The sequence below is a fragment of the Sminthopsis crassicaudata genome, chromosome 3 (genome assembly GCF_048593235.1).
Source record: "Sminthopsis crassicaudata isolate SCR6 chromosome 3, ASM4859323v1, whole genome shotgun sequence".
Taxonomy (NCBI): Eukaryota; Metazoa; Chordata; class Mammalia; order Dasyuromorphia; family Dasyuridae; genus Sminthopsis; species Sminthopsis crassicaudata.
The window spans coordinates 416,167,944-416,225,558 of NC_133619.1; the positions used below are offsets into that span (position 1 = coordinate 416,167,944).

Here is a 57,615-nt window from a genome sequence, read left to right on the forward strand (position 1 = left end):
ATCCCGCCATTTTGGAGAGCAATCTGGAACTATGCCCCAAAAGTTATCAAACTGTGCATACCCTTAGACCCAGCAGTGCTACTACTGGGCTTATATCCCAAAGAAATACTAAAGAGGGGAAAGGGACCTGTATGTGCCAAAATGTTTGTGGCAACTCTTTTCGTAGTGGCTAGAAACTGGAAGATGAATGGATGTCCATCAGTTGGAGAATGATTGGGTAAATTATGGTATATGAAGGTTATGGAATATTATTGCTCTGTAAGAAATGACCCGCAGGATGGATTCAGAAAGGCTTGGAGAGACTTGCATGAACTAATGCTGAGTGAAATGAGCAGAACCAGAAGATCGCTGTACACTTCAATGTTGTATGAAGATATATTCTGATGGAAGTGGATATCTTCAACATAAAGAAGATCCAACTCACTTCCAGCTGATCAGTGATGGACAGAAACAACTACACCCAGAGAAGGAACACTGGGAATTGAATGTAAAATATTAGCACTATTGTCTATCTACCCAGGTTATGTATACCTTTGGAATCCAATACTTAATGTGCAACAAGAAAATTGGATTTACACACATATATTATATCTAGGTTATACTGTAACACATGTAAAATGTATGAGATTGCCTGTCATCTAGAGGAGGGAGTAGAGGGAGGGAGGGGAACATCTGGAAAAATGAATACAAGGGATAATGTTATAAAAAAATTACTCATGCATATATACTGTCAAAATGTATAATTATAAAATCAATTTAAAAAAAATAAAGTCACGACCCACTGGAAGGTCCCCTGTCCCTACCTGATCATTGCAGTCCCTTTGAGTTCTGTTTAAGTCCACTATTATGAATTTATAGTCAGGAAGAAGTAGATTCACACCCTGCCTTAAACACTTTGTAGCTCCCCGATTTGCCATTTCACTGAGTCTCAGTTTCCTTCCATTTAAAAAATATATGTTAATAAGAACATCTACTTTTCATGGATGTTGTGAGGCTCAAACAAGATAAAGTAAAGCAAAAATCATGCTTTCTGATGTATAACATACGGAAAACATTGTTGTACTATGTTAAAAAGTGCTATGTAGCACTTTTATTACTAAAGAGGATTATGGTCTTTGCTTCCCACACTCCCTTACATACAACCCCCTAGAAAAGAAAGATAGGTTGTGTTTCTTCTGGCATGGCAGTTGTGAAGGATGCCTTACTTTGGAGGTTGGCATTAGAGACCGTTGAGATTACAACAAATATCTGTAAGTTAAAAGAGTTGTGCTATATTCTGAGAATGTTATTTTATATATCCAGATCCTGCTGAAAGGATTTAGCTAACAATATACTAACACAAATCATTTGTTACATCATTTTGCTGCCAGTCACGGAAACATAACCTTAAGGGTTTCGTTTTCAACTGCAAACGTGTAAGGTCCGCCCCAGACTGCACCATAAGTTTACTTAAAGATTAGAAAAAGAGACTAGGAAGACAGGCGGCACCTTGAAGACAAAGCCCACTTCCGAGTGAGAGACTTAAAAGGAATTAGCTGAGAGCTCTAAATAACGGAGGGGAGTTGGACCCAAGGAAGGAACAGCGAGTTTTGATTGGCCTGAAGAGAATGGGTTGGTTCCGTGATTGGTCAGGGAGTGGAAAGTGAAACTGCCGGGTTCTTTGCTAGTGGCATTTTTTCTGTCGGATTATTTTGCTCTGCTGCAGACAGACCCCAGGAAACAGTCGAACTTGTTAACCATACGATCTCTGACAGCCCCTAGGGAAGATTTGTAGTATTAGCTCTGATCAGGAGAGTGACAGTTGACATCTAGCCTGCTCTGTGCCATTCGTCTTCACGGCTCTGCAGAAGGTGGGTACTTGCGAGGAACTCGAATCAGATGATTCTGGAGCGGGTTGGACAGACATGTGTCTTTGCTTTGGGAACCTGGGATCGATCAATGTTTGCAGGACGTTCCTAAAACAGTCTTGGGGGCTGTCAAGACTCTTGGGAAGGAGGGATTCTCTCAGCTACATCCTTTATCCAGAAAGAAGGAATATCCTTGCATGTATCCAAGGAGAAGGCAGGTTACCCTACTCCCCTCAGTTCAAACTTCTTATCTTTAGAAATGAAGAGATTATACTAGTTGGTATCAAAGGTCCTTTCCAGCTTCAAAGTTTTGTGATAAATAGCTGTCTAGCAACCTAATGTTAACAGAATACATAAAATGTATGAGAAGGGAGAAAAAGAAGGGGGCGGGGAAAGCTACTAATAAATGAGAAGACTTTTTTAGGGAAGGCCACAGTGGAATTGCTCCTTAAAGGAAGATAATGCAGTGTGGGGGGTGGGGGGAATGACTGATTTGAAATTGAAGGAGTTGGATTCTAACCTCCGTGATATTAACTCTGTCATCTTTTGGCAAAGTATTTGAGGCAGGGGTTCTTAGCCTTTTTTGTGTCATGAACCACTTTTTTATGCTTATGTGTCCCTTCTCAGAATAAGTTTTAAATACATAAATAAAACACCTAGATGCAAATTCAAATAAATAAAATATAAATGAAATCAATTATATTGAAAAACAGTTATCAACATATGTAAAATAAAAAATGTATTGATCCACCAAGGGTTAAGAACCTCTAAATTTGAAATTATAGGAGAAACTGTATAATGTAGAGTCAGATTGTCCCACTTTAAGCAAATGGGGTCTTAGAATTTTAGAGCTGCAAGGGACCTTAGAGATAATTTCATCTGAGTTTTTTTTTCTTCATTTTATACTAAAATTAAATTTTATACTTAAATGGAATAGACTCATTATTTCTATTAGCAATTTCATTCAACCAGTTTTCTAAATTTGAAATTTCAGTGTTATCCCTTTTGGCCATTTCACATATCTATTAAATTGTTAACTCCCATTAATTCTAGTTCTGCATGATCTCTCACATTTAATTTACTCTGCTACCAAACTAATTGTTCTCAACATAGATGGAGTTATAACTCTTCTATCTAGAAGTCTTTGATTTTTTCCTTATCATTTAGCTCTAATATTCATATTCCTTAGCTTAATATTCAAGGCCCTTCATAGTTTGGTGGCCCTTCATATTTCCAGTCTTTTCTTGTATTATATTCCCACATTTTCCCCCCAGCTAAAACCATATTATTCTTCAAAAAACCTGCATATTTTCCCAATCACAGAATTTCCTCTATGTGTAACGTCTTCCCCCATTCAATTTATCTTAATCTTACATTTTAAACCTATGTCAAATGCTGCTTTCTGTGACTCTAAGTCATTAATGATCCTACTTATCATGGACTGTAATCAGTACTTTTATTGTGCTTTTTAAACAATCTTAGGTACCACATTTTGTTTTGCAGTATATTGATATCATGAATTCCATTGAAATTGTAAACTCCCTGAAGTAAGGGACCATTTCTTATCTAAACTTAGTATCTCCATAAGCTTCTATCATTGTATCTATAAACAGTAAACACTTGAAAAATATCTCTCAAGATATATCTGGGCAGCCAATTATACTTCAATTAATTTATAGCATTTGATATGCTGCAAGTGATCAGTTGCTATTAGAATTTGATAGAAAAATAATTTTGCCTTCAACATTTTGTGTGTGTGTGTGTGTGTGTGTGTATGTGTGTGTGTGTGTGTGTGTGTGTAATCATAGGTTGTTTGCATTAGAAAGAACTCTGAGGACTTTCTTGTTTGAGTTAAAGAAACTAAAGTCCAATGGGAATGAAGGGATTTTTTTCTAAAATCAAACAGGTAAAGAAATGGGACCAAAAACTAGGTTTAGTGACTCTCATTTCAGCCCTTTTATTTCTAATTTTTACCATACCAAGTGCTTCTGTGATGATGACAGAGTAGAAGACAGAAAAGGTAAGAATTAGAATTTTTAGATTGTTTATAAGATTGACTTTGTTGTAGGTGCTGTTGGTGTAATAATCTTTTGTAGGAACCAGTAAGTGAACATGCAACTAGAGCAACTAAATCACAGAAATTTTAACATTTTTACTATATGCTAGAAGAAAACGTTGTGTCTCAACAGAGTATCCTTGGAGAACAAATGATGCAATTGACAGAGTTGGTTTTATGATGCATTCAGAGGCAACAAGAAATATCATTTCATGAGATCCTTGGTTAACTGTTTTATTGGGGCTTTCATTTGTTTGTTTGCAATGTTCACGAATAGCATGATAAACATGAAAATAATTGAAGCTTATGATTATTTCTTATCTAAACTTTGAAAACTTATCTAAACAGAAATGTTATAGGTAAAGAGAAAGTAAAGAAATTCTGGATAGAACCTAATAAGACACTTTCACCTCCAATTAAATCAACAAATACTTTAAAACTCAATTACTTCAATACATATGTCTAGCGTGATAGAAAACATACAGTAGAAGACATAGTTTAGGAGGAAGAAACTTGTAGACAGTATTAAAACTTCCCTTATATATAATAAATGCTACTTGGGAACAGATAATAAACATGATGAAAACCAAGTAACATCATAAAAATGAAATTGGTTATATTTTTTAAAACAGATGATGACTGATTACTGACGTGATAAACTTTTTTCTGAATCAGATATCTATGTCATCAGACTTGTTGGAACAAAGATCAAAAGCAGTATCAAGCTAGAAGAAAAAAAAATGAGACATAGGATTAAGGCAACTTCAATGTAATCCATTTAAATGAGCTATTGGCATAAAAACTGGAAATGGATTTTTAAAAAGCCAACATTTATGTAGGCTATTATTATTTCTTAAAGAAATATAATCAATCAGTATAAATCCATAGCACAGAAAGTGCCTCTGCCAGTTAACACTTGATATTGCCAAATGAAGAGATATAGCAGAAAAGGGCACCAATAAAAATGTAAATTTATTTACAAGAGCTTAGTGGAGAAAAGTATGATGAGAAGGGAAGAATACGTTTAAAGTTTGATGAGAGACCTAACTAAGCAAAGTCATCCCAAAGAGATGTAAAGATTAAGCTGGAAGATTGGAAAACAAATAACTGAAAAATGAAAAAAAATCCATAGAAATTTTTATAGAAAACACCTATTATTATGGCAGAGCTACTATATTTGGATTGTAAAATCATAATTCCTAATGTGCTACACAGAGAAGGAGAAAGGTCCCTAAAAAAAAGTTTAGGATGAGAAGAGTGGTTCAATTTGACATAGAAAGAATATATTGTAAATACAAGTGAGAGATTGATTCTTAAGGAAATTGAAAGAAGGGAAGATAACAAAAGGTTTATTCTGACCTTATTATCCCTCCAAAAGAAAACCAAGAGAATATTACTAACTACTACTATGTATTCCTACTTTCTTATGTCTATACCATTTTTTAATGAAGATAGGGTATATTGAGATAATCCTCAGGGATTATATAATAATTGAATCAGCAGCCCTCTAAAAATGATATTTTAGAGCAGTAACACTATTGATTAAAAGGTATAGTAAATACAGCATGCTACTGCAAATAATAGTTGTTAACTATAAAAAAATTATTTGATTTTGGAGAACAAAAATGTTATTTTAAAGTTTTTTCCTCCAGTAAGTTGTCTTCTATGTAACTTCAGAATCATATAAGATTTCTTGAAAGAGAAAAAAAAATAACCTTGTTCAACAGTTCTGATACATCCAGTGTAAAGTCCATGTCAAAGAAGGAAAGAGATTCTCCAGATGATTTTGTTTGTGGATGACAATGAATTGATTGCATCAAGCCCTATAATATTTTAGATCCTACTAAATAAGATCCAAATTGATATAGAACATTTCAGCCTAACTACCCATAAAGGAAAAACCAAGTGGAATAAAAGCAATGTTTTAGAAAGACCAATATCTAACATCAAAAACCTAAGAGTAAGCACCTCACTTTACTAGACTCAGCAATTATTTGTTGCTCATGTATTAAAGGCCCCAAAAGACATAGATAACAGCCAGTTTAATGTTAAATGAAAAAAAACCACATTCACTTTCCTTTTCCTATAAGTATGAAAGGAAAATAATTTTCAAGGCAAGCACTTTATCTTTTCTTTAGCTAAATAGGAAGTAAGAGATCAGTCTGCAGTGTTTTGACAAAGATTCTATAGATGCTAAAACTTTTGCTGTTGAGGTCTTGGATTTTGAAATGTATCATTAATGTATTTTCTTCTCATATCCTAATCACTTTCCAATAATCCATCTACCATTTCATCCCCTTCAGACCCCATAACAAAATTATCTAATATAGTGACTGTGATATAGTCTATCACTTCTACTAGAAGGAAGTTAGAGGATTTGGATTTTAGTCATCTGGAATCAATATTGATCACTGTATTTGATGTGATTTTGTTGTCTTATAAGATTGTTTTCATTTGCAACATTTTTGTCATTGTGTATATTGTTCTTCTGATTTTGTGTTTTTTTTTAATCTGTATCAGTTCATAGCAGTCTTCCTAAGTTTCTCTTTTTTACCTTGAGCTATTATTCTTAATACTCAGCTTTCTTTCTTTGTCTGCACAACACTGTAACCTTTAATTTGTTGTATATTTTCACACTATAGGATGTCTCAGTGGAGTGAGCTACAAAGACTTGACCCCAAATTCTTAGAGCAAGTGCATCAACTTTATGATGACAGTTTTCCTATGGAAATTAGGCAGTATCTGGCACCTTGGTTGGAAAAGCAAGACTGGTAAGGAAACTTTGGGATATAGGAATAAATTCTGTCTGCAAAGTGTGAGTGTGACAAGTATGTTGTTGATTTAAGTGATTTGTTGATTTACTTAAAATTGTGTTGATTAAGCAATAGTAACATGTTCATAAAAGTCTTTTAAGGCATATAAAACTCTTTTTTCCTGACAGCCTTTTGAGGAAAATAGTACAAGATTATTAACAAATTTTTTTACAGATGAGGAAACCAAGGTCTAGAGATGAAATGGCCAGCCCAAGGTTAAATGGAGTTGGGAAGAGAACTCTAACTTTGAATCTAGTGCTCTTTATATCACAACACATTGAATTTCAGTTCCTGAAACCTAGTTTTCCTAATCTATGTAAATTTGTATAGTATTTCATAAAATTCTCATTTATTTAGAGTTTGAAGAAATTTAGAGATCATCTAATTTAACCTCTGGATCATTCATGAATCAGTTCATTTATTCCTTTAAGGGATACTGGTTGCACACCTCAAATGTACAATATTCTGTGAAAGATATAGTGAAAAACAGCTCAATCCCAGTCAAGATGCTCTAGTCAAGGTAGACATTCAAATACTCATCATAGAAGTTAGCATATGTAAATTGTAATAGGGAAAGTACAAAGGGCTGTGGTCATTAATAGGAAGAAATCACTTCCAACTGAATTATCAAGGAGATAGCCCCAGATATTGCATCTCAAAGGATAGGTAGGAATTACATAGATAAAACTAGGCTGAGAAGGAAACCCATAGCAAGAGAAAAGTAGGAACTAAGTCCCTGAGATAAAAAATTAAATTCTATCACTACCAATACCTTGTATTTTATAATACTTTATGCTACATCCATTTACTTGGATAAAAAACACAGATAGCATACCATCAAATTTTCAGGTAACACAAGGCAGGGATAACTAAAACAGAGTTAGCATCACAAAAAGATCACGGCAGTATTAGGCTAAATCTAATACATAAAATTCAGTAGTAATAAATGTAAAGTCATGCACTTAGGTTCAAGTAATCAGCTTCACAAGAAGATGATAGTAGAGACATGGCTGAATGGCTATTTTTCTGAGGGGAAAAAATATTTGAGGGCTTTGTTGGACTATGAGCTCAACATTGGTCAATAGTGTGACATGGAAGCCAAGAAGGTACTCTTGGGCTTAGTGATTTTAGGCTTCATTAAGAGAAGCATAAATAGATGAGAATCCCCTTGTGGTCTTCCCTAGTCAGACCATATCTGAAGTAGTGTGTTCACTTCTGGGTACTGTAGTTTAGGAATTGTATTGATTCATTGAAGAACATCCAAAAAAGGCAATGATAATGGTGAAGAGCCTTGAGTGATATAATGATTTGTTGAAGAAACTCATGGTGTTTAGTCTGGAGAAGAACTTTGGGGAAACATGATAGCTGTGTTGAAGGGATTGTTATCTCATAGAACTGTTCTATACGGTTCTAGTAGAGGAACCAACATCAGCTGGTAAAAGCTGCAAGGAGTAAATTTAGACTTGATGTGAGGGAAAACTTCCTAATATGTATAACTATTCAAAAGTAAAATGGCTACCTTAAGAGACCATGGATCCTCCTCATAGGAGATCTTCAAAAAAAAAGGCTGAATGACTGACTATTGACCAGATATTTTATAATAAGGATTCCTATTGGATGTGAGTTGAACAAGATGACTATGCCATTTAACTCTGAAGTGCATGGAAGGAAGAGTATTTGTCATCATAGAAAATGGTACTTTGGTGCAAAAAGGCTTAAATGCATTAGATATAAACTTGTTTTTACAACTTTTCAAATCTTGTTATTTTCTGTATTTCCCCAAATCCATTAAATTAAAACTGAAAGCAATGAAGGGATATATCTTCAAGTCAAAATACAAGATAGAGTTGGACTATTAAAAGAAAATCAAAGCTATATTAGAATAAAAAAGTTTTTGATGCAATTGATTCTTGAATTAGCTTTCTTTTGTTTAAAAAGTAGTGTTTTTTTTTAACATTGCTATCATTGCCTAATTGCCCACCTTCAGAACTTTCCATTTTAACAAAATACAATTAAACAAAACAAACTGACACATTGATCATTTCTGACAACTATGCCTCACTTTGCCATCATCAGTATATGTGGTCTACCTCTCTTCTACTGAAAGGAAGAAAATATGTTTCATCATCATATCTATTGGGCCAAACTTCATTGTTGCATTAATATGAATTTTCCTGTCTTTTTGGAGTTGTTTTCCTTTACATTATTGTGATTATTGAATATAGTTTTCTTGGTTCTGCTCATTTGGTTTTGTTTCAGAGTGTCTTCATACAAACTTTTATTTTATGAAATATGGGAAAGGTGGTGAAATTGAAAGTAATATTCCTTATAGAAAAATAATCATAATAGTCAACATTATAGAGAGCTGGTATCCAAAACAGGAAGACTTGAATTTAAGTCTTCTCTGATACATTCTGACTGTAACTTTTGGCAAATCAGTTAATCTCTCGTTGCTCTAGGCTACTCTCTTTGACTAAAAATTATAGAGAAGATACCAACCTAAATTATTAGAGGTAATCTTCTCATACAGGAGTTCCTTCTATCAGTGAAATCATGGATTTAATCACCTAGCATTTTCCATATGAATCAGAGATCAAATCCAGTCCTCTCATTTTGCAGATGAAGAAACTTGAGTTTAAAAGTTAAGTGGGGCAGCTAGATGGGATAGTGGATAGAATACCAGCCCTGGAGTCAGGAGGATCTGAGTTCAAATCTAGCTTCAGACATTTAACACTTGTTATCTGGGTAAATCACTTAACCCCAATTGACTCACCAAAAAAAAAAATCATCCAACAAACAAAAGTGATTAAGTGACTGGATAAAGACCCAGAGAGAATAAGTGGCAAAGTTGGAATTTGAATCCATGTCCTTTGACTTCAAATGCAGCACTCTTTCCAATGTATGTTGTGGGCAAACTTTCATATATTTTAATATTATTTGAAATTAATAATTGTCTGTTTTGAATCTCCCAGGGACTATGCTGCCATGGATGTCTCCTTTGCCACAGTATGTTTTCATGAACTTCTCTCTCAATTGGATGAGCACTATAGCCGCTTCTCTCTACAGAACAATTTTTTGCTGCAGCACAATATAAGAAAAAGCAAACGTAATCTTCAGGTATGTTTTACTCTTTGACAGAAATGTTGCCATAATGTTACTTGGAAGATCACAGAGATTATGTAGTGTTAATTTACAGACAGCTCCCATTTAAAATAAACTAATGATAAAGCATTTTAAAATGTACGTGAGCAAAGCGAAGCAATCAATTCATTTCATAAAAACTTTAATTTCACACATATTATAAACCATGCATTTTATATCAAGACTTCTTATAAAAACACAGTATGCTGCAATGAAAATAATGCTGGATTTGCAGTCAAGGATAATTTGGATTTAAATCTTAGTTCAAACCCATGTACTTTTATCTTGCTTCAATTTCCTGAAAACTTGGGGTTAAATTAAATTATTTCTAAGACCTCTTCAAGCTCTAAATCAATGATAACCTTATAAAATACTGCACAAATTTACATGGATTAGGAAAACTAGGTTTCAGGAACTGAAGGTGTGAGGGTATCAAAATATAGACTTTTTTAAAAAGGAAGGGAGAGAGAAGCAGAAAAGATTGAAATTCCAAAATTAAGGGAAATACATATATTTTCAAATTATGGAAAATGTTCAGCTAGTAAATGAAATCACTATAAATATTTCCCCATCATTGCAATAGTTTGGGGGAATATCATAGCTAAGAAACACAGTGTTTTTTCACATAATGGCAAATGGTATAACATTGATGTAAAATAGAAGAGTGGTAAAATAATAAATCAAGAAGATGTAAATGATATATGAAAATATTTTGAGTATTTTTAGTCAAGGGGAATATGTGACTTGTTCTAATAAGGAAAGGTAAAGAAATGTACTGATCTAATTGGGAGGAAAATGATTTTTTAAAATTACTAAATTATAGCCAATATAAATGGTGATAAAGTAAATATAAGTGCATCTCCTAATTCCAGTGATAATTGATTTTAATTTTTAATTTTGCTTTGCATGCCATGCACCTAGGATAATTTTCAAGAAGATCCAATACAGATGTCTATGATCATCTCTAATTGTCTGAAGGAAGAAAGCAAAATCCTGGCAGCTGCCCAGAAATTTGAACAGGTATTTTTTATCCTATTAGAATATGTGTGAAGAATTACCTTTTAAAAATGATCTCTGTACTGAAGGAGAAAGCTGTGAAAATTGTAGACAAATCATTTCTACAACATTTATTTGGTTCAAATATCTAATAATTTATCTAATGAATAAATAAGTTTATTCTGGAATTAATTATTCTTTTTTAGTAGTTTTTATTTACCAGATATTTGCATGGGTAATTTTACAACATTGACAATTGCCAAACCTTTTGTTCCAATTTTTCCCCTCCTTCCCCCCAGATGGCAGGTCGACCAACACATGTTAAATATGTTAGAGTATAAATTAAATACAATATATGTATACATGACCAAACAGTTATTTTGCTGAACAAAAAGACTTTGAAATAATGTACATTTAGCCTGTGAAGGAAATCCAAAATGTAGGCGGACAAAATTAGAGGGATTGGGAATTCTATGTAGTGGTTCATCGTCATCTCTCAGAGTTCTTTCGCTGAGTGTAGCTGGTTCAGTTCATTACTGCTCTATTGGAACTGATTTGGTTCATTTCATTGTTGAAGAGGGCCACGTCCATCAGAATTGATCATCATATAGTATTGTTGTTGAAGTATATAATGATCTCCTGGTCCTGCTCATTTCACTCAGCATCGGTTCATATAAGTCTCTCCAGGCCTTTCTGAAATCATCCTGTTGGTCATTTCTTACAGAATAATAATATTCTATATATTCAAATACCACAATTTATTCAGCCATTCTCCAATTGATGGGCATCTACTCTGTTTCCAGTTTCCGGCCACCACAAAGAGAGCTGCCACAAACATTCTTGCACATACAGATCCCTTTCCCTTCTTTAAGATCTCTTTGGGATACAAAACCAATAGCAACACTGGTGGATCAAAAGGGATGCACACTTTGATAACTTTTTGAGCATAGTTCCAAATTGCTCTCCAGAATGTGGAATTAATTATTCTTGATGAAGCCATGCTGGCTCTTGGGGACACATTCTTTTTTTTTTTCCTTCATAGATGTCACTTCCAGAATGTAGTCAAAAATTGTAGTTGAGCTCTCTGGCCTATCATATGAAGAAGACTCAGTTCTCTTTCTTTGAAGATCAGGGCAACATTTATCTACCTATAATTCTGCAATATATTTCCCTTTCTCCACAGTCTTTCACAGATAATTGACAGTGGCATAGCAATCATATTTCTGACATTTTTTAGTGCCCTAAGATGGAATTCATTTAGGCTCACTGACTTGAATTCACAATATATAATGAATTGAGCTCTTTTTTTCTTCCTGCTTATCTTGGACTTAAGTTCCTCATTAATTTCATTCCAAAAATCATTTTCCTATCATGGAAGTCAGAAGCAAAAAATAAAAACTGAGTACTGTATTTCTCTGTATCTTTAATTATTATCCCAGTAGTTCTAGTCTTTCTTTGTACTTCCTTTCTCAATATAACCAAAAATCTTTTTTTTTATTCTTAGCTTTCCTCACTAGTCTCAACTCATTCTATACTTTTGTGTCCCTGACAATGTTTCTACAGAACTGTGCCACACTTTGATATTTATTTTCTTTCACCTGCCCATGCTCCCAACATCTGTCCATGTTCTCAAAATTCAAGTTGACATTGAGGTGATTCAAACCAGTTCCAATGGTCTTGTTATGGAGAGATCTATCTATACCCAAAGAGAGCACTGTGAGGACTGAGTGTGGATCATAACATGGTATTTTCACTTTTCTATTGTTATTTGCTTGCATTTGGTTTACTTTCACATTTTTTCCCTTTTTGATCTGATTTTTTTCTTGTGCAATATGATAATTGTGGAAATTATAGAAGAATTGCACATGTTTGACATATATTAGATTACTTGCTATCTAGGGGAGGGGAGAGGGGGAGGAGAAGGAAGGATAAAAAAATTTGAAACACAAGGTTTTGGAAAGATAAATGTTGAAAACTATCTATGCATATATTTTGAAAATAAAAAGCTTTTAAAAAATAAATTTAAAAAAATTCAGGTTGATTGGTGAGTTCCCTGTGTTGCCACATAAGATTCTTTAGCTCATTCCTTCTTTTCTCTCATTTGAATTAATCATATTTGTACTTTAAAAATGTTGTTAATAAGAGTTGTTCATTTCTCTAAGGCCAACTTCCTTTGTAAAATTTTAGACCATTGGATTTTTTTTTTGGTATGCTTTCTTTGAACTATCGAATTTTACATTAGCACTACTGTCTATCTACCCAGGTTACTTATACCTTCGGAATCCAATACTTAACGTGAAACAAGAAAATTGGATTTACATACATATATTGTATCTAGGTTATACTGTAACACATGTAAAATGTATGGGATTGCCTGTCATCTAGGGGAGGGAGTAGAAGGAGGGAGGGAGGGGAAAATCTGGAAATATGAATACAAGGGATAATGTTATAAAAAAATTACTCATGCATATATACTGTCCAAAAAAAGTATAATTATAAAATTAATTTTAAAAAACTATCAAATTTTATTCTCTAAATATAAAGAATGTATTTCAGACTCTTCCAGGCTTTCTTTTTCCATATCATAGATTCTTAGAAGTAGTCACTTCCTTCTAAAGTTCTCAAGATATCCATCTCAGCAACTACTTCCTCCTTATTGGTAAGAATTAAAATCAGAATAGAAGTTTCCCATGGTATCTTTTCTTTTTTTTTGAAGGATGATATTAGGCTGGTCAGGAAATGATTAGCTGCTGTGCTTCTTGTGCTTGTTGGAGAATTCCAACAGATGTTCTACTAATTGAACCCTCATCACTATGCAATTGCTCCATGCCACACTTGTAAAACATGTCTCAATTTCTCCTCTATTTACTTTTTCCTGTTTCTTTTTATATGCCCTCATGACACTACTTTCTCTGATCTTTGCCCAAATGTTCTCTATCAAGTTCTCTTCCTTTGACTCCCATATTTTCCTCCACTCCTAGGTCTACCCTCCAAAAATATTTTTAAAAATGAGGGAAAGGGTCCATATATACAACATTACTTATAGTAGCTGTTTTTTTCCTTGTAACAAAGAACTAGATACTGATGGGAAGGGCTCACTAAATAGAATACAGCTAAACAAATTGTTTTATGTATAATATAATGGAATGTTATTTGTAACCTGTAATGGAATATTATTGAGCCATAGAGATGATAAAACAGGTGATTTAAGAGAAATACAGAAAGACCATATGAACTGATGTAAAGTGGAGTGAGCAGAAACAAGAGAACAATTTATGTTATCAACATTATAAAAAAGAACTTCTGATAGACTTGATAGAACTGTGATCAGTGAAATAAATAATAATCATCAAAAACATTTAGTAAATTCTACCTCTATGGTTTAGAGCATTACTACAGGCATATAGATAAGTAACTACATGTACATAATCCTACAGACTACCCAGTAAAAAATTGAGTTTTCCCCTTCTTGCAGGATTCCACATGGTGTATTTGGAAAGCTCCTCCAAGAACATTTGAATTTAAACAATAATCTGCTCTATAGTATGTCTGACAAGTGGTCATCCAATGTATGCTTAGAGACCTCTAGTAAGGATGATCTCATTTACTTTCCTATGTAGCATGTTCCACTTTTGTACAGTTCCTAACTTAGAAAGTTTTTTCAAATTAGAGTCTATGTCACTCATAGAAATGTTTTTTGGAATAGAGCATAATATATCTAATTTATCTTCCATAAGACATTCTTTCAAATAATTGAAGTTGGCAATTGTATTCCCATTTAAGTTTTTTCTTTCTTCTCCAGGCTAAATAAGTTCAATTTCTTCAATCTATAGTCAGTTGGCATAGATATGTGGCTCTTCACCTTTTTGGTCTTCCTCCTTTGGAAGGCACCTCTGATATCCAGATATTCACAAGCTGAAAAAAAATTGGCAACACCAATGGATATAGGAGAATATGTCCAAAAGGATCCTATTACTATTAAATACCATATTCTCAGAAAAGTTAGGAAGATACCTCAAACAATTCTAAATCTGTATTTATCAATGAATTAATTTTAGGATCATTGAATAAAAGCACTATATATATATGTATATATAAATGCATTCTAGTATGTAGACTAGTAAAAAAAGTAAAAATTCATGGTTGTATCTGTACATGTTTTGCTTTTTCTAGGGTTTAGAATGAAACTTGGGTCTAGAGTTTACCTTTTGATTCTGATTCCTTTAAGAGGTATACTAACGTCTTTTTCTTATGCATATCATACTTATGGGAAGGTCTACATATGATTATAGTGTAGATATGATTTGTGAAATATGTCTATGATCTAAATTTGAGGTGTAAGTAGTAGCAAATATCCAGAAAATCTTTTTTTTACCTTTTTTTATAACAGGCTCATACAGGGAATATTCAAAACGCTTTTACTTCAGACAAACATAAGGAGATTGATAAAAATGTCAAAAATGTGAAAGACAGAGTTATGGTAAGTATATATATATATATATATATATAAGTTACAAAAGAGTGAATATTCTCTATTGACAATTGTCTTTTTTTGGTGAGAGAAGAGGCTGGGTTCAGAATTGTGACATTATTTATTGAGGGAATGCCCTTTACAAAGGCATTTTGACAGCTACTCTAAAATTTATAGTTTTATAGAGTTACTTAAGTGATCCATCTAGAATGGGGCAGAGTAAGACAGAGCGAGAATGTTCCAGAGGTGGAATTGGAACCTGGATCTCCCTTATGCAGTGAATGATTCTCTTTCCACTATGCCATTCACTATGTAGAAGGAAAAGAGGTTTTAATTGTTTTTAATTCAAACTGAGAAACTTTGAATTGAGATTTTGCAATAGCAATTTTTGTATAGATGAACAAGGAATGAACCTTAATAAGTCTATGACTTCTTTGAACAAGATGGGCTGAGAGTACTCGCCCAATAAAGTTCACAGGGCTATAATGAAGAAAACACTACAAATCTTTTTTGTTATTTGTTATTCAGTCATGTCCTACTCTTTGTAACCTCATTAGGGGTTCTTTCATAAAGATACTGAAGTGGTTTGCCATTTTTTCTCTGATGGATAACGACAAGTTAAGTGACTTGCCCATGGATTACATAGCTGTGTGTCTCTGAGATTGGATTTGAATTCAGGGTAGCCCAGCTCTCTAATTTACTGAGCTATATAGCTATATAGTATATATATATATATATATGTATATATATATATATATACTGAGCTCTTTATAAACTTTATTGTACTAGACAAAAGTGAATTCCCATTGTGAGGTAAAACTGATTTTCCTATTGTCCCCTTACCCTCTGTAAATGTACTTAAAGTTATCATCAGAATCACTCATTTACCTCTATGATATCTCATTTTTTGTGACTACCCAAATAAAAAGTCATTTCCCCTTCTTTGCATCCCATGGGATATATTTACTTTCTGGCAATAGATTGAGAAGAACTAAAATCCATGGCATCAGAGAATAATGCTGGAAGGTCCAATATGTTGTTTTTATTGTGGAATTAAATTGTTTTCTTGTTTTTTCCCTTAAAATAATATCAATATAAGTATGTTAATAGGAGGTATTTACTATCTTTTCATTTTATGTGCTGAATGTATCTTTAGGAAAATAAGAATTGTTTCATTGGAAAAGCATATTAATGTAACAAGAACAATTGGGTAACATGATTTCTGACTGCCTCATTGGATACCAGAGGTAATATATTGTTTACCATATTTCCAGTACCAGATTAAATAAATATTGTATCCTAATTTTTAGGACATAGAACAAGAGATAAAGGTGCTAGAAGATTTACAAGATGAATATGACTTCAAATGCAAAACCTTTAGTAACAGAGGTAAGAGTTTAATAATTCAGAATGATTTGCTCATTTGTTCGATTAAAAGTTGTACTAGTCACACAATCTAGCTTAGAGACATAAGTGCTTTTTAAAAATGTACTCATAATTTCATATTTACACTGTATTCCTGGAGACTGGAGTGCTTTACAAATATAATTCTGTTCCCTATGCATGAGTTTAAACACATTTTTTTCTTACATTTTTGGTGCTCCTTCACATGGTTGCTTAAAAAAAAAAAAAAAAGCACAGCAAATGAAAACATCTTATTTTGTTGAATGGCATGTTAAGTACTTCTACTTGGAAATTAATTATGCATATGATGATAGAGTCAGCATGCTTGATTTGGGGTAAAAACAGTCTGTAAACAATAATTGGTTAAATTCACTAAATTATAGAATCTCAAAGTTTGGAGAAACCTTAGTACCATAATCTTTTCTGCTGCATCTCTAACAAGTGGTCAGCCAAAAAACATTGTATAGAAAAGCCTTTAAAGAGAGATGACTTATCTCTATACAAGGAAGGCCATTTCATTTTTGTATAGCCCTAATTTTGAAAAATTTTAATCTCTTTCAAACTTGAATGTGCTTCTTTTCCATTTCACTCACTGCTCCTAATCCTTTCCTATAGAATCAAACAAAATAATTTTCTTTCTTATCTCAATCTTTCAATGTTTATATACTATTAATTTCATACACAAATTGATTTCACTTGATTTGACAATTTTTTTAATTTAGTAATTGTTCTGTTTGTTGCTTGTTAGAGTAATGTTCAGTATACCATCTAAAATGTTAATTTAATTCTGACTTATGTAGTCTATCAGAAGAGAACACTTTCATGTCAGGATATCAAAAGAATTATTCTGAAAATTAATATATTTGGCCATAGAAGCAAAATTCCCATTTTTATGCTTAAATTTTTCTTGTTCAACTTTTAAAAGGAAGACTGATCTTTGGAAGCATTGAATTGGAGAGAAATTTATACTTCATATTTATTTTTACCATATTCCTTGTAATTTAATGAAAAACTTTATTTCATGCTTATAATTCTGTATAATTTTCATTTGCAGAGCATGAACATGCTAATGTGGCACCAAATGAATATAAGCAGGAAAAGATGTTAATGCAAAAGATGTACTTAATGCTGGATCAGAAGAGAAAGGTAATTTTCCCCATATTTAAGGCAACCTTTTGTTTTAAAATCACTGAATGTGAATAATAGATGTCTTGAGGCTAAAATTAAGGAAAAATTGTTTTGTAGGGTATTAGCTTAGATATCTTTTCAAGACTAAAGGGATTTGGCTAGTTTAAGAATTTAGAATATATAAATAGTGCTTCAAAATTTGTGGGGGTTTTTAATAAGAATTTTTTCTCCCTCTCACCTTCCCCATGAACTAAAAAGGAAAGAAGAAAGGAAGGAAGGAGAATTAGAGGAGGGGAGAGAGACAGGAGAGGAGAGAGTCAGGAAGAAATTTATGAGAGAGGGAAGAAGAAAGTGAGAGATACAGAGAAGAAAAGGGAAAGAAAGAAGAAAAGGAAGAAGAGAAGAAAAATGAAGGAAGGGAAGGAGGGAAGGAAGGAGGGATGGAGAAGGGGGACAGAAGAAGAAATTTCACACTAGCCAAACACAAAAATGCATTATTCTCTCTCTCTCTCTCTCTCTCTCTCTCTCTCTCTCTCTCTCTCTCTCTCTCTCTCTCTTTCTCTCTCTCTCTCTCTCTCTCTCTCTCTGTATATATATATATATATATATATATATATATATATATATATATATATATATATATATATAGTCTGTCATGAATTGGGCAATGTTCTCTTTTATCAATCCTCTAGAATTATGGTTTATCACTTAGGTGATCAGAGCTATTAAAGTCTATCAAAATTATTCATGCTTGTAATATTGATCATGGATCATTCTTCTGACTCTGTTCACTTCACTCTCTATCAGTTCACACAAATCTTTCCATGTCTCTTTGGAACCATCTTTTTGTTACTCAACTTATAGCCCAATATGATTACCTCACATTCAAATACTAGTTTGTTCAAACATAGTTTCACACATGTGAATTATTAGTAAAAGCCACTATAATGACAAAGAAAAAATTATTGATTCTGCTTTCTTTCTGTCTTTTACTCATTAGGAAGTTGTGCAGAAAATAATAGAACTTTTGAATGTGACAGAAGTTGCCCAGAATGTTTTGCTTAATAAAGAACTGGTGGAATGGAAACAAAGACAGCAGAGTGCATGTATTGGAGGACCTCCCAATGCTTGCTTAGATCAGTTACAGAACTGGTAAGGTCTAAAATTAACCTCTCTTGGCAAAAATGCACCACTTATTCAATAAGCATAATAGTCATTCAGAGTTCTCATTCAACATTTGAAATATCTTGATGGACTCTGTTGTACTTTAAATTTAGGTTCCCCCTCCCCCCAATGATTCTTTATGTCCTGAAAACATTCACATTTAAAATTATTGTATCTTTGCATCAGCAATTCATAGTAAATTTTCGTTGGCAATTTCCATCTTTGTCACCCTTGCATTTTCTCACATTATAATTCTCCATATTGGAACAGTTGACATGACACACCAAGAGGTTGTGCTAAAACATTAGTGAGAGGGACTCATTTCCTTCATTTTAGCTTCTGAAAGTCAATCACAAACTTTTGAGATAATATCTTCCCTATAAGTTTTAGCATCAAAATGTTACCCTGATTTTAAAAAAAAAGTAGTATCTCTTCCCTTTATCTTCCCTTTATATATACTATTTAAGTGTATAAACAATAAGCTAGTGAATTTAACTTCTAATTCTGGCCAAATTCTAGAAGTTAAAAATAGTTTGACAAGGGCATGAAGTCTTTGCATATAAGTGGTGAAATCTGTTTCTAGTTATTGTTGTTTAAATGAAATAGCAGTGATTCCTAATGAAACAATTCATGTGTTATGAACAATTTAGGTCTTTTGCTGCTTTAGGGGTCAGTATCCTGTGTACTGAAGCTTTTCTAGCTGGTAGGGTATTGGTATTTCTGATTTCTTCCGGATTATTTTGCAGTTTTATGATATCAGAACACAAAGAGTACTACCCACTAGGCTGTCCTCTATGTCAACTTAATCATCATGACAGTTTTGAATAGGAATATCCTATATACCACTACTTCTATCTCTTGCACTCATAAGGACAGTTTCATCATCACACTGGTCAAGAAGCTAACCCATTCTTGGTATTGCTAAAGCCCAAAAGTCAGCATTTCAGAGTTCTTGCCAAACTGTCCCAGCTGCTATAGTGACTTTGCAACACAGTGTTACTGTTACATATCACTCAGACTAGTATGCTCTTTGTTTGTTTTTTGTTAAAGAATGTTTTTGATTGTTTTCAATTACATGGAAAGATAATTTTAACATTAACTTTTAAAATAAATTTTTGAGTTCCTAATTCCCTCTCTTCCCCTCTTCTTGATAAGGCAAACAAGCACTTTGATAGATATATTTATTCAAGTTCATTCAGGTATAATAGGCTATGTGATCATATCAGCCATGCTGCAAAAAACAAAAACAAAAACAAAAATGGACCAAAAAACCACCCAAAAAATAAAGGTTTACTGCAATCTGTATTCAGACTCCATCAGTTCTTTCTCTAGAAGTAGGGAGCATTTTTCATAATGAATCCTTAAGGATGGTATCAGATCATTGTATTGCTGAGGATAAGTCAGCAATAGTTATTCATTCATTCAAAGTTAATCTTCATATAATATTGCTGTTATTGTACAACGATCTCCTGGCTTTGCTCAGTTCACTTTGCATCAGTTCATATAAGTCTTCCCAGATTTTTTCATGCTTCTAACTTGATGCTGTCCCCCATCTTAACAACACAGATGATAAGTTGGATTTTAGGAGGCATTTTTATTGCTATTTTTTTGTTGTTATTATCATTATTAAAAGTATCTTGAGAATTCTCTATATCAATGAATTCACAGATCCAATTCCATACCATTATCGTATATAAATAACTCCCCATTTTCTACTTTATCAAGGCTAAATTCTTCTCCTTGGCTTTTAAGAACTTTGCAAGTTTATCCCACCATTTCTACCTCTTCTATTATTTTCCCATTGCTTCCTAGAAAAAAAATTCTAGTCAGACTGCTATCTGCATTGTCTTCTGCACACACTGCATTAAATTGCACTCAAACTTTTGTTCACTTTATTTTCCTTGCTGGTAATGTGTTCCTTGGCAGCTACGTGGTTCAGTGGATAGATCACTGGGCTTGCAGACAGAAGGACCTGAGTTCAAATTTGACCTCGGATCCTTATCAGTTGTGTGAAGCTTTGTGACCCTATACAAGTCACTTACCCCTGTTTGCCCTAATCCATTCCAAAAATTTTGCAAGAAATCTATGCATGTACCATTGGCAAACTATAGTCCACAGGATCACAAAGAGTCAGATAAGATTAAATAAGTGAAGATTAACAAATGTTCTCCTTCCTCCTTTTCATCTCTTCTAATTTTAATATCTCTTACAGGCTATCCAAGTAGTACAGTGGATAGAATACTTGATTTAGAGTCAGAAAGATCCGATTTCAAATTCTGCCTCAGATTCATATGAGATGTGTGAACCAAGATAAATTATTTCACTTCCTTCAGCCTCATTTTTCTCATCATAAAATGAAAATATATAAATTAACATTAATATAATTATTAATAAATATATTAATAATAGCATCTACCTCATAATGCTGCTAAGATAACTTATATAAAGCACTTTGCAAAATTTAACATGTTATATACATGCTAGCTATCATCACCTCCTTTAAGCCTCCCTTCTCTAGCAATTCCAGCCTGCAGGAAACTTTTCCACTCTTAAATTCTTTATTGAAGAAAAGCATTTAGTTAGCTACTTCTTTATAGAATACTGCCTCTCATTACTTGGCCTTTGTTATTCCCATTGTCCCAATTCATAGCCAAGCATACCCAACAAAGTAAAGAGATAGTTGGACTATTGTGCCCCTTTCAAAAGAAAACTTTCACAGATGTTTTATGTGAAGCTAGCTGTCATTTTGTCTCTGTATATTATTGCTCCCTTCTTTACCATTGTCACCAATCTATTCCATGATCCCAACTTTTCCAATTGACCCTGGCTTTTAATTCCTTCTTAATGCCTGCTCAGAATTTATTTGAATTTATTAGCTCTATGAAGTCTGACTTACCTCATCATAATGCTGTTTACTTGCTTACTCTTTTTTCAAGAAATTAATGCCCTTAGACATCAAATGTTAGGTGATTAAGGTAATACCCATCTTTTCAACTGGATTTTTAAGTTTTGAGTAATTTTAAAGAATCTTGGAGATCTTGGATTCAAGGGATTTTCCATCCTAAACCCCATTCTCTATTCTTATTATCACTTTCATTTTCAGTGTCTGGCATGTAATAAATTATTAATAAATGCTCTATCTCTCATTTAGTAAGTAAGGCATCTAAGTGGTACAATGGCAAGAGAATGATACTCAGTTTCGAGAAGACTTGAGTTCAAATTCTGCCTCAAACTCTTATTAGCTCTGCAGGTCTGGGGAATTCACTTAAATTCTATTTCAATTTCTTCATCTATCAGATAAAAATAATTTTGGCACCTACCTTATAAGATTGTTGTGAGGATCAAAAGAGCTAATATTTGTAAAGTACTTTGTAAACCTTCAAGCACTCTATAAATATTTGCTGTTAATAAGCCATCCAATCCTCAGAAAAGTTAAATGATTTGCCCAAGTTCATTCAAAAGTTATAGATTTGAAAGTGGAAGGGATCTTGAAGTCATTTAGAGTATATTCTGCTCATTTTACAGGTGAAGAAACTGAGACCCAAAGAACTGAAGCGACAGGATCATAGGGGCATTGAGTTAGTTATGGAAGGGATTTCAGATGCCATCTAGATCCAACCTAGAAGTAACTGAAGCAGATGGAATGCCTTGCCCAAGTTCACACTAGCTATAAATAGTAGAGCTGCGTTATAACTCAGATTCCTTGACTTTACACCAAGCCTTCTCCATTGCCTCTCATGGCTGATAAGTTTAGAGGGGCTAAGAGGAGCTACAGCCAAGATCTCCCTTCTCATGATTCAGGGTTGAGAGAAGGGATCATGCTGTACAATTTCTTAATTCCCCATAATGCCTATAGTGGAGACACTCTAATACATTGGTTTCATTGTTGTATGGAAATTTGTATAAATGAAAACTCATTCTGAAATCCATCGCATGTCTCCTTTCAGGTTCACCACCATTGCCGAAAGTCTTCAGCAAGTCCGCCAACAGCTTAAAAAGCTTGAGGAATTGGAACAGAAATACACCTATGAGCTGGACCCTATTCCCAAAAACAAAGACATTTTACGTGAACAAACTTTGAATCTTTTCAAGCAACTAATTCAGTGGTAACTACTCACTTGGGAGGCAATATTGGCCTACATGTTTTGCAGTTGGCAGTCTAACTACTAACAAAATTTAGTTGAAAGTATATTAATTCAATTTAAGAGAATAGAGCAGTTGATGTCAGCCATCACTTTTCTTGGATTAACCTGATATAATAAAAATGTTTTCTTTGTGTGCTATAATGAGCATTTCACCTGTTGGAAATTTTCCCAACATATATCAATGACTGAACTCCCATTGCAGCTGTAATTTTTAAAGAAAGCTTATAACAAGTAGATGACAAGAATTTTATCTTTGAAAAAATTCTCCCTTCATCATTCTCCTTCTGTTCTGCTTGCTTGGGTAAGGTTTTCATTTTTATTGAATTTTGAACTTAAAGAAGCAAGTCCCTAAAAGTGATCAGAACTGGAGGAGCCATTTTAGTCTTTGCCTTTTCATAATTTTTTCCTGATAGAAAGATTATAATTTCTGCATCAGACAGATATAAATGATAATTTGTTTTTACTTTTACAGCTCATTTGTGGTTGAAAGACAGCCATGTATGCCAACTCATCCACAGAGACCATTAGTCCTAAAGACAGGAGTGCAGTTCACTGTGAAACTGAGGTAATAATGAATCAAACTCCATAATCTTATTTCTTTGCAGTTCTGACTTTCTGTTCTGAAAGCTATTGCACAGAGTACTTTGGGGGGGGGGGGAAGGATAATGCGGTACTTATTTTTTCTATTAATTTTCTTCCTCTAGATTGTCAGTCAGCCTCTCTTAAACCATATGCTAGAGTCCCTTAGAACCTGGCACTCTATCATGATTTACAGGGAAACTCTTGATATAGTTCCTCTTGAGACTGAGTCATTATAATCAAATTGAAAGAATGATATGTGCTATCTTTAAGGACTCTACTCTGGCCTTAGAATCATAGAATATTAACAACTAGAAAGTGATTTTGAGATCATCTAGTCCAGTACTCTTATGTAACAGATGACAAATTTGAGATCCCAAGAGATTGTCTTTTGCGTAAGATCACAAGGTAATTATTGAGAGAGCTTAGACTAGGACATGAAGAAATCCACCATAAAAAATTAATTTGAGTATTTATAATAGTCAAAATGACTTAGTCACTCAAAGTTGTTCTTAAAATAGTATTGTTATTGTATACAACATGCTCTTGGTTCTGTTCATTTCACGCTTCAGTATTTCATGGAAGTCTATCCATGTTTTCCTAAGATCATTGTGCTCATCATTTCCTATAAGATGGTAGTATTCCATCATAATCATGCTAAGTGCTAGGAATACAAGGAATCAGAAAAAAAAATCCCTGTCCTAAGAAATTTATATTTTAAAAAGGGAGGCAGAATATATAAGACAACATATAAGTCATATACTACAAAATAAATACAGAGTGGATGGAAATTGAATTTAGAAGGAATGCACTGATGTCTGGGCCTACCAGGAAAGGCCTCTTGGTGGAGCTAACACTTAAGCTAGATCCTAAAGACAACCAGGGATTCTGAGAGTTAAAGATTAGGAGGAAGAGTACATTAGGCCTCAAAGTAACTAGCACAAAGGCATGGCAAGAAACTAATGCACTTTTTTCCTTTTCTTTCCAGGTTGCTGGTGAGACTACCAGAACTCAATTACAATTTGAAAGTGAAAGTTTTATTTGATAAGTAAGTCAACTTTCAATATTTCTTGATACAACTTAAAATGAAATATATTTTATTTCATAAGTCATTTTTCAAAATTCTTGATATAACTTAAAATAAAATATGTAATTAATATTAATGATTAGTAATAATGGATTATTGATATTAATAATTACTACTAATAATAAGGAATTTACTAATCACAACAGTATATACAACAGAGTTTTCATGCTTTAATTTCTTACGTATAATCTAAGGGTAAATGAATTGTTTTGGACTTGTGCCATTGTATCCCATCAATATGTATGTTGCTGATGAGCATGTCTTTCATACCTATAGAAAGTGAGACACATAATTCAGGCAGAGTTAAATATATAGGAGTTTGATATTTGAACTGGCTTCTAGGCCCATTAATGTCAATATAAAACTTTCCCTTTGTAGCCTCTTAATAAACTGAAGATTAATTGAACATTGCAAAAAAAGAAATATAGTAGAAACACTAATGCAAGGTAGACATGCTTAATCCCTCCTGTAAATCAGCTTAATTCCTAATATCTCCAGAGGATGGAGTCTTTTATTCTTTTCAGACAAGAGGAGACTGAGACAGCTTCAATTCTTGGGGCTAAGGATAAATTCACCCCCAGTTCCACATCAGCTTAGGGTAACCTTGATTATCCTGGACCTTAAACTCCAAAAAATCAGCCTTAGAATTGTTCTATAGTAGTTGACTTTGGGTAAGAGTAACCTAGAAGTAAGGTGGTTCACCTCTACCTTACATAGAGCAGGCCCATTGAATTTTATGTCTACAACAAATTAGATAACTCAGGGAGAACAGGAAAATCATTTATTCCCAAGTGTATTTTGTCACATTTTTGGCAATTGAAAGAGTTCTAGTTTAGGAAATTATTCTATAAATGAGGGTTTAATAAGAGTCATAATATTATTCTCTTTGCCCCTTTACATCTTCTCATTTCCTATATGTTCTATATCTTTATCTTTCTGCATTCTCTCACCCTTGCCTCATCTTAGTTTCTTTTCTCCAACTCACTTGAGGTTCTAATCTTTGACATTTCTGTTTTCATCATGACATTTAGCATTTAGCATTTGTCAGTTCTCTAACTCAGGGATTAATTTTTTCTACTCCTTTTTGCCTTGGAAATTTTTATGTGACCCCAGGATTATAGATACATAAAATAGCTATACAAAGCAAATAATAACTGATAATAAAACATAGTTTTGCATATGCCCACATTCAGTTATAAGACTCCATATGGAGTTGTGAACCATGGAGCATTTAAATAAGCTCCACACCTCTCTACACATATCCCTTCCACATCACAACTTTCTCTGTCATGGTTTTGTTATATCATGTGTCAACATAAGAAATTACTGCAAATAAGAATTTGGGCAAAGTTCTATAGAAATAACAGTGCTTTTTACTTAGCATTTAAGTACATATAATCTCTAACCAGCTGCTTAACCCAAATTTTTTAATAAGGTAATATAAGTACCTTGTAAAAGAAAAAGAAAAAATTCAGATTTCTTCTGTGATTCAAAGAGAGAACCAGAAAATTTTATGTCGATTTTCCAGACTGCGGGAGAGGAGGGGAAAGGGCACCAAGCCCCTAAACTCCTGTGATGGGATTTATCTCTATAAATGTATTTTTACTAATTTTTTTAGTTGGACAAGTCAAACGGCTTTCTTACTCAATAATGCATCATCACAAAAATACAAGTTTCAGTTGAAAGAGAGGGCTATAAGGAGAAAAAAGGAAGAAAATTCTACTTGTCAGAGGGCTGAGATATAATTTTGAACCTTGACAATGTATTGTTACAAAGAAAAATAATTGAGTCTTTTGATGAGAAAATAGATGAGGGTATTATTGCTAAAGATAAATTAAAACTTGAAAATTTAATCTGCACACTTGAAACTCATGATTACAAATGGCCCAAATTAGTTGATTCTACAATTATTGTTTTGTGAAAAAATTAAGGCTTTTGAAGAGTAAAACTGGAAAAATCTTAATAAATTTATACTGGAATACTTCCCAGGTCACAGAGGAAATGTGTATAAAGTTCCTTTGGCTCTATCCCTTATTTACATATATACACAAATTTCTTTTAGCTAAATTATTTTGTGAAACTTGTTTTCAAGTCTGAAGTATCTATTTGGTTTTCTTTTATAGAGATGTGAATGAGAAGAATACAGTAAAGGGGTAAGCAAAACACTTTTTGCCAAATTTCACTGTTTCTTTTTTATAATGCTAAGTCTCAGATCTTTCTAACATCTTCTGTGTAGGTTTAGGAAATTCAACATTTTGGGGACACACACAAAAGTAATGAATATGGAGGAATCTACTAATGGAAGCTTAGCAGCAGAATTTCGGCATCTGGTAGGATGATTACTTTAAAATTTTTGTTATATATGTTTTTCTTTGTTTTATCTTAAAGCAATATGAATAACACTTTATGATGAAGAAAAATATAGTCATGGCAGCTCCAGAATTTTCTTTCTGATAACCTTTCTTTTTAATGTTTTTTATAATAATTGCTTTGTATTTTTCAAAATATATGCAAAGATAATTTTCAACTTTCATCCTTGCAAAACCTTGTGTTCCAAATTTTTCTCATCTTTCTCTTAGTCCTTCCTTCCTCTCTCTCCTAGACAGAAAGTAATCCATATAAGTTAAACAAATGCAATCCTTCTAGGCATATTTCCTTATTTCTGATACGATTTCAATATTGAATTCATATTTCAATAGGATTTACAGTGGATTGAGTATCAGGTTTGGAATCAGAGACACTCATCTTCCTGGATTCATATCTGGCCTTAGACATTTACTACCTGTGTAATGCTGTGCAAGTCACTCAGCTGTGTCTTCCTCAGTTTCTTCTTCTATAAAATGTACTGGAGAAGGAAATGGCAAACCACTCTGGTATCTTTACCAAGAAAACATCAAGCACTGAATAAGTGAACAACAACTATCACAGATCTCTCTATTCTGTCTCCATCTTCATAGTTATAATTAAGAATAGCTAATATTTATTTAGCTTTATAGGTTTTGCAAAACACTATATATATATATATTTTTTTCTCATTTGATCCTTACAAAAAACCCCATGAAATAGGAATTATTACTATCTTCATTTTGGATTAGATGGAGAAATCTGAGGTGAGAACATTTTAGATGACTTATTCAAAGCTCTACAGATAATAAGTATTAGAGATGGGATTCAAACTCACATATCCCTGATTCCAAATTCAATGTTCTGTCCGTGTTTGGGAGTCTTCCTCCTGCTGTATTACCATTCAAGATAGCATAATTTTCCGCTTCCTTAGATAATGAATACAAGTTAGGTTTTCCCCCTTATTCTGCCTTTACCTACTATAGATCACATCCTTAGTCAAACATTTAGGAAGGGTAAAAGTTACTTTTAGTTAAGCAGGAGGAAAGTACAGTGTTCACAGTATAAGTAAATAGCTTAGACTTAGTGTTGTGATTTTCTCATTGTCTGCTCATTCCATTCCCCCTTTAGTTTAGCCTCTACCTTCAACATGCTCTGAAAAGACTTCTGCTAGTCTCTCTAGCTTTAATTTTGCTTCTTCAATTTATCCTATCAACAGGGTGAGATTAGCCTTACTAAAGCATATCTCTATTCATTTCACTTTCCACTTAAAAATGTTTAGTGGCTTCCCCTTTGCCTATTGAATAAAAGTCCAAACTCTTCCCAGCTCCCTACATACACATCATGGTTCCAGCCTATCTTCCAAGACTTAATGCCCCACCATTTTCCTACATGTACCTATTGTTTGAGCCACATACCTTGCCCTTTTCTCAGTGCTAGGCCATGGCTTATTTGGTTTCCTTTATATGAAATTCTTCCTCTGTATTTTATCTAATTATACCCATCCTTTTGTTGCATGAATTTTTTAAGTCAATTTGACTATCCAGAAGTAATCAAGAGACAAACTTTATGACACTCAAAATTATTAGATTCTCTATTCACAATTAATGAGGATTGCACCATCACAATTTAGTGAGCAACATTTATACATTATATCAAACAAACAAAAAAAGTTAATTAAAATGAAAGTGACCATCAAAGGAAAAAATAGTATGCTTGTTAAAGGAAAATGTACATCATTTGCCATAGGAAATAGATAAGGGAGTTATTTTTCTTAACAGCTCGCTTTTACCAAGAGAACTGTCCTTCTGATCAGATAAGGAAGAGGACATTCCAAGGATGCTGGAATCCTCCACCTTCAGCAACTAGTTATTTTGTACTGCTCGGAAGAAAGAAGACACTGAAAGACACTAACTGCTACCATTGCTTTCAGCTCATGAAGAATTGATTATACCAAAATGACTGAGACAGAACAAGATGAAATCAATTACGTTTTCCCCCAAATTCATTTTCAATAATTCAAAGCCCAAGTTAAGTCCTTTCTTCTTCCAGAAGCCATCTCTTTCTCCATTCCTAGAAAGATTTCTCTTTTTAGAACGTTACAACTCTTTAGGTTGCACTTTTCTTATTGAACAAATGATAAGATGCTAACTAATTATTCATGCATTTACATGCTCTGTGACCCTGAACAAGTCACTTAACTCAGTTTCCTCATCTATAAAATGAACTGAAGAAGGAAATGATAAATTACTCCAGTATTTTTGCCAAGAAAATCCCAAATGGGGTTGTGGAAAGTTGACTAAAACAAATGAACAAATTCATACACTTGTCGCATTCCTTACCAACTAAAAAAAATTTTAAAGGCAATAAATATGCCTTTTATGTCTTTCTATTTCTAAGTTCAGTAAGGGAGTTTATAATTTTTTAGATTAAAATGTAATAGGATTATTTTATATCCATTACTCTATTAAATTAAAATGATAGCATTTATTCCTTTTGTAATTTTCTATATGATTGTTCCTGCTACCACTTTTGTTTATGATTAATTAAAAAAATAAAAGTTAACATGTCATATACTAAGAGGATTTTTGTTTCTCTTACAGCAACTGAAAGAACAGAAAAATGCAGGTACCAGAACTAATGAGGTGAGAGAAATTTCTCATTTTTCTATCATGTCCATCAGCCTCATTCTCCCTCTTCACATATTAAATTGTTTTTTTCACATATTGTTCAATGTTTTTCTCTCATATTTCTAAGAAGCATTTGGTCCAAATGAGCAGCATCATTTAATGATGACAAAGATCACAAAGAGCATCTAATTCATTGTGGATTCTACTCTGGACAATTCATGAGAAAATATGGACAAGAATTGTACAGGATGAGTAGGCATAGTTCACACCTCTGAAGATAGTTATGTACATCAATAAAGTTATCTACGCACTGAAGTAACATCAGTATGATTTGGGGCTCTTATAGCTGAAGAGATGTTAGATTTGAATGTTCTGGATAGTTGGATGGTTATTAGGATGCTACCAACTCTAAAATCAAAGGACTATGAATTCAACTCCCATGACACTTCATGGGATGTGTGTCTCTCTGTTTCCCTTATTTTTTCTTTATAAATTGGGGGTGATAACAGTAGTCCAGTTTAGAGAATTGCTGTTTACAAAGTAGATTTCTCAACAACCCTGTGGGCTAATTCAGAAAAGTACTATTACCTTCATCTCCTATCTGAGGAAATTAACTAGAAAGGTAGATTAACTTACTATCAGAAATGAGTCTTGAACCCATGTCTGCTGAGTCTAGTGTTCTTTCTACTTCACTCTGATATCTGCTTCTCTCAGGAAATTTGTGAAGATTAAGGAAATAAATCATTCAAACAGAAATGAAACACAAAAATTCATGTATATCATGTACATCATTTGCATCAAGAAATGACAATCAGCCAATCAATAAAGATTTATTAAGCAACATCTTTAAATCAGGCACTGTACTTGAGCTATGGGGGCATAAATAAAATGGATGAAACAGTTCCAATTTGGAAAAAACTTATATTCTAATGGGGAAGAAAATAAATATATATGTATATGTATATATATATATGTATATATATATTTTTTTTCTGTATGTATACAGATAATATACAAGCAGAATAAGTACAACTAAATGCAAAGTTATTTGGGAGGGAAGGCATTAGCTTTGCAATATGACTTCTCTGTGGAGGGAAAATAGACCCTCCTAATACCCCACTTTCACTACTTTCACATCCCTTCACTCTCTGGCCATGTGTAAGAAGAAAATTGATATTTGAACTTCCTATAGATACTGAAGACCATATGATGTGTTGGAAAGAGCATTGATCTAAGAGTCAAGAGACCAGAGATTTAATCTTGGCATTGATGGTCAGTGGCTAGATGGCCTCAGCCTCTCTCTTAGTCTTTCTTTCCTCATTTGTAAAATAACAATTACTCTAGCTTAGTGCAATGGTAGTTACAGGATATAGATATAAAAATAACAGATATAAAATGTTTTGTAAACTATAAATCTCTCTATTTATTCAAGGCTTGGAGGCATTTTGTACCTCCCACTAAATACTTCATTCTATTTGGGAATCAAAAAACAGTTAGTCATTAAAAGAGTTTGTGTGTGTGTGTGTGTGTGTGTGTGTGTGTGTGTGTGTAGGATGCCAGACCTATGATTTTATTCCCTTAGGGAATTTTTGGTGAAGAAGTATCCTCTACCAATGCATATTGGCAACTGATATACATATTGTCAACTATTATAAAACTCATAACTTTAGAGAGTTTTTTCCTCAAATTTTGATAGAAATAGCTATGGACTTTTCAGGACTGGACTGACAGCCTTGAAATGATATATGGTCAAAGCATTTATTACAGTCTGTGTTCCCCTATTGACAGAGATAGTTCAAGTCTATTGGAAAGAAACTCAATGCACCATCTGCATTGGTAATCCATCCCTGTTCCTCTTCCCTATTTCTTTCTTCCTTCTATAAACTGTAACACTCAAGTTTTGCTTGTGATGATGGGAGGATTTTTTCATATTATCTCAGAATTGGAAGAGCTCTTACTGGGTATTTAGTCCATTCTTTGCTTGAAAACAATAATTACCTCTGCAATATACTCAATAATTTCATAAGATCAGATTTAGAATGCTGGACATTACCTCAGAGAAATCAGCTGCTAATTCAATTTTCTGACTTTACAGCTGAGAGGCTAAGTGACTTTCTACAACAGTAATTATCAAACAAGATGTTTGGATCCAGATCTTCTAAGTTCAGAGTCATAGTCCTTTCCACTGCAACACAATACTGTAGTCATCATATCATCACTTTAAAAATCCATTTTAATGAATATACCCAGGAGATATTATTAGAAAGTATACAATCTTTCACGCTTTCAAGCTTTCATGATTGAAAATTTGAGATGAGTTTATATTTCATGGTGTTTGGTTGTTATTTCCTATGCTGAAAGAAGTGATGGTTAGGCCTCAGTTGCACCTCTTAAAATGTTATTTTGGCTTATAAAAAGTTTAGAGTATATGAATTAATTGATTTGAGATTTTTAAATAATTCTGTGCATGCTTGGTTTTTTAGGGCCCTCTCATTGTTACTGAAGAGCTTCATTCTCTAAGCTTTGAGACCCAATTGTGCCAGCCTGGCTTGGTAATAGATCTAGAGGTAAGTCTTAGATTTCATAGAATCTCAGAATTTGAAAACTGAAAGGGACCTTAGTGATCTATCTTCTTACCTATTCATGAAGGAACTCCTCCCAGGATAGGTGAGTGTAGCCTTTGCATGAAGAATGTCAAGTACTTGTCAAAAGTAGTAGTAATTGTCAGCTACTATTTTTCTCCCATATATTTTTATATCCAGTTTTTTTTTTTCTCCAAGGACTTTTCTCCAGCTACCTTGCTTTATTTGTTTGCTTTTTGATTGTGGCTGTGCTGCTATGAATTACTATTTATGAATCCACTCTTTGGATAACTAAGTGTTAAATTTACCATCGAATTATTGAATTATTTCCCCAATATTTTTTATTTATAATATTGTTCCATGGTATTGATTGGGGATTTTTATTTAAATTAAAAAATGTTTCTTAGTGCTGAGTTGAACAACAAATCCAAACAAATATCTTAAAATAATCTTCCTTTTAAAAGTTGTACTGTTGTGCCTTTGGAAAGCTCAAGATCCTTGCAAAGGCCTGAGGATAGTCTAGAAATAGACTTAGAGGATATTCTAAGCAACTATGGGATAATGCATTCCCATGGGACAGAGTGCTCGTCCTTGATAGAACTACAAAAAGCAGCTGCTCAAGTTGCCATAGAATGATTGACTTACAACTCTCTTACTAAGTCCTACCAACCATGTTTACTTATCTCCTTACCTTATCCATTCATCTCTCAGAATTGTACTGCTTGCTCTCTAAATCCCATTTATCTTTCAAGTTTGTTCCACCTCATTTATTGTTTGTCTTCTCGACTCAGTTGTATGATTATACATTGGTCAGCCAATTTCTAGTTGGTTATAGAACATGACTGTGAGATTTGCATCTGTTTTTCTCTTGTAAACATGAACAAAAAAAATTCTTGAATAAATTGGAGGGAAAAGGATATAAAACATTATAGAGAGATAGAGGATAGAGATATCTGTAAAAGTACATCTCATTTGAATACATTGAGTAACTAATATGTTTGTGAATAGATAAGGATGAAATGCTTTTAATTTAGAATGCCTCAAAGTATTTTTCTTCTTTTAGACAACATCTCTGCCTATTGTTGTGATTTCCAATGTAAGCCAACTTCCCAGTGGATGGGCATCCATTTTATGGTACAACATGCTAACAACAGAACCCAAGGTATTAAGGATCTTCTGTTATTAAAATAAAAAGTTAACTAAAGGACCTTCTCACTCTAGCTTAAGAATCTTCAAATCAGGCTGATTAGTCAAATGAAATTTCAATGAAAACCATAGAACTCCTGCAGACAAATGTGTAAAGATTATGAGGAGCTTTAAAAAATTGAAACAAGTATAGGAAAGAGATCTGTAATTTTTCTTCTTTGCTGATAAACTCAGATCCACTTGCATTTGATTCAACTGAGATTTTATTAAAAGCTTTTTTTTTTTAATGCCAGTGACCATCCTTGGCAATGAGGATATACAGACAAATAGAAACAGATTATAATTTACTTCATAAAACCTTTGTGACCTTTACTTTTGCTTACAAAATATGGATTAACTAAATAAACTTTGATTTTTAGAAAGTTTGACCAAAGTTAAACCTTTAATTGCTCATTATTTTATTTTTCTTTCCACTGAATCCAAAGATTCCCTTTTTACTTTCACTTTCTTCTGCTATTGACTCTTTATTCTGGGGTTGTATGATACTGTAGAAAAGAATTTGAAAATTTAAACCCTTGCATAAGTTTTAGCAACCAGTCCATTTTTGATCCCTCTGCAGTTGTTCTTAAGGATTTTTGTATTGTTTTCTCTTTAGAATTTATCCTTCTTTCTGAACCCACCATGTGCAAAATGGTCTCAACTTTCAGAGGTGTTGAGTTGGCAGTTTTCCTCTGTCACAAAAAGAGGACTTAATTTAGAACAGCTGAACATGTTGGGCGAGAAACTCCTAGGTATGAACATATGGACTTTTTTTATCTATAAAAGATTCTTGGTTCTTAAAAATAAATTTCTGTTTCCTCTTTCCTTTCCTGAGAAGTTAATTTCCTATTAGATATTTAAATTGTGAGAAGTGAAGGGGAAATGTGTCCTAAATGAAAGTGACTTGCAATCAGAAGACATCTTTGAATCCTGGCTGACGTTTATTAGTTTGACACCTCCTAAATCTATCGCAAAGGATGGTTTTTATTTAAACACAGATCCAGAACTTGAAAGAACTTCAGAAGCCATTTTGTCCAGCCCCTTTATTTTTCAGCTGAGGAAACTGAAGTTATCTGGACCACTCTTTTATAGTCTTAGAAAAATGTATCTGTTTACCTTATGTGAAGTTCTATATATCAAGTAAATTTTCTTTTATTACTATATTAAAATAAATCATTCTTCCTAAATCTTTGTTTTATGGAGACTTCATACATTATTTTGGAGTTATTTTGCTAATGATAAAGAAACTTTAGTTTTCCTTTTCCCTTATTTGGGGAAGAATTATAATTTCTTTTCATTTGTCTGCGCTGTAATGAAGCAAAAGAATGGTCTAAGTAACCTCTTCAAGTCTATTCTAAGTTTGTCCTTTGGTTTCTGTAGCTACTACATATTATTATTTCATGTGCCTGGTCTTTTCCAAAAAGATAAATATTCTCTATAATGTAATGCCTTTGGCAACTTTTCTGGGAATATTATATAAAAAAGTGACTAGAAAACTTAACAGCATCTGAGTTGAGTATTGAAAACAAATTTTAACTTGGGAGCAGATGTACTCTCAGTTTTGTAAAGGACTTAGAAAATATTGCATAATAAAAAATATTCAGAGAAAAGTGGAAAAATAATAATGAGGAAGAAGGAAAATTTTCTGCAGTTTCTTAAGTGATAGAAATGCAACTTGGGGGAGGGAGGAAGGAAAAGAAAAAACATTTTAAAGGCCTAGGATTGCAAGAGACTTTTAAGTGTCATATAATCCAATTGATGCATTTGGAAAAAAGCAATCATCCTTTTTTGTAAAAATCTCCTGGAAAGGTAATTGTAAAACCTCTCTTGGTAAGAGAGTCCAATATTTCTCATTCTGCAGATAGTTTTTTCCAGGAATATGCCAAGGGGCCCAGTTAATTATCAGAAATAGAAATGTGGGATTTTTAAACAAACAAACAAACACAGTTTTTACAATTTCCTTTATATTCTATATAATTTTTCTATTCTATATTTATATATAGATATATATATATAAAATGTATAAATATTCCATATTTATATTCTATACACTGAGTATATTCTGTATATTCAATGTGCTTTTATAACATAAATTTTAAAAGGAAAGCAGAATAACTAATCAACACAACTACATTCTGACAGTATAAACAGTATTTGACACCTATACACTCCTACCTCTGCCATTATATTTTAAAAATTTAGATCTAAATTCCTGAACTATAAAACAAAACATGCTACCAGAAGTCACGGCAGCACAGGGACTTGTATCGTACAGATTTTAAAGCAGGGGTGTAGAAATCATTGAAGGAAAAGAAAGACAGTAAAGGAAGAAGTGAACTAAAGGTTTTTTCTTTCTTAAAATACTTTAAAAAATCATTTCCCCATTCTGCATTATATATTCATTTCTCTTATTAAAATAAGCCAAATCTCTTTTCAGCTATGAGATGATTCAAGGCAATTCCAATGGACTTGTGATAGAAAGTGCCATCCTTATTCAGAAAGAAAACTACGGAAACTGAACATGGATCAAAACATACAATTTTCACCTTTTTGTTATTGTTGCTGTGTTCTTTCTTATGGTCCCCCCCCTTTTGATCTTATTTTTCTTATGTAGCATGACAAATATGGAAATATATTTAGAACAATTGCACATGTTTAACCTGAACTAGATTGTTTGCTGTCTTGGGGAGGGAGAGGGGGGAGAAAGGGAGAAAAATTTGGAACATGGATTTTGCAAAAGTGAATGCTGAAATCTATCTTTGCAAGTATTTGGAAAATAAAATACTATTAAAAATCAGCCAAATATATAAATTATTCAAGAATATTTGCTATTAACATCCTATTATTATTATAGGTAATGAGCAGTGTTGATTGTATAATAACCTGTCATTTCATTCTATTTGCCTTTGAGTTGTATCAAATTAGTAGATCCTTCAAAGAAAAACTTTCCCATGTATTTTTTGAGAATGTATACAAAAGCTTTTAGCCTAAGTAAACTGTTGTAATGCTATTTATATCCTCCTGAGAATATTGATTTTGTTTGTTTGTTTTTTAGGCCCCAATTCCTCTAACTCTGATGGTCTTATTCCTTGGACAAGATTCTGCAAGGTGGGTTCTTCATCTGTTTGAGTTAGTTAGAAAGATCAAACTAAGCTTCTGTTCTCAGTCTTTGTTTTGGTCACTTCCTATCACGACAATTCCTTTGGAGTTTTTCTTCCACTCAAGGACTCTGTAGGAGGAAAATGTAAGTTCTATGGTATAATCCACAAATTTGGTATTCTAATGTGAATCCGGACAGGAAGCATCCAGCTGAGTGATAATATCCTGTTACTTCCTTAAGATCTTTTCACTCCCCTTAGAACTCTCCCCTGAGAATATTTTATTCAGTTCTGTGTGAAGAGGCCTGCAGGAATGTGCTACCATCTAGTAATCTCCTGAGTACATTAGTTTAGGGGGGAAAACAGGATTTTTTTTAGAGAAAGCTTATTTTATCTCTCCAAAAATTACTTTAGTCCCCTTTATTTCTCCAAAGAGAAGGAAGCAATAAGCTTATACATTAGGAAATCTCTAATTGGAAAGTTTTTCTCTGATTTGGTAAGGAAGTAGAATCATTGGAAAAGAAATAGGAAACTTGGTATCTGAATACTATTGAGAATGGAAGATTTGCAGTTCCACTTGCTTTTGTCTTTGAACTAGGATGCATACAGATCTGTCTCTGATAGATATCTGATTTTTCCTGCAAGAACTCTCTAGCTTTGTCAAATACACAAAACAAATTCAATTCAGATATGGATTTGTGAATTCACCATGAAGAGGCAGCATATTGTCATAAAGAAATGTAGTCAAGAGACCTGGAGTCTTTAATCCTAAATAGAATAACTTAATCCTGAGCAAGTCAGTTAACTTTTCTGAGTCGCAGTTAAGTAAAGATAATAATATTTGATCTCTTTACCTCACAGAGTAACAGTGAGGAAAGTGGCTTATAAAATTGTCTTATGCAAAATATGTTATCATATTAATTTTTAGGCTTAAAAAATTTCTAATGCATGGATTTGTCATTTCAGGAAAATCTAAATGACAAAAATTTTTCTTTCTGGCTTTGGATCGAGGGCATCCTTGAGCTCATTAAAAAGCATTTAATTTGTCTCTGGAATGATGGGTAAGGTTGACAAATGTTTGTTTTCTGTGACATATTTTGGATAAATGACCTTCTGTTGCATATGTAGGGAATGATTAATTATTCAATTAGACTATTCCCAGCATTGCCTTGTTCCTAAAATCTCTTCTAGTGGAACATGCCTATGGGCTTTTCCTTGACCATTTCATCATACTAGACATTAGTCAATAAATTCAAATCAGCAACCATTTATTATGTACTTACTCTGTACAAGGCACTGCCTAGAGATGCAAAGATACAAAAATTAAATAGAACCTGACCTCAAGGAGATTACATTGTCTTTCCATCACTTACAAGATCAAATACAAAATCATCTATTTGACATTGAAAACCTTTCCTAACTCTGCCACCGCTTTCCAGTCTTCTTACATCTTTCTCCATGATACATGCGCTTCAAATCAGACATTGGTCTCCTGGCTGTTCCACAAATAAAATGCTCCATTTCTCTGATCTTGGCATTTTATTCTTTCTGTCCCTCTTGCCTTCCTCATCTTTACCTTCTGGCTTCCCTGACTTTCCTTCAGTACCAACTAAAATCCTACCTTTTACAGGAAACCTTTCTCAACTCCTCATAATTCCAGTGCCTTCCTTCTTTTAATAACTTTATCTTTATACCGTTTGTATTTATTTGTTTGCTTTTCTCCTCTGTTAGGTTGTAAACTCCCTGAGAGGAGACTCTTATGCCTTTTTTTTAAACCCAGTGCTTAGCTCAGTGCCTGGCACATAGAAAGCACTTAATGAATGTTGAGTGAGTCACTGATTTGAAGGGGAAGTTAAATAAAGCCGGAAGGTAGATAGAAACCAGGTTGGGGAGAGTTTTAATGTCCTCTTTCACCTTAGAGTCTATGGGAACCAGATGCAGGTTTGGGAACAATATGCTTTTTTGTCACTTCTTCACAAATTTGGCTTTATATGGATTTGACAACTAAGGAAAAATAAAAGATGGTTTTCATAATGAATAAGGAACAATAAAACATTCCCAACATATTCAGGATTGTTTCGAGTTAGCTTTCTAACTTACAATAGTTTCATAGATGAATACTGAGTGGAAAATGTTTGGCCCCATATTAAAAATTGCTTGCAGCTTGGCAGACACTGGGGAAAAATCCACTTATTCAGGAAAGCATGGGGTTAGATTCTCATCACCCCATGGCACCGTTCTAAGGTTATTCCATAAAATGTCACTAGAGGGGGAAGTAAACTTTTGTTAAGTAAAGACTTCTTCCTTGAAACAAGCTACAAGAACAGGAAAGTATATTTGCTGATCTGGATGTCCCATCATAAATCATAACTGTGTAATCTAAACAATCTGCAACTTTTAAAATTATGTTGTAATAATAAAAGACCTAACAAGTTTAATTCATTAGATAGTGGAAAGCACCTAACTGTTATAAGTAGATAGAGCACTGGCTCTAGAGGAGAGAAGACCCTTGTTTAAATCAGACCTTACATATTAAGTAGCTGTGTGAGTCTGGACAAATTATTTAATCTTTGTCTGCCTCAGTCTCCTCATCTGTAAAGTGCTTTATAGATCCTTGTCTATGGATTAGTTGACATCTCCCTCCCTTACCCTGTTTAAGGGTGGCTAGCTGGCACAGTGGAGAGGGTGCTGGTCTGAAGTGGGGAAGACTCATCTTCATGAGTTCAAATCCAGCCTCAGATACTTACTAGCTAGGCAAGTCACTTAACTCTGTTTGCTTCAGTTTCCTCCTCTGTAAATTGAGCTGGAAATTGCAAACCCAAATTGGGTCAGAAAGCATTAGAACCAACTGTAAAATGATCAAACAAAGCAGAATTTCTATTTGAACAGCACTGTGTTCTACTTTAATATCACCTTCCTAGGTTAGCTGAGGGTTTGACTTCCTTGCCTGGCCAGGGTCACCTAACCATTATCCATCAGAATCAGAAGAATTCAACTCTTATTTCCAACTCAATTCAATTCACTATGTGATGCTACTTCTTTCTGAAGTTTCTGTATTATCCCTAATACATGATAGTCTCTATGCTGTCATTAATTTTTACATTTTCATAAGCCCCTTTTAGATTGCCATTTTCTTTCTTTGTATAAACTATCTATTAATTTCACTAGGGGGCATCTAGGTGGCACAGTGGATAGAGCACCAGCCCTGAATTCAGGAGGACCCGAGTTCAAATCTGGTCTCAGACACTTAACACTTCCTGGCTGTGTGACCCTGAGCAAGTCACTTAACCCCAGCCTCAGGGGGGAAAAAAATTACTAGATAACCTCTTGTAAATTCTCTTTCCACACACAGATGTATAATGGGCTTTATAAGTAAAGAGCAAGAACGGGCATTACTAAAAGATCAGAAGCCTGGAACATTTCTGCTGAGGTTCAGTGAAAGTAGTCGGGATGGAGCAATCACTTTTACTTGGGTTGAAAAGTTACAGAATGGTAAGTGCCATGTTGTATAGACAAAGTTCATTCATGTGAGCTTGTATAGTTAAGACTATGAAAATGGGAAATTGTCGTTAGGAAAATCTCTTGCTGTTTAAGTGAATTCACTTTTTAAAGATATAGTAAAACTGAAATTGATAGAAATAAGGACTATTAAAAGAGTCAAATGTTTATTATTGCAATAATATGTAACAGGTTCATTTGCAATTGATTCATGGAAGGAGAAATTTTTCTGTGAGTAAAAAGGTAAAATTCTATGTTCCCTTAGGGTAATAATATTCAGTAGAGTATAAATGAATAGCCAATGGGATGTGATGAAATCATTTAAAATTTTTATTAAGTTTTGACTTTTAAAAATTTTAACATATTTGGATGTAAGCTTAGTTTTATAAACAGAACATTTATCAAAGGTACAGGTAAAGAAGAAAACCAAGAAGCCCTCAAATGGGATCATGAAGAGTTAGATATGACAAAAATGATGGAACAACAACAGGTTAGGAAATCATCAAGAATATGAATTGTTGTTTGCTAATAACATATTAATTAGAAGAAGGAAAACCTGACAGCAGTGTGAGTGGGCAGAACAATCTGTCATAGTTGCATTTTATAATAAGAAGGAAATCTAGTATTCATTTTTATATTTATACTGCATTATAATATTTCCTAAAATTCAATTTCAAAGTATTATTTTGGAACAATGCCTTTCCTAGGTTGGAAAATAGCTCTAAAAATTAAATTTTTGAATTTCAAAATTAACAAAACAAAACCTCATAGAGATTAGATATGGATTCCAAGAAGCTTCCCCTATAAATCATACAAACATTTACCATGCTTCACTTTCAAATTTCACCATTAGAGATTCCTTTCTTTTATTCCTAAAGAGAGAGAGGAGGGAGGGAAAAACATGGAACTCAAAATTTTATAAACTGAATGTTGAAAACTATATTTACATGTAATGGGAACAAAATAAAATACCATTTTAAAAATAAATACTAAATTCCCTTCTTATTATAAAACATACCTCAAAAAGGTCTTATTTTTAAATAGGTAAAGACTAGTGAGAAAGATACTAAATTGTACATAGGCTGTTGTTTAGTACTGTCTTACTCTTCATGATTCTCTTTTGGGGCTTCTCTTGGCAAAGATACTGAGTGATTTGCCATTTCTCCCAGTTCATTTTACAGATGAGGAAACTGAGGCAAACAGGATTATGTAGTTTACCCACCATCATAAGTGTCTGAAATTGGATTTGAACTCAGGCCCAGTGTCCTATCCAACTGAGCCACCTGGCTTCCCCAAGATTGTACACAGGCTTGTATTTAAAAACAAGCATTTTTATATAACCATTAACATATCTTCATTAATCATTTTTTTAAAATAGCTTCACAAGTGCAAGATAGTGTACCCACAGTTAAAAGATAGCCATTCATCTGAAAAAGATCTGAGAGTTTAGTGAGCTGCAATTATGAGTTGACAAGATTATATGGCAATTAAAAAAAAAAAAACTGGGAGGTCAAAAAACTATGTGGGATCAAGTGAAGGATCTGTTGATGGTTAGCCAAGAGAAGATAATTACTGAAGGGGAAAAGGGAAAGGTCAAAGAAGTATTATTTGAAAACCTGAGTTTCATGTTGTGGGGTAGCTAAGTGGTAGCTAAGTGGTTTAGTGCAGTGGTCCTCAAACTTTTTAAATAGGGGGCCAGTTCACTATCCCTCAGACTGTTGGAGGGTCAGACTATAATAAAAACAAAAGCTCACACTCTGTTTCCACCCCTCAGCCCATTTGCTGGCCGCATAAACGTCCTCAGCGGGCAGCATCTGGCCTGCTGGCCGTAGTTTGAGAACCCCTGGTTTAGTGGATAGAAGTCTGGGCCTAGAATTAAGAAGAATCTTCTTGAGTTCAATTCTGGCCTCAGACATTTACCAGCTATATTACCCTAAGCAAGTCACTAAATCCTATTTGCCTCAGTTTCCTCATATGTAAAATGAGCCAGAGAAAGAAATGACAAACCATTCCAGTTTCTTTGCCAAAAAAACAAAACAAAACAAAACAAACAAACAAAAAAAAAAAAAAACCTTAAATAGGATCACAGTCTGAAAGAACTGTACAATATTCATGTTGTTGTGGGATTAAGTTATGAGCAATTGTGTCAAATTCTTTGGGCACATTACCCTGCATTCCAGTGCAGCCTGAACTTCCCAAGGGAACCCAAACCAGATTAAATCAATAAACAAATAAATAAAATGCAAAATGTAAATCAGATTAAAATACATAAAATAGACAAAATGAAAAGTAAGTAAAATATAAAAATATAAAAGTACAATACAACCTAAAAAAATGTTAATTTGTGTTTTCCAAGTCAATATGTGACCCACAGGGGTCTGTTTGCATATGACACCACTGTTCTAAAAGGGATTCTTGTTCACTTACATGTTGGATTAGATCACCCCAGGCGGTTTTTTTCAATCCTGTGACTCATATCTTTCTTCCTTCCTATTTTTTTTTTTTTTTAAAGAACCAGTGTTTCATGCAGTTGAACCATACACGAAAAAAGAACTCTCTGCAGTTACTTTTCCCGATATCATTCGGAATTATAAAGTCATGGCTGCTGAGAATATTCCTGAAAATCCTCTGAAGTTTCTATACCCAAACATTGATAAAGACCATGCTTTTGGGAAATACTATTCTAGGCCAAAGGAAGGTGAGTGGAGAGAATCATTATTGAACCTCTGACTTCTGGTAGTCGTCTATTGAAAAATGTATCCACTACCACTAGCACTACCAAAATCCAACAGTATCCATGATTTTCATTCCCCTTAGAAGATGTACATGACAGCTCTCATGTACACGAGTTGAGTAAGTGACAGGAGCTGCACAGGTAAATGTGACAACCCTCACATAGAGAAGCTGCTCTCCATGTCAGACCAAAGGAGTATAACAGCACCCGTGCTTTGAGCCCCTTTAGAAATTTGTTTCTTAAGTGAACTGTAAAGTTGATGTCAGTGCAATATTGGCCATCCTCTTTCTAGTTTAACCCATTAGGATTGATTTTTCTTGTTACTAAAGTTTCTCTAAAATGCTAAAGTGGCCTGAACTCCACTCAGGTCCATACAATGCTCATGTTTTGTATGTAAAGACAAAAATCCTTTTGCTATGTTGTTTTTCCTAAGCCTGCCTGATATATTAGAGTGAAGTCCTAACCAACATTTTTCCTTTCACTACATGAACTTGTTGAAATTCAGATAGCTGAGATCAAGTTTCCCTCAGAAATAAAATGTAGGTCAGGCCTCTGGAGATGCATCAATGAGAGATCAGAGACCACCAGGATCTGAAGGGACTTGAGAAACCAATTAAAACTAAACTGGAATCTTTCTCTCTAGCCTTTGTTTGGAATTCTCTGCTCTTACTCAAGAAAGGAAAGATAAAAAAGGGGTAAAGAAACCTTTACCAACTGGTAAATTCTCTGTCAAAATTATGAAGGAAATTTTTCTAAGAAATGCATGCTTTAGTAACAGAATACAATGTTGAAAAGCTAGGAAAGGTGCAAGAGTTTTGAAAAGCAAAATTTCATATCCATCTTTATAAACACGGAAATCATCCACAAATCTCCAATTACATTGAACTCATCTTACTCATTCCAGATCCCGCTCTCTATCCATTGGGCCATCTAACTGTCTGGATAATACTAAATGGAGGAAATTTTTTGGGCTAGACCTACAATTTAATTGATGTAGGAAACTCCCGTTGAGGAAATTTTCTACCACAGTTCTTCAAATTAGTCTTTAAAATGGAATTAGTCTTTAGAATGGAAGTGTTGGGGAGAAGGGAAGCTGGCTCATAGCACTCCAAATGCACCTGAATCAAATTAAAATGTAAATAGGAAATATTTAATAAAATAAATAAAAAATACAATAAAACATAGAAAATGCTAATATGTAGATTTCTGAGTCAATTTGTTGGCAACAGAAATCCTAAGTGCATTTAATGTCTTTCATTTCTAATTAAGTTGGAAACCACAACGGTAGGCCACTCTTCCTCTTCCTCCTCCTCTTCCTATTTAACCAAAATGAAATTTAATTCCACCTGAGGTTCCATAGTGGAAATGATTTGCTTAAGATCCTATAGCTAGTTAGTGACAGTGCCAGGCTGGGATGGACTCAAGTCTCTTGAATTTCAGTCAGTCTGGTGTTTTTTCCAATTGTGACAATTGAAAAAGTTCCAAGAAACCTAGTTTCTAGATAAATTAAATTCAATTTTATTGATTGAAAACAGGCTTACAATCTCCTCTGTAGAGAAAGAGATCAAATCTATTGAACCTTCAATAATTATAAAGTCTTTTGGAAAAGGGGTGCACTTGGGGGTAAACTGATCAACAACAACATAAAAGTTGTTAGATGACTATATTAAAATGAGGGTCTTTGGGGTACTGGACTTATTTCACCCACATCTAAGTCAAAGAGATTTAACAATTTCCGTATCACCTGTCTAAGAAAAGGGAGGTTCCATATTTTCCCAGAGCTGTCTAAGCAAATATAATGAGCATGAATGCCCCTTTAGCCTAAACTTAGAATTAATGTTATTGTCTTTGATCAGATCTCAGCCAAGCAGACTGGGCATGTCTTTTAGAAAGATCTCCCACACCCATTGATTTCTGGTTGAGAACGTTGGTTGGTGGCTCTCTTGTTGCCCTTCATTCTCTCAGAAGACCAAAATGACATCCTTATGTCTTGCATACAAGAGAAGTTGTAGCATGTCTGACTGTAGGTGCTTCCATTTAGATGAGGAAGCAGAAAAGGGGGAAGAAAAACCTTGACTCTAATGTAGTAATTAGCTGTTCATATAAGAGAAATGATCATTTCTCTCATAACATATCTCACTGCTTACTCACCTTAGAATGTGCAATTAAGAAAAATCCTATTTTGTAGCACTCTTATAGATCATTAATTTTCCATTGTAAAATCTCAAAACAGGCAGATCGGTTTAAAATGAAGTTTCCACACTTTCTGTTCATTGTGGTTGTCTTCTTGTAAATGTGGAAACAACTCAAGGCAGAGGTCATTTCCCTTTCAAGGGCCCTCCAGCTCTTAGCAACTCTTCCCAGTATCAGCTTGGCCACAGACCATCCTCCTCCTCCTGCTTCTCTTCCACGTACTTTGCACAGTAGTCCCTTTGTAAAGCCCCTTAGTGATTTTAGTTGACAAAAGCAATGGGGGGTGAGAATGTGGGCCTTCTCTGATCATCTAAGAAACAGATTTGATTTTTTTTAATCCCTAGCCGAAGTATATTTACATTGGCTAACTAAATGTGCATTTGGTTTGTTTGCTTCCTAGGGCCAGAGCCAATGGAAATTGATGGCCCCAAAGGGACTGGATATATCAAGACTGAACTAATTTCTGTATCTGAAGTGTAAGTGAACTCAGAAGAGTGTCCTTTTTAGAACCTTCAGTCTCTTCCCATAGGGGAAGGGGGAGAATGGGTGGACCTCAAACATACTTGTAATCTGCTGCTCTACTGTCAATCTAGCATGGGCAAGTTGACATGAGAAGATGCTAATTAGGAGTTGTGTGAACCCAACTGTGGTACCCAACCGTGGTGTAACCCTAAGCCAGTTCTGTTTTTTCTTCAAAGCTACATTTAAGCTCTGCAAGATCCAGAAAAATAATGTTTTGAAATAAGTGTAAATAAAATGAACAAAAATTTATCAATGGGAAAGTAGTTCTTTTCAATATAGAGTAGGCCAAAGTTGCAACTAAAATACATTTTTTCCTCTTGTTTTTTATTCTTTGTTTCATTTTGTAAACAGTAAAAACACACAAACAAACAAAACAAACAAAAATCTCTTGGAAATGTCACTGTCAGTTATTTGCCCTCCTGCATTGTCTTGGGGTGAATGAATGGATCTAGCCACCATGTAATAAAAAAACCCTTCGAACTGCTCAAAGAGGGATGAGGAGTACCCAGACATGGTGCTCCTCTGGCTAGGCAACACAAGTAAGTGCATGTGGCCATGATTAGACTTTCTAAGGACTGCTGGGTACTAGGTGGGCTGATTGATACTCATTCACACACACAGGGGCTGGAATGGGTGGGGAGCCAATACTCTTAGATGGTAGACTTTTTCAAAAATATTTGACAAGTCTGTTTATTTCCTAGAGACCACCCATATGGTAGAGCAGGTGTTCTTAAACATTTTAGTGTCATGGACCTTTTTGGCAGCCTGGTGCAGCTTATGGACACCTTCCCTGAAGAATGCTTTTAAATGCAACAAATAAAATACATAGGATTACAAAGGAAACCAATCATACTGAAATATAGTTATCAAAATATTTTACAAAAACAAACAAACAAACAAACAAACAAGTTCATGGAGCCCAGGTTAAGAATCCCTTTTTGAGAATAATGAGGTAAGGGATGAAATGTCAGTTTTCCTCTTGAATTTTAAATGTGGTTACATTTTTTCCTTTCATTTTTCTCCTACTTTAGTCACCCTTCCAGACTTCAGAACACGGACAACCTTCTACCTATGTCTCCTGAGGATTTTGCTGAGGTTTCCCGCATGGTGGGCCATGTAGAACTCAGCAATGTGGTATGTACATCTTCCAGAAAATGTCCTTAGGTCCCTGGAATTGTTTCACTTTCAGAGGCAGGAGGTGGATATGAGCATATGCTGCTTTTCAGAGACACTGAACAGAGTTTGGTATATCATTTAAGGAGTGGGGGAGGGAGGGGTTTGGTTTTGGTTTTGGTGGGTTTGTTATTTTGTTTTGTTTTTGGTAAGGTCATCCAAGGACAAGCTACAGACAGCTTTAAAAAGCTACATTTTTTGTCCAGAAATTTTGGACTTTTTAAGAGAAGCTTTCACAAAAGAGCCAAACTTTTAAAATTTCAATAACTCACCACAGTCCTTTTCTCTGTGCTCCACAGGGGTTTGAGATAATGAAGTTCTAAAAATTTATGGAGGAAAATGTGAATTCTTTTATAAAGAACTTTAGAGAATTATTTAGAGAATTTTAGAGAGTTATTTTTGATTGCTATCATAATCTGTTATTGCACTTGCTTGGGCACTGCTATGCAGACCTCAGCGTTCCCTGTACCAGCCTGGCAGTAATGGTATCTGTGGCTACCAGCTTAGCATTCTGGGGCTCAATTGGGAGGGTTAAACAATTTAGAGAGTTAATTGAGGGTAGTAAGTGGAATATGGTGGTTAGTCACTGGACATCACTCAAAAAGAGCATCCTACCTTTAGAGAAATCTTTCCTGAGTATATACATCAGGTGGCAGTACTGAACAAGGGCAAAGATTTCTGCTAATTTGGGCCAAAGGCTTTTCTTCTCAAGGTTTTGGGGATCTTTATTGATATTGTTTGGTTTTAAGCTAATCCATACATGAATCTGTCCTAGAATCATATGTTGTGAATTTTGATAGGCTAGAGAAAAACTGTTAAAACGTAATGGTGTAACCCCCTTCATACCTTATTTGCTCTCATGTGTGCCCAATTCTTTCAAGTATGTACCAAATTCTGTGTGTATGAGTAAGTGGCTGGGGCTCCATTTATGGGTAAAGTATTTTGTGTCAGTTTAAATTTTCAAGGTCCCAATTTCTTAAGGTTTCTATTTTCTTAGGAGTTAGTCAGATGGCACAGTAGATAGAGTACAAGGCTTGGAATAAGGAAGATTTATCCTTGTGTGTTCAAAACTTACTTCAAATACTAGTTTTGTGAGCCTGAACAACTCACTTACCCCTGTTTATCTCAGTTTCCTCATCTGTCAAATGAGCTACAGGAGGAAATGGCAAACCACTCCTGTATCTTTGCAAAGAAAATCCCAAATGGGATCACACAAAGAGTCATAAATGACTGAATAAGAACAATAACAAATTTTCTCAATTTCTGAATTGAATCAATTTCTGATTCTATTTGGAGAACATGCTATCCAGCATTCTCCTTGACTGACTCTGACACTAAACACACACACACACCAAAAAAAAAAGGTATTGTATTCAACCTGCTACCTTTTCTAAAGCAACATGGATGCATGTAGTAATAGTAAAAGAACAAGTATAAATGACTCCCAATGTGCACTCCCAGATTCCTCATTTGCTTACGGAAGCAGCTGCTCTTTTCGCTTTCCAAGACAATTATAGGCACCTTAAAAAATTCTGAAAATAATATTACATAATATTATTATATAATAATATTACTTATTACATAAGTAATATCATTGATTTTGAGACTTTACATAGGTTGGCTTTGTTAAGAAATATTATGCCAATATAAGTTAGTCTCTTTTGCTCCCTCAGTCTTTTTGGATTTGGTGAAATTAGAGACTTAATAATTTGTATAGAGTCAAATATACTTTTTCAGAAGTTTTATATTTGTTACTTCCTGATTGCCACAAAAGTGATATGGCCTTCATGAGTAGTGCCAGACCTGGCACCTGGAAGTTACTGCTCAAGTCCGAGCTCCGAGTGGCTTTGCCACTAACTCTGTGACCCTAAGGACCCTACTTTGTTAAAATTGGTTTTAAAACACGGTGGCTTCATGGACAGTCCTGGGCTTGGAGCTGAATCCTCTCAGATACTCAATAGCTATGTGATTCTGGCCAAGTCATCTTCTATTCCTTGTCTGTAAGAGGAGAATAATTAATAGTACTACTCATGTAAAACTCTCTGAAACTTTTAAAGCATTATATTATTAATATTGTTCTCTTCCTGATCTCATGGATATTATAGGCAAGAACTGAATAAACTGCAAAGCATTTTAATACTACTATCGGGGATACTAGTATCAGGACTAATTAGAACTGTATACATGTCCATCAGATTTTAGGCATGTATAATAAATCAGAAACAAATACAAACAGAAACTCCAGGAGCATAAGAGAGAACTGCAGATGCTGAGTAAAGTTGCTCAGAAATTGGTAAAGAAACATCATAAAAAGGATTGATCTCCTCCCCGCTTTGCTCATTCCTGTCCCTATATGTATGAAGTGAAAAAAAAAAGTATACCAAGTGAAAAGCCATTTTATATGCCTCTTTAAGCTAAGGGAGTGATTTTATTTCACCCAAGTTTCAAGGCTGAAGGTCTCCATTGGGGTTGACCCAAAAATGACTGACTCCTCCCAGGAAGGTCTAGTTTCAAGTTATGCCATGGGCTCATTTTGGCATTTAACTTTTGAGTGCCCTAGAGCAGAGATGCTTAAACTTTTTTCCCTTTTTGCCCAAGAAATTTTTACACAGCCTCAGGTATATAGGTATATAAAATAAAGATACAAATCAAACATTTACTGATAATAAATCATAAAAAATTTTATTTTAAAACTATTCTTTGGCACACATATAATTTTATTATTTATTAAAGATAAAAGCAAATTTGAATACTAATGAGATATATGTGGCGATTTATTTTTACATAAAGAATTAAATCTTGGTGGAATATTTGATACTTTTTACTGTTGCCAAGTTATTCACAATCTTCATATTCAGTTAGGGGTCATTACCAACCGTTTAATAAGTTCTGTCCTAGGCAACCCTCTCAGACTCTAAATTACAGAGAAGATGCCCATCTGTATTGGTAGAAATAGTTCTATACTGTGCACACCATACACCAATCAAATATAAGTTTACTTGTCGTTATTTAAAATGGATAAGGAAATAAGGCTCTGAGATGTGCCCATGATCACATAGCTAGTAAGTATCTAAGGAGAGATTTAAACTTAGCCTTTTCATTTCAGGTCCAGCACCCTATCCACTATGGAAAACTATAAGAAGAAGAAAGTGGCATCTTAGCATGTTTGAAGTTTTGAAAAGGGAAGGGAAAGTGTCCTCTCCTCTCATACACACCCTAGCTTAGTAACTATCCCACTGGGATTTAGAAGGAAAATTCGGTGTTCCTTTTGTCCTGTAGTTGGACAATTCAGCATTTCTTTATCCTGGGTATTGCACTGAGCAAAAGATTTGTACAATGGAAAGAAAACAAAGCTTAATGAAGCTTAATACTGTCTGGATAAATTCAAAGAACTACATCAGCAAGCTGCAAGGTGAAAATCCATCAGCTTATGAGCTTATGGGAAATAAATAGTCAGGGCTTACTGTGGCAGTGAGGATGGTCCAAGGTTGCATACAGAATGCTTTTCCTAGTCCCTATTTGTAATAACAGGTAGATAGATGCTTGTTGCTTTTTCTTCTCTAAAGGGTGGGCAAGTTGTGTTAAATATGTAAACCTGCCTTTAGATTCATAGAACAAAGTTAATGGTATTTTCTCTCTTTACAGATGAATGTACCCTATAACATCTGAATTTTGTTCATCTCTTCCGAATCAGACTCATCTGCCCTTGGCTCACATCTGCCACTCTGCTCCTCCACAGACTAATTTTTTAGAGAAAAGAAAGTTATATTAACAAGTTTGCTTCCAAGTGAATTTTTTTCTTATCTCAAAACATGTACTCTGAAGGTCTGCACCAGCCTCGCTGAAGGTAAAGCTGATAAACATATACATTGGATATGGAGGAAGGGTAGGGGTCTTTTTAAGGGAATCTATCAGTGTTGTGCACATAGCGGGTACCTAGTACAGATTTTATTAAAATAAGAGGTCAAAATATTTATAGGAGGAATTTTTGGTATGGGAATTATGATTTTCTACATTGAAAAAAAAAAAGGTTTATTTTAATGGTTGAGACAATTTCCATATTGTCAATATAGCAGATCTGTCCCCCTCTCCCTCTCACCACACCTCTTCCCCCGTTACTAAATGTAGCATCTTACATAGCAAAAGATAAATGTTGGACAAATCTTCTAACCTCAAATTCTCATTAAAAAAGGTCATATAATGTATGCAGTTTTCCAAGCCAGCCATTTAAAAATAATAGAACAAATAAACATTTATTGTGGAATTGGCTTAGTATTTGGGTTAAAGTTAGTGAAAAGTTGCTGGCTAACGCCCACAGAGACCAAATGCACGTAGTAAACTTATAAATAGTATTTCTCTTTATCTATCTCATTACATAGCTGTTCAAGAGCTTCTACCTTCATTACAATTGTCAGAAATGAAGTTGTTTTACATTTCTAATCAAGTAGCTAAGACTCAACAAATATTTTACTATCTCAGCACTTGTAGATAGGGTCAGAGCTGACACTGACTAAAATGTAGATATAAACAAATTAATAAGTTGAATAGGCAGAAGCTTGTATTTTATTTCTCAGTCATAGTGGATATAGATTTAACTTTTCATGGAAAGGCAAATTAGGGATCTAAAAGTGACAGTATCTGAATGGGAACAATATACAGAAATTGGCTAATATTTATTTTCCTTTTTAACTGAAAATATTAAATTAGCACATTGTTTTCATTGTCTCCTATCTACACAAGCATTGAAATGAAAAGCTGTAGTTTGGGGGAGAGGGGCAGGAAGAAAAGCAATAGATTTTTAACTTTGTGAAAGTTATCTGAAAGAAAATGCATCTGTTTGACCTATTTAGCGGTATCTCATTGCTTTTATTGTCACTTCAACTGTATTTCTTGTGATTGTCAATATTTCTTTAAATCAATTTAAAAACAACAACAAATGAATGATAAATTATATTGAATTAGGAAACTTCCTGCTTTTCTTGCTGTCCTCAGTTAAATTTTTGCTGTTCTTCTCACAGCTGTCGTGTCTTATCAAGTTTGCAAAATGCTTTCCTTACAGCCAGTCTTCCTCATAGTAATATTTCTAGTTCTACACACATTGTTCCAAATAAGATGTCACAGACCAGAGAGGGGTTTGGGTGTTTCTGACCAAAAACATGAGAGAGGGAAGGAAAGCATAATTCTAAGAATTTTATACATATGTGCGTGTTTGCTATTCATTGTAGTTCTGTTATGATATTTGCCCTCAAAACAAGAACAATGAATTTTAATGAAGTGAAGCCATTGTGAAATATTGGTAATTTATAGTGGCAGTTACTATTAAAAAGACAGCAATGTGTATAGAGCATTAGGAAAACTAATTTATTCTTACTCCAGATTAAATGAGAAGCAGCGTGTTGCATAGTGTATAGGTGGACAGCCTTGAAGGCAGGTCCAACATTGGTCCAGTCCTGCCACTGTCATACACTGGCTGTTGGACCCTAAACACATCCCTAAACTGCACTAGACTACCCTCTAAGATAACAAAGTGCCAGTTTACATTATCAGAGGTAACACCATTTTCTAAATACTCTGTTAACTTGTCTTGTAAATCAAGACTGCGATCAAAGATAAAAAGTTGGAAATCAGTCTATCAATCCACAAGCATATATTAAACATCTATTAGGTGCTAGAAACTTTGCTAGGTGGATCCTCATTTTTCAGAAGGAAACAAAGATTCATAAAAATTAAAAGGTGTCATGGCAAAGACACAGCAACGAACTCAGAATAGACATTATTCCTATGGACCAGGAGTTCTTAAGGTGTGAAATAGATTCAGGGTGTCCGTGAAACTTGAATGGGCAAATTTTGGCTTTTTTGGTAATCCTTTATAAAATGTAAAAACATTATTCTGAGAAGGGGTTCATAGATTTTGTCAGATCACTAAAGGGAATTATAACACAATAAAAGTTAAAAGACGCCTCTAGACTCTCAGAGGTATGATCTAACAACTACCAAAAGATCTCTGGGGTCTTTGATACAACATTTGCTTCCAAAGCTATGAATTATTTTTTTTATTTGGAAATAAGTAAGACATTACTTTGGCATATAAAATTAAAATCTGTCCCTTCTCCAAGGCAGTCATCTTAAATTCACATTTTGCAATTATGCCTAGGGTTATTGAAAATCTACTATTTCCCCAGGAAAATCACAGAGATTTAAATTTTTCTCAGTAATTAGAAAAAAGAGAGCATATTATTTATATAGCACCTACTAAGTGCCAAACATCATGTGTTAAGTGCTTTTTGCAAATAATAACAGCAGCTAGCACTTATATAGTGCTTTCTATGTGCCAGGCAGCGTCCTAAGTGCTTTGCAAATATTATCTCTTTTGTCTTCACAACAACCTAAGCTAGGTTCTATGATTATCCAAGGCAAATATCAGTTAAATGACTTGCACAGAATTACACAGCTTGTAAGTGTTTGAGATCTTATCCTGATTCCAGACCAGCACTCTCTCCACTGCTTTATATCATCTAGCTGCTTATAGAGCCCAGCTTCTTAAACTGTGGTTCATGGCTCATAATTGAATGTGCGGGTTGTGAAATTTTGACTTATCAATAAATGTTTGGTTTGTTTACCAATTTTATATCTATGTACTGAAGGTTGCATAACAATTTCTCTGGGGAAAAAATGGCAAAAGTGGAAAAAGTTTAAGAAGCCCTGTTATCGAGTAATTCCTTTCTTAGAATTAAGGTCAAGGTGAAAATGGGAGTTGACAGGGAAAGAGTTAAACATTAAAAGTTCTGTTTAAAAAAAAATTACCAGTAAAATCTAATTGTAGAATAGGGGTTGGCAAAGTAGAAAGAGACAGGATCACTTCATATTGAAATAGAGAAATTAAATCAAATATATTACCTTTGACAGCATTGGGGGATATCAAAAGAGTAAAACTGCTATCATCAACAATCTTGTTATTCTTTTAACTATATATGTAGATCCCCCCAAAAAAGTTCGTATAGTGGGAGGATTTTTATATCTTTCCTTTTAAGAACTAGCCTAACTAACTATGGGCAGGGTCATCTTGAGAAAATTTTTGGCCACGGCAATGCAGGAAACAAGCTAAAACACATTAAATGGCTATCTATCCTGAGCAGTCCTTCTTCACTTCCTTAGAGATGATGAATCACAGAGATTTTAGAGCATCCATACTCATTAATTTAACTGTTGATATTCCAAATGTGAAAGCCCTGTCCAGTGATAAACAAGTGCATGTGGCATTTGAACTAAATTAAATCAAGCTTGCCATTCTTGCTGTAAATGAAACTAGAAAACAAAAGAAAATGGCAAACAATGGCAGCTTTTCCATGCAGAGGGGGAAAAAAGATGGAAAATTGGCTTCATCTTGTCTCCAAAGTCAAGAAGAAACCTCATTTTATAGGGTGACTAAGTCTAATATTACAATGCAAATTACATATTTGCAGAAAAAAACCCTTAAAAATTAACTGAAGCTTTAGCAACAGCATCTGGAAAAGGAAGCAAAAAGGCAAAATCTGCAAACAACTTGACAAGACCCTCTAAATTTTACTTTGCTACTTGGTGACTGAAATCCAAAGTTGGGAGACTTAAATGAGATTAACAATAGAATGCTAGAAAATATCCAGAAGCAGTGAATGCAATAGATTAAAAACTTGTAAACATCATGGAAGCCTCATGCCAATATGAAATGAATATTTTCTTTGAGAACTGTAAGATTGTAGACATTATGGGTGTCAGATACTATCTCTCTCTCAAAAAAAATTTGATTATATTTTATTAATAATAATAGCTAACATTTCTATAGCACCTACTATATGCCAAGTGCTAAGCACTATATTATTATTTCATTTGAGGCTTACAACTCTGGAAGGTAGATGCTATTATTATTTACTGATAAAAAAACTGAAGTTAAATGACTTGCCCAGAGTCACATAGCTAATGTCCGAGGTCACGTTTGAACTCAGGTCTTCCAGACTCCAGGCTTGGCACTATTCATTGCACCACCTACTGTTCAACAAATAGGAAATGGTTTATTATTAATTTAGGAGTCATTCCTGAATAAGATATAATTTACAGTCATACCACTGACTTATAATAGCAAAGAAAAAATTAATATTGAATTGGAATAAATGATCAAAAAAATGGGAACAACTAAAACAACCTCAACCTTAGCTATTTAAAATGGAAGACAGATCGAGCAGTAAGCATTTATTGTCTGCTATATTGGAATGTATTAGAATACATTCCAGCAAGGTGCTAAGAATTACAAAGACAAAAATGATCAGCTTACATTCTATTAGATGTAAATGGATAAAAGAAAGGACATTGACACAGGTTATAGCAATGTCCTACAGAAATATAGTCAATATATATCAATAAAAACAACACAAAAGACCAAAAGGGTCTGAAAGCTTCCTTAGCTTTCTTAGCTTGGGGGGAAATGTGGCAACCAACTCTGGTTTTTCAAACATAAACATCATTTATAAAATCTTTGAAAGAAGAGTGGTGGAAGATTCTGAACAGTTTTTCCTCATAAAGCAGCTGGAAAATATGGAGAAAAAATAAAATTTTTAAAGGTGGGCAAGGAGAGGTTAACAATATACTTACTGCTGTTCAGTTGAGCCCAACAAACACTTGGAGTTTTCTTGGCAAAGATACTGAAATGGTTTGTCATTTCCTTCTCCAAATTATCTTACAGATAAGGAAACTGAGGCAAGCAGAGTTAAGTGATTTGCACAACTAGTATCTGAAGCCAGATTTGAACTCAGGGAGATGAGTTTTTGATTCTAGGCCCAGTGTTCTATTTCTATTGAATCACCTAGCTGTCATCAGCAACGTGATTAGTTATTATTAGATGACAATATGATGATGGCATCAAGTCCAGGACTTTATGGAGCCTCTTGGATGAGATCCATAAATCTCCCCTCCAAAAAAAGAATTTAGTCATTCTCTGCACAGAAATAACTAAGTGGATGAAAACACCTATTGTTCAGACTGTTATAATGTTCATGGTTCATCCGTGAGCACACATATCTGAGACAGACATTATCAGCAGTGCTCAGAATTAAACCGGAGAGATTAGTTTACCTTTGATATATGAAAAATAAGATATTCTGCAAGTGGTATGAAGGCTGCTATCAGCAAATGTCCATCCAGAGTGTATAAAAGAAGATGGGCTCGTTAGATAAAAAGATAGCTATTGGACAGTCAATTTACAGATTCCTCTGATGTCCATATAATACACACTAAACTAGAGAAATGTCTGCTGCTTGCTGAATGGCCAATTTATAGGAGAACATGGATGAAAGTTATCCAGAATTAGCAGGCAGGATTGAATTGTGACTTCATTGCTAGAAGGAATATCCACAATGGTTATTTCCCATTATCTATTTGAACATTCATATAAATCCTCCAGGATTTATGCCTGCAGAAAGGCTAAGTTTAGTAATTTTGTAATGGAATTCCAAGTTCATCTTTTGTAAATAGTTCATTAACTTGGATTTAATAGGGATCTTAGAGACTTCTTGTTCAGCCCCACCTCACTTCCATTTTATTGATGAAGAAATTGAGGGCCAGAGAGTAAATGACATGTCCATGCTCCCAGTAAAAGGCAGAGCAGGGCATCCTATTGCTTTTTACCCTATAAGTTGCATATGGTACATGTGGTATGGTACAATTTTTTTTCCTTAACCATTATCCAATAAAATCATATATTAATTGGCCATTCTAAGAAGCCACAGTGAGATCAATAAGTTTTTTTTTTAAAGTGGTAAGTATTCCTGGCAAGGAGTAAACTTTCATATTTGATACCTCTATTGGGACATCTATTCCCTTCTATATAATTCCACTGATATTATAAACTCCTAGTTTACCATCTGGCTCCAGACTCTAAGGAAATAATCCAAAATCCAGTCTCAAATGTATAAATAACCACCCCCACCCCTTTCACATTGGACTGCCTGGGGGTAGGAACAGAGAAGATTAGATTGATTGTTGGGCACTGAGTCATAAAGCCTCCTGCAGGGCGAGTAGCATGCCAGCGATTCAACTGTGATAGGGCTGCCTAGGAAATAACATGAATTTCTGGCCACTGAAGTCATGAAGTTTTTTTCTCTATAAGTTTATCAAACAAGTAAGGATATGTCTCATGCATACTAATTACCCTCCTTTCCCAAGAGGCTGTCAGCTTCTGGTTTATGAGTTAGTTTTTGGAGGTTGTGAGTTTTTTTGCCTCTTATATGTGATAGAAGATTTAATGAATCTCACTGAAATTTATAGAATAGTAAATAAAGTGTTTTACATGTTAACACACTATAGAAAACTGTTCAAGGCTTCAGGGAGCATTCTAGAAGACTGTTTATATTTGACCTTTTAAAAACACTTCAGTGATAGAGACCACACAAAATATGCCATTGACAACCTGTCCCATTTATGACAACCCTGGGAGAAGGCTTTCCTTACTGGTCTATAAAATTTTATTAAAAGCTTACTGTGTGCTAGAGAATGTATTAAAGCATTGAAAGACTCCAAAAAATGTCAAAGAACTTCAAAAATTCAGTTCTATGCCTTCGTATCACCACTGTTTTGATCCCTACTCCCAGTCCCTTGATCAGCAAATTCCATGCTTGCACTGGTGCGCACACACACGCACACACAGCTCTCAGGAAAAGCTGGTGACTCCATCTGGTCCATTATCTATGGCCATGTTTGCTTTCTAGCCAATTTCTCCCTGATCTCCAGGTCCCTTCTATCCTTTTTTTCCTTCTAATAATAGTTGATAGGTGGTCAGGGAATGTACGAGCTGTAAT

At 34.1% G+C, this 57,615-nt stretch overlaps 1 protein-coding gene across 1 annotated transcript; it reads left to right on the forward strand.

Moving 5' to 3' along the window:
* The first annotated feature begins 1,630 nt into the window (after positions 1–1,630).
* On the forward strand, positions 1,631–51,759 carry STAT1 (signal transducer and activator of transcription 1). The gene is made up of 24 exons (XM_074302832.1): positions 1,631–1,850; positions 6,546–6,674; positions 9,689–9,833; positions 10,779–10,877; positions 15,244–15,333; positions 16,635–16,713; positions 17,783–17,874; positions 18,857–19,008; positions 22,968–23,126; positions 23,638–23,730; positions 24,733–24,792; positions 26,955–26,984; positions 27,068–27,161; positions 29,778–29,819; positions 32,288–32,371; positions 33,450–33,548; positions 34,188–34,323; positions 36,627–36,679; positions 37,636–37,730; positions 40,022–40,161; positions 42,680–42,865; positions 45,495–45,570; positions 46,648–46,750; positions 50,435–51,759. The coding sequence occupies exons 2-24, from the start codon at positions 6,547–6,549 to the stop codon at positions 50,456–50,458; spliced, it is 2,259 nt and encodes a 752-aa protein (XP_074158933.1). The 5' UTR covers positions 1,631–1,850; position 6,546; the 3' UTR covers positions 50,459–51,759.
* Positions 51,760–57,615: the final 5,856 nt, after the last annotated feature.

Bases quoted from the DNA above. Each gene is read 5' to 3' on its own strand.
- STAT1 (XM_074302832.1), top strand. From the start codon at position 6,547: ATGTCTCAGTGGAGTGAGCTACAAAGACTTGACCCCAAATTCTTAGAG. The intron at 27,162-29,777 runs GTAGGATGATTA...TTTCTCTTACAG, and splicing joins CAGCAGAATTTCGGCATCTG to CAACTGAAAGAACAGAAAAA. The intron at 36,680-37,635 runs GTGGGTTCTTCA...TTGTCATTTCAG, and splicing joins CTTGGACAAGATTCTGCAAG to GAAAATCTAAATGACAAAAA.